The 71,390-nt window shown below is 48.8% G+C and overlaps 1 protein-coding gene across 9 annotated transcripts; it reads right to left on the reverse strand.

The window, feature by feature from the left end:
* Positions 1 to 21,001: 21,001 nt before the first annotated feature.
* VEGFA (vascular endothelial growth factor A) lies at positions 21,002 to 44,648 on the reverse strand. 9 transcript variants are annotated; one of them, XR_012622453.1, is made up of 9 exons: positions 43,612 to 44,648; positions 37,540 to 37,591; positions 32,241 to 32,437; positions 30,414 to 30,490; positions 29,967 to 29,999; positions 29,657 to 29,803; positions 27,159 to 28,646; positions 25,909 to 26,040; positions 21,002 to 23,634 (listed from the first exon to the last, which is right to left on the reverse strand). XR_012622453.1 is itself a non-coding variant. In XM_074818183.1 (9 exons), exons 1-9 carry the CDS (start codon positions 43,675 to 43,677, stop codon positions 23,613 to 23,615), a joined length of 798 nt encoding a protein of 265 aa, XP_074674284.1. In that variant the 5' UTR covers positions 43,678 to 44,648; the 3' UTR covers positions 21,002 to 23,612. The 9 variants fall into 9 exon arrangements, 6 of the variants coding, with proteins under 6 accessions (XP_074674284.1, XP_074674286.1, XP_074674285.1 ...); XM_074818183.1 differs by having other exon boundaries at positions 27,159 to 27,230; XR_012622454.1 differs by lacking the exon at positions 29,657 to 29,803.
* Positions 44,649 to 71,390: the final 26,742 nt, after the last annotated feature.

Consider the following 71,390-nt stretch of genomic DNA (forward strand, 5'->3'; position numbering starts at 1 on the left):
GCCGGGTTTCTGGTGATGATGCTTCAACTCAACTCCTTATCTAAAAACAGTGATTCTCATTCCAGGTGACTTCTTTGCCTGTTGCCCACTCTCCTATTCTCTACATCACATAGATTTTTTTGCTGGTTTTCTACTATCCATCGCATATATCCCCCACATCTTTTACCAGGTCTTATCTACCCTTATCATACCTTTTTCTGTTTTCTTTCTAATTCTTTCTTTAAGATCAGTCTGAATTCAGTGTAAACTTTCTTGCCTGACTTCAGAGTATCTGGATGTTTGTCTTTTGTTTCCCCTGATGCTGTTTACTGCATCTTTCCTTTCCTCACCACTCCTGTGCAAGGCTCCAGATGGCATTAGCTGTGTCTGTTTTCTGAGGTGTAGGAGTATTTCCCACTTTACCTGTCTAAGTCCATATCCTGGCCACATTCTTATTTCCTGGTGGGACAAAACCTGGATATACTTGATTCTCAGTCTCTCTCCACTCTACCCCATGCCTTAATGTCCACAGGAATAATACCAAGTTGCCTGGGCAGGAAGACATAGTCACATCTCTGCTCTGGACACTCATAGGGCATAGGATCAGCCTATACCATAGCATACCTTTATCCATAGTGTATAACAGGTTGTCCTGACTGTACCTGAACAATGCCGCAAAAACTTCACATGGTCAAATATCTATACCATATCTTCCTACAATAACTTCAACCAGACATTGCGTGTGAGAAGTGCTCAGCACCTCTAAACTTAAGATCAGATAGTTGCTGAGCCAAGCAATCAGATAAGAGAAGGCCTCCACAACCAAAAATAGGTACAAAGATGAAGCCTATAATCACACGGCAGGTCGGCATTAGATCAGGTACAGCACCAGGTCTCCTGATTGTCCCCACTAGTGCCCTCACCACAGACTATATGACATTTTTCTCTCCTTGCTCCCTTCTCATCCCTCTCTCCACCCCCCACCCCCCAAACCACTCCTCTCCTTTTATTTTAAGAGCTGACTCTGCCATTTCCCATCTATAAGGTGACATATGAAAACTTTCTTAGAAAACAGTCATAAAAAGAAGAAGAAAATGAAAAAGAAAGACCCAATGGAAGGCAGAAAATTACAGTGTCTGGGCCGTATTTACAATAATTATAATTATTATAAAGCACAATAGGGTGTAGAAACCCGTAATTCTCCTGGTGCTTTCTGATTTTTAGATCTATGTTTAGAAAGCACATGCCAGAGAAACAGTCAGAAAAGGAATGCTATGAAGTCACTTTCCTCTCTGTGTTGTAAAAGCATTGGGGGGAATATTTGTGTCTGCAGGAACATGGGGATGAGCAGCTTCAAAAATGAGTCCATCATTGCCTGTCCCAGGGTGACGTACCACCTACTAAAGTGAAAAACGAAGCCCTCTCCTGACACCACCTCACAAGAAGCGACCGTCCTTTCTCTACTCCTGACCATATGTAATTTTTATAGGACCAGACATTTCTCCCACTTCTGATGCTTTGATGACTATTACCCAAATGTCAGAGTCCATGCCAGCAGCCGTAGCCCCCCAACCCACACAGCAACGCAAACTTGGAGTTGCTCCCTTCCTTACACAAGCATAATGAGGTGGTATCTGAAGACCTCCTAGTAACACCTGAGGCAGTCTGACTAACATCTTCCCTGTGGCACTCCTTTCCTCATTCCTCTCCCATGGACAGAAGTACATAGGTAATGCAAGTGGTTTGTTTTGCTCACCAGGTATCATAGCCAGAGAAAGCAGTTTTGAAGAAGTGCCCTCACGTGTAAGGCAGAAGGTGGGAAGGCTTGTGGTAATCCTTTGTTTCTGCAGACTAGCGCACCAGAAAACTCTTCTTCCTGGCCAGAGGAGCTTTCCCCGTTTGGCAGCAAATTCTATTGCTCATTTCTGCATCTTCACTCTTAAATCCCATGCAATCTCTTCAAGGAAAGGGGCTGAGATCTTCAGTTCTAATCAGAGATCTTTCATAAGGATAAAAGCTCATATTCCTACCTAATCCTGAATGGCTGCTTAACTTGGACCCAAACCAGTTTATTCTGATCTTCTCCCAGTCAGGGTGACAGTATAAGACTTGCATCCCCTAAAAGAAAGAGAAAGGTATCTCCACACAGTTCAATTATGTTGACAATATTCTGTGTTGTTGGAGGTTATGTGCTTCAGCATCCAGTACAAGCTGGATTACTTTACCTCCACAGATCTCCCTACTCTTTCCCACCTGGTTTCAGACTCTGCCCTCCTTGCTTTGACTCTTGTGCTCTGCTGTCCTATCCTCCTAAGCAGCACATGTTTCAGCTGCTATGATATTCACCAACATCTCCTGCAGGGCCACTTCACAGCCAGTAGCAAAAGTAGTGTTTGAAGTGCTGTGGAAGTGCCCACATCCCTTCCAGAGCTACCCAGAGAGCTTGGGACACCTTTTCAGGCTATTTGACTGAAAGCAACCACTGGACTGTAACATGGCTATTGTTGTGCCAACAGATACTGAGGGCTTTCTAACCAGCAAGATGGACTAGAGGCATCCTCACTGGAAAGAGGTTCCTTTCTAAAAACAGACCTTAAATTGTCTTTATTAATACACATGAATGGGTGATAATAGCACCTGAATGTGAAAACTCACAATGAGATATGACCAGGAAACATGTCTGAGTAACAGAGCAATGCTTAGTGACATCCAGGTAAATAGGTCGGAAATCAGCAGGGACCAGCTGTGAAGGAAGAGGCGGTCTGTGGTTTTGGACATGAGTGAATACACCCTGCCCTCAAGCAACAGTTGTGTTTGGGGCTAGGTATAGGGATCGGTTTTGTGCATTGCACGTGTATGTATGTATGTATGTATGTACATGTACGTTTGTGCATGCGCATGTTTTTCTTTGAACGTTACACATTTTTGCCCACATAAGGGGGTGCAGGACTGCAGCATGAATGTTCGTAACCAGAAGAAACTACTCCTTGCAGTATTTATGCCTATCTGCAAAACCCGTCCCAGCCCTGCAGTACATGTCAAGATCAGGCTCAGGTAAAAAGTCATGGGATTACCCCAAAAGTGGGGTGTTTTACATGCCTTCCCCAGGCATCACCTCTCCTCTGGTGCAGGTCCAGTGCAGGTACAATGGAGAATAAGGATGGAGCTGCACAGAGACACTCAGAGGAGGGCTTCTTCTCAACCCTTGCTGTTTCCTAAGGGGCAGGTGGAGAGTTTTGCATGGTGCCTTCAGCAGCCAAGATGAGCTCTCTCCCTGAGAGGTAGGAAGGTTGCCAAACCAAAGAGTTTTTCCCCAAGGAGCGCTAAGAGTCACACCTGGCCAGGTGTTCTTGCTCTCTCATGAGACCAACTCCCACCCCACCTCAAATGAGACAGCCTGAAGTGGGGAGAGAGGGTGATCAGATAGATGCACATAGAGGTATCTCAGATATGCACCTGCCACTCAGCCAGCGCCAGGGAGACGCCAGGGAGAGAAGGAAATGTTTTCTTTCTCTGACATTTTTAGCGTGGATAACAGAGTTCAAGCAGAGCAGAGGAGCCCAGCGATAATGGCTTCTGTTGCCTTGAGCTAAGCTGCTTAATTGCATGGGACTGGCTCATCTAATCAGGGAGAAAGGTGAAACACCTCGTTGCTTGCACCAGCTGACTTTCGTTAACAAATGAAGCCTGTGAGCAAAATGCCAGGTGATCCCCAATATCGGAAATAGCTGAATGGGGCAAAAAGAGTCCCACTAATGCAATCCTGTGGGCAATAATGTGTGAGCATGCATGCACTGAAATGGCTTGCAGACCAGGATGAACCTGAAGCCCTGTAGTCATGGCCCTCCCAGCTCACTGGAATCACATCGTTCCTAACTTACCTCCTCTCCTACTCATGCTTTAGGGTTCTGGGGAGCAGAAAGCACCTCCCAAGTGGTTGTTGGTATCTAGAGGAAACTCTGCTGAAACAGCTGAAATAAGGAGCTTCCTTCCACTTAGTGTCTCACAGTTCAGGACCATTTTCTTTCACCCCTGCCCTTCCCCTCCTTTGCAAGACCTTGGCTTGCTGTTTAAAGAACTTGCAATCATCATAAGATATAAAATGTTCTGCCAGGATGTAAAGATCTTGATGTACCCCAAATAATTGTGGGTAGCAAAATAAAACAGCTCTGCAAGAAGGGCCCTAGCCTGGACTGGTCTCTGCATGTCCTGTCACTCAAATCCCTCAACTCTGCAGCAAAAGTGGACAATACAGGGTAGAGCCTTGGTCAGTGTGAGATCAGGGCAGGGCTGAGGGGTCTTGCTGACCTACGAGAATGTGTCCCGGAGCATACAGAGAAGTGTAGGTAGGCTGGTTTAATTTTACTTTACAGCCACATTCAAGGCAAAGCATGTATCAGAGGGGTGATTTTGGTGCCAGTCCAGCCCCTTTGCCCCATGGCCAATTCCACATTAGTCAGGGACAGAGTGCGATGGGACCGGTGCCCTGTGTGGAGCCTGACCCATGGTCTTCTGTCTCCAGTGACCGATGCAACATCAGACACCACAGCCTCAGAGAGCTGTCCTGAGTCTTAGTGATCGATGCTGCAGTCTCTCTGGGCAAGGGGAACCCATCCACAGGTACATGGGAATGGCTCACCACATCACTCCCATGGCTGCGCGTTTATCACCAGCATCAGCCACAACACCTGCATGCCCCTGGCTCCAGGCCCCTCATTTGCCCAGGTGCACCACCCACTGCAGACAGCACCCCAAACCCTCCATCTGCTCTCAAGGGCTGCCAGCCAGCCAGTGCTTGCCTCCCTGTCCTCCTACCCATGCCCCCAGTCAGGTCAGGCTTTCCCTGCTGAGCTGTTGTCTGTGCCAGGAGAGGAAAGTGCCTTCCTGCAACCCATAGGCAAAGGGGAAGGGTGGGCTGGGGGGTGCCTGGCCCTAGGATGGGTCCAGTACAACGCTGTGCCAGAGCCCTGCCATGGAGGCAACGTGTACCCATAGTGCAAGCACCACAAGACCTGGCTTCATGTCCTGCTGCTACGACTCACCCAACATGTGGCCCTGGGCAAGCCACTTTGCCACTTCCTTCTTTCTGTCTCGGTCCCTATCTGTCTTGTCTAATTAGGTAAAAGCTTTCCAGGGTAGAGATTGTCTCTCCCTGGGCAGTGACATGGGGAAGCTGGGAGTGCTGCTAGACACAATTAACACCCGAGCAGATCAGGGCTGCTGGATATGACAGTGTCAGCAGGAGCAGGCGTCCCTGAAGCAAACTTTTATCTTGTCTCAATTAGCGGGCAGCAAAATCTCAGACCTTCTGTGGTTTGGTTGGAAAACCAAGGCTCTCCCCTCAAGAATCAGTCCCCAGCTGGGAAGTAGATTCCCGGCCTCAACACACCAAGCAAAGCATGGCTTTCGCAGGAACTGCGAGATGCGTCTCCCCTCCAAAATGCCTTGCGGGCTCTCCTCAAACACAGAACAGAGAGGCTTTCTCAAGCTTTGGTATTGCTAAAGGAAAAGCTTTGCCCATTGGCTAAAGACAGCTGGAAGAGTCCTGGAGCTCAGCCTGTCTCACAGGTAGAGGCACACAGGCAGCGGGGAGAGAGTGACCCTGGCATGGTTATTACAAGGGCTTAGGGCTGCTCGTCTGCATCGTGGTAGAGATAACATCAGCCTACAGAAGACAGCCTTGGAGCAGCCTAATTGCTCCTGCAGGAGAAGGAAAATGTGGGCCCCAGGAACCACTCTGGCTCTCGGCTAATTGCCAGGCAGTTGCACTGCAGGGATCGTGTACCCTGGAGGAAAGGTTGCTGAGGAGGGATGCTGTGGGCAGCCAGCACAGAGATGAGCTCCATTTAAACGCCATGAAGGATGGGTAGATGGAGCAACACTCAGAGCAGGAGGCTCAATTCTCTGTCTCCTGCTCCTCCCTGGGAAGGTGGTTGCAGGTTGGGGTGCAATACCAAGGATGGCAGTCACCATCTCAGAAGAAAAGGTCAAGAACTATGTTGGGGGCCAAAGAGAGTAGAGAGGAGGGGTGCTGCAAGGGATCCAAAAGCACACAAGGTCTCCCTCAGTCCTGAGCTACCGGCTTTATTATTTCATTTGTGTTTACCAGTAGATTTGAAGACATTAAGATGAGAATGTCATGAAACTAGTGCAGCTACAGACATTGCTAACCTCAAATGCAATCACCAGAGACAACGTTGCAGAATGGCAAACCCGAGGTGTGTGGACATACCAAACCCAGACTCTCCTCACTAAAAATCCACATGCTCAGGATGTTTCCGACATGGCTTATAAATAACACATTGGCCTTAAATATTCGGAAACCCACAGTTATGTCCTCTAGGATTCAGGCCAAACAAAATAAGCGAACATTTTGAGATGATATAGGTCTATGCATTTGAGAGCTGCATACTAAAAGTAGTTGTGGCAACAAATGTAGTGTTCTTTGTCTGCCCAGTGGACATACAAGGAGTAAAGCGTGTGTCAGGTAGCATCCCTGCTACAATTGAAACTGGAGCTGGCTTGAGCATATGAGTTCTGGGCATATTCCCTTCCTCTCCTCCTGCCTACAGTCTTCTCCCCACTCTGAACAGCCTAACAGCTTGGCTTGTGGCCCTGGCAAGAAGCACAACAGGACCCATCTACACTGACCAGGACGTACACAGTCCTGCTGATTGCAGGACAGGGAGTCAGGCTGTGTGGAGCTTGAGAGGCAGCAAGAGCTCAAGCAGTCTTCCCAGCAAGCTCTTGAGCTCATTCACAAAACAGGAGCTCAGATCCCTGCGAACCCACACGCTCACAAAAAGGAGCCTGGAAATGATCCGAGGGGGAGCACAGATGGAAATCATTGTCATCAGGGAGGCCAAGAGCTTTGCAGGAAGCACGAAAGGATCAGATGTTTCAATGGATAAAAAAGAACATCCAGAGCTACATGAGATAGAATAAAAACATAAGAGATCTAAGCCCTCTTGCTCCAGGATACAAGCCAGCCCTGATTGACGGGGATTAAGACAAAATGACACATCTGAGCAGGTTGTTTCATAATTACCTGAAGTTGCATTTCCTACCCCTCTTCCTTGCAGTGTCTGGCACTGTCCCCGTCCCAGATGTAGCTCTGAATTAGACCACTGGGAAACTGGCAGGAGTGGAAGGAGGCTCTGAGGAGGGGAGTCGGGGAGAAAAACTGAGAAACCTCAACTGTGGTAGAGCACACTCGTTCCCCTCTTGCTCTCCCCCCTATACCCACCTTCTCCCCCACCACTTCTGCTGAGGAAAGATCTTGCCTAAGCAAAGCTCTGATGACAGAACAGCTGCTTTGGATATTTAGGTAGGCAAGGGAAAAAATTAATTTTCAGACCATCTGTCCTGTCCAAAGAAGAGCAGTCTTTCCCAAACTGAGCTAACTCCATGCAATGGCAACAGTAAGCAACATGATATTAAACAATAATAAATCAAAGCTGACATCATTTTGAGCACATCCGGACCCTCCCCTGTGGGGGTATCACTCTTCTGTGTGTCAACGGAGGGAAAAGAAAAACAGAAAGAAACCTAATGCAAATCAGATAAGACAGTGGGCCTAGGATGGTGTTTCCTAGATGAAGAGAGAAGACACCTCCTAAATACTTGCTGTGGGCACTGTGAGGGCAGGAGAGTGGGGCACAAGGAGGAAGGATGAGACAGGATGATTTGTCTCCTTTGTGGTAGATAATGGTCTAGAACAGCAAAGCTACCCTCAGCACAGAGGGCTGGGACCATCCGTCCTCACTGCAGCATGCAGCACAACTTCCAGAGTCCCTGCCTTTGCAGTGAGATGAACCCTTCTTCCACATTGCAAGAGGGCTGTGCACCTTGGTCCAAACCAGCAAACCTAAGAGCTCAGAGATGTATTGGGAGCAGCAGGGCAGAAGGGGAGCACTTGCAGTGGCTCTGGACTGGAGGATGTGGTAGTAGTTTGACAGTGACGTAAAGTGCCAAAACAGCAGTCCAAATTCATGAGGATGGCTTGAGGAGAGATCCTTGAGCCAGCTTAAGCTAGCTGGGGACTAATGGGAGATTATGAGCAGCAGCAGACAACCAAGCTTGGCCCAGGAAGGGTCTGCAATCCAGACATCTCAGTGACACACCACTACTGGTACCCACACTAACAGGCAGAAAACTAGGTTAAAACTTCAGATTAAAACCCAAGCTCATTAGGGTGTGTTTACCAAGCTGCGATCCCACCTCTGGAATGCAATGCAGACATACCCAAGGGATGACTGGATTTAGCTATCTCCTCGTAAAATACTAATGGAGAAGTGACTTAAGGGAGTTTTACTCCAAGGCCAGTCCTAGAACTGTATACTAAGCACTTCAGGGTAAACCTATGTTTTGGTGTCTTTAATGGGAGCAGAAAAATGAAGCCATTTTCCCAGTGATCTACTAGCAAGGGACACCAGTGTCAGGGGGGTGTGCTACAGACATGCTATCTGCTGGTGTCTCCACTCTACACACCCCAGGTCAGGGTATTTATACCTAGACAGATAGAAGTCTCTTTTCTCTCTCTAGTTTGATGCTTTCTTCAAGGGCCTGTCCAAGAAACCAGACAGCAGGCAAGGGAAAGTAGGCAGGTGGCTCTAGACAGAGAGCACAACTTCACCCTAAAAGCTGAGGGCATATCCCAGGTGCAGATCTACAACTGTGCTACAGACACTGCCAGACCAGTGCAGGCCTGTACACAGTGCACAAGGGCAATGCTGTCCTTTAGCTACTCCAGCCTTTACAGAGGTTGCAGACACCAGGCAGATGGCTCTGAAGAAACCAGAGTCCAAGGCAGTGGTTGAAAAATGAGCTTTGGATCACATCACTGATGAGTCCATCAGGCTGGAAGGAGCTACTGGGGGCCTGGGCCTGAGCTAGCGGGGGCCATGGGGCAGAAGAGAGGGGCAGAGGCAGAGACAGGGGGCTTGGGATGGTGCTTTCGGGGAATTTAAAGGAGGTTAAAGTGAACAGGTAAGGAATTATCTCTGTTCTCCCACCTCCCTTTCCCCTGGCCATGTGCACTCCATTATAATGACTTGCTTCCAGTGATGCTGGAAGCTCTTCAGGCCAAGGACTAGTTCTCCAGAAATGCTGTGTAGCTCCAAGAACCAGGGATTATGATACACAGTGCTTCTCTCTGCTGCCATCACTGCAGACACTGAGATGTGCACATGGCAAAAGAGATGGTTTACAGCAAAGAGAAGAAATAAGGTGCCTGAGCTTCTTCCTTTCAGTTTTAATGGGCTTCTCATAGGTGTGCCACTGCTAATGAGTGTTGAGTCATTCTGGCCAGGGCTTTCTCTTGCACAACCTCTCCCTTCCTCCCTAGGTTGCTCTGTATCTGCCCTCTGATAGTGCTAGACCTGATGACTAGGGCAAGCACCACTGCCAGCAGCAGGTTTTACACAGTATTTGCTGAGCTTTACCAGAATGGGACCCGATTGTTTCACTGTGGCGGCTGTTTGCTCGGCCAGCTCACTGTTTGCTCGGCCATTCCTCCCCCCTGCCTCTCCAAAACCCTCTGCAAGCCTCCCTTGCCACACTCCCAGCTGCGAAAGGCAAAGCACCCCAAGGGTGCAGCCCCAGTCAGCCCGGCAGCCCAGCATGCACTCCAGCAGCAGCCAGCGCCGGGGCCATGCTGCTCCCCTCTGACATCACCTGCACCTCACCCCAGCTCGCCAGCACCCACAGCCCCACTCCCTGCCCCTGAGCACAGAAGGAGCCACCCACCCGCCACCAGAGATGCACTTCCAGGGCCAAACGCTGAGGCTGCAGGTGAAACTGGCTCTTTCCCACTGCCTTGGACCCTCTCCCACGCAGACCCCTTCATGGCATCACACCAGCCCCCTTCAACCCCGCCCGGACATAGACTAACCCCAGCAGAGAACACACCAGCTCGATGCAGGGATGGCCCTCACCCCAGCCAGGTGGAAGCAGCTGGGAGCTTCAGTACAACATGACTGGCCCCCAAACATGCTTCATTTTCGTTTTCTTTCCTATTTTTCCTCCAGGCTGCCAGCAGAGGAGTCGCACATGGCAGGCAGGATCCAGGCACCCCATTCAGAGTCATCGATCCCATTAGGACTTTCTTCACAACCTCTGTGCACAGGGGAGAACATCTCAAACTGGTGCTTGAAACCTCCTATACCAGGACTGTGAATCCAAAGACACTGTGTAAGTAGGCAGCATTCCCTTGCTGATTCAGCTAAACGTACTGGCACATCACAGGGAAAAAGCTGAAGTATTTTCACTGACTCACACGGGTCCAGAGATCCTGTTAGATCTATCCCAGGCTATGAGAGCGGGTAGAGCCTGTCTCTGAGTCTCAGTGCCTTGGGATTGCAATGGGTGGGAGAGGAAATCCCTTATGGAGAGGAACTTGGATCCTAATACACCAAGGAGAGCAGAGACCTTCCACCTTGCAACAGGCACAGGCTGCAGGGCTGCACGATGCAGCACCTTGCACCAGTTTAGACTCATCTCTGAATCCGGCCTTCAGTCTCTGAGTGGCTCCACATGCCAGGGCACAGTGTCCCGGCATTAAAAATACCAAGGCTGACAGATAGTGTTTATTAATAGCACGAGTGGTGTTTATTGCTGAGCAACAGTCAGCAGCTCGGAGGTTACTGCTGTTACAAGCCAAGGTCTGAGACCGTTGCCACATTGCTTCATTCTCAGGGGAGAGAGGCTCTATCTTTAGAGGCAGAAGCCACAGGGATGGGGGGTGAGGTGGGTGCCTAGCTGCCTTGGGGACCTGCTGTGTACAGAGGAGGGGGTTACAAGCAGAGTATCCTGACCTGAGGCACAGGGCAGCCCCCATGGAGTGGGGGAGCCCAGCCCCCAGGGTGACCTGCATGACACACAGGGCAGCTTGTGCAAACGGGTGCAGAGCAGACGTGCCAGCGCTGAGCATCCACTTTCTTCTCATTGTCTGCACTCGGCTGTGCTGGAGGCACCATCCCCTGTCCACGAAGAGTCCTGGTTTTCTCAGGTCTCACTCAGACCTACATGTGGCTCCCCAGCTCTGCCCCAGCCCCTTTCTCCTGGCCCATGGCCCCTGCCAGCCTCTGGGCACCAAGCTGCTGTTTAGGAGGATGTTGGTTTTAACATCCTTGTTTCACAGAGAAGGAAATGGAGGTGCAGAGAAGTGAAATGATCCACCTAGGGTGATCTTCTGCCTGTGTTCCAGAGATTTCCACAGGTCTGGTGACTACGTCTTAGTGATCCAGAAGTGATGAAGTAGGGCACTTTGCTTGGTGTTCTGCAGAGATCTACACATCTGACTTCTCTGAAGAGCTCTGAAACAGCGCTGGAAGAGGGGCAGGGGTTTGGGGACTGAAAAAACTTGAAAACTAAGAAGCAGTTGTCATACCCCAGACTCACAGTCCATACTATAGAGGTGGAGGCCAAATCCAGCTCTCAACAGACATTTCTTTCCAGTCCTTGATCTTACTCTCCCAGCAGACTTTGTGTGATGCTTTGCACTCTCCAGGTTTCTCTCCTCCAGGGCCATCTTTCCTAGCTTTTACCAGTTTATGGTTAAAACAGTTCAGCACTAGTATGCTACAAGCAACATCCCACTTTGCTCTGTTTCTCCTAGTTTTTTCCCTTTTCTCTGTCATCACATGCCCCATGTGGGGGTCTCCTAGAGAAAGTTACCCCTGGATTATCTATTTACATATTGCTTCAAGGGAAAACAGTTGCAGCTGGGAAGCTACTCCATCCTGCCCACACAGTCTGCTGCACACCTGGAAATAACATGACGTGGCTGATGAGAGCTTGTCTTAATCAAGGTGTAACTTTGGAGCCACACAAAGAGGAGCAAAGACTCAGAGACAGGCTGCAATGTAAGCAAAAGCCATGCTTTGCACAGCACGTAAAACTTTGGCTCATCACTCGCTACCTGCTATCATGGAATCTCTGAGCACTCAACAGAGGCTACCAATTAATTCTTCTTTAATTCCTCACTATTAATGCACTTATAGATCATCCCCCAGGGTAGCTCAGTACTGTTATCACCACTGTACTGTTATCACCACTAACAGATGAGGAAACTGAGGCACAGACTAGAGCAGTGATTGACACTGCTCTAATTAGCAAGCAAGGCACAGGGCTGGGAAGAAGACCCAGGACTCACAGCTCTGGTGCAGCACCAAGGGACAGGATCACCTGTACTGCACAACCCTGTAACTTTTAGCCATTTTCTTTTACACCAAACCAAAACACAGGGTTTGGCAAAAAATCTTCACAGAGGCCACAGCTTTGGTTTGTCTTGGCTAGAATATCCTATACAAAACTCCCTTCGTTCTCCGTAGTACCCTCCAAGCAGGTTTCCCACCATTACTCTGCCTTCCATCTTTACCCACATCCCCTCACTCTCAGCGAGTTAGAGACCAGTCATTCAGTGCTAGCTAGCACCCCAGACTCAAAGGATCCACTGTTTTCCGCTGCAGGGCTCGGTCTACCTGGCCACCTGGGCTGGGAGAGCCAAGGAGCTGGTTCAGAGGTACCCACAGACCAATTTTTGACACTAACACATTCCACACGCTTATTGTCTGAACAAGAAAAGGAGCCTCTGGATGCATACAGGCAGGTCTGTGTGAAGATGCCATAAAAGCACATGGACCTCCTGTGCTCCCAGCATAGCAAAAGTGAGGTACCTCCTCTCCTCCTTCAAGGACCCCACTCCGGGTCAGGGAGCTGGGCTGTGGATGTTTAGTCTGGAACGGTCTGCAGGACACGATTTGGTGGTGTTCCCGTGATATTTCGCACAATAAGCTTAGAGAGGACAATGCAGTTGCTTTGTGAGACATGGTGATGCTGTGTCTTGTGACACAGCCTATTAGCAGATTGGCTAATGCTGGGTGTGCAGCTGCTTTCTGTCACGGGAAAGGCTGAAAGCAGCCAGAATATACCTGTGAATTCTGCCTCTAATTACTTAGAGTAAAACACACTGTGATCCCAGTTTTCCCATATCTAAGTACCTTGTACACACATGAAAAATAACAGTCAATAACAGGAACAAAAAGCCCCTTTTATGCTTTACTAAAATCCTGCTCAGTAAACAGGATTATGCTTGAAATAGGCTGTGATAGAGATACAAGGAAAGACAGACAGATGCCCACTTTTCTTTTCATGAAGACAACTTGCTAAACAGCTGAGTGGATTTTGCTACTGCTGCTTAGCCCCAGCTGCCCCCTATTTAAAATATTTTGCCTCTTTACAGGGTCTGTCTGGCAGCCCTCCCTCACTGCCTAATTTTGCCAGGGTGGGATGTGAAATAGCCCAATGAGGGAACATAACATTTTTCCCTTAATTTCACCAAGGCCAAGATTTCCCTTTCTTGCTGAGGGTGGCTGGGTTGTAACAAGGATCCTGGCAGTGAATTTCCTGTGAACTGATGGGAACGGCCCTTCTCCTGGAGCAAGGAGACAATATCTGAGGGTTGTGGACGGAAAAAACGAGGTAGTCAGCTAATAAAGAAAATTAACCCGGTGGACACGATTTGCCCACATTCTCCAAAGCTGGAGTTCTTTTATAAGGCTTGCCACAGAAAGCTCTTAAGGATAACAACTAATCCCTGGATAAGGGTCAAAGTTCTTGCTGGGCATTGAAACTTGGTGATGTGATTAAAGAAAAAGTGAAAACTCGCTGCTCAGAGCAGAGCCTCCAATGAGGAAGCTGCAGGGTGCCAGTGCTCTGGTTGCTGCTGAATGGTCCCAAGACACGGAGGATGAGGAGCTAATGGGTTTGGCTCATGGTCCTCAGATGGCTGAGGAGCCTGAAAGGGATGTAAAGATACTTTGGAGTGAAGCAGCACAACGGCCCTCTGAAACAGCCCCTGGATAGGTGCAAGGTGACGTAGCCTGGCACAGAACAGCCAAAACTTCACCTTTTCACCAACAGGCCTTGAAGATCCCCTCTGGAAAAAAATATTTAGCAGTTGCTGTGGATACCTCTGATTGGATGCCTGGGTTTTGTGCATATCTACAACCCAAAAGGCAAACAGGGCTCAAGTGACTTAAAACCAGGAGAGAAATGGTAAAAATATTCACAGTGAGACACAGACTTATATACAATCCTCCTCCAGGCTTAGGAAAGGTCTGAGATTGACAACACCAGAAGATGGGGAGTAGATTAAAATAGGGTGGAACCTGAATGTAAAAGGATATGGCGAGAGCCTGGAGAGCAGAATCTGAAGCGTGCCTAAAGGGACTCACTGGCAAGATTTAAGGCTAGGAAGAAAAGTCACTGATGGCAAATCACCCACTCAGCTGAACCCCACAGTGGTTTGAAACTAACACAATCTGGGGACGTTTGCCTTCCAAGCTTTTGGAGTATACTTGGGTTGTGTTGGATTTTAATCTTTCACAAGTATGAAGGATTGAAAGCTTTTTGGTTTGACTAAAAGCAGGTAGTGTTGCACACCATACAGCTCTTGTGCTGATGTAAGTAGCACAAGATTCTCAGCGTTGGCCACCTTGGGCTCTAGCAGCTGCGTCTACACCTGCATGGTCATCCCACAGAAAGGGGACACTCCAGGGAGTCACTAGCCATGGAGGCAGCCGTACAGCATCTCATGACAGCCCTTTCTGCAGCAGGGCTCTCCGTGGCATAGGGAGGCCAAGGGGCTGCCCAGGGAAGGCTCCCCAGGTGCTGATGGAGCTGGCAGCTCAGGCACTCCTGCAATTTCCAGCACTCAAAGTAATTCACACCAGCCAGAGATGTGTCCATGGGAGTACAGGTTTCGTAACTGGGAGGGTTCCCTGTGCCCCAGGCTGCCAGATAATCTCAGGCCTGCCCAACCCCACCCCACTCCTGAGACACAGTCAGCCTATTCCTCCTCATCCTCCCACCTCACAGGGCATCCCTTACCTTCTGCCCTCATCTTGCACTGTCCCCTACCTCTCCCAGCCAGCAAAGCCCCTCCTGAGCTGTCCCCTGCTGTTTCTCCTCCCCTCCACCCCCCATATGCTCCTGTCCCCTTCTCAAAGAGCAGATGGAAGGAGGTGCTATCGGTACCAAAATACCTGTTGAGTTTCTCTCTCAAATGATGGAGAGGAGAAGGAGACGTGAGTGCAGCTGGGACTGGGTGGTGAGGGGACAATGACTTACCTGCTTTAGGAGAAAGTACACAGAGATCACTAACAGTTTCAGCAAGATGGGAAGCCTTCTACTAACTGGCAATAATACGCAGCGAATAGCACTTAATTGTCTGTCAAGAGTCCCAAAAGAGCAGGATGGGATTTGTCTTATGCATGGAGAAATCAAGGCAGGGAGGGAAAGCAGAGCATTGGTGGGCCGGCTGGGAACTGAATCCAGCTCCCTCCCTTCCCACACTTCTGCCCTTCTCTACAGACTAGGACCCGCTGACTCCCACAGTTCCTCCAGCTGCGCTAGGCAATTCCTATCTGATGGTGAGGGAGAAATACAGCTCACCAGATGATTGAACACAGGTATGTGCAGGGCCGCACCTGCACCCACACTGTGGGGCACCACCACCACCCCGGCACTGGGAGCCACAGCACCCTCCTGACTCAGCAGCACCAAGAAGAAGGTTCCCTCATGAACTCCCTGAGCTGGCACCTCCAGCAGAAGTGATTGTGAATTCCAGTGCAAACTGAGAAATCCTCCAAAAGGATTTAGAGAGATTAGAAATGAGCAGGAAACAAAATGAGATTTAACTTGGGAAAAGATAAGCTAATGTATCTGGGGCAAAGCTCCTTTGCAGTGGGAGGGGACACCCTGGAAAGCAGAACTGCCAGAAGATCTTGAGAAAGAGGCAACCATGGAGAGATGCATCCAGAGAGAGACACAAGGGGATATGTTCAGACCCAGCTGCACATTTCCTCTTCTACGGTTCTGGAGTGTGTTCGGCAGTAGACACCTTCTGAGGGAAAAGGCGCATTATTGTTATATGTGAGAGGTGTCAGGAGACGAGAAACAGGAATGATCAAGGGCAGAGCTCGATGAGATGATGCCAGGGGCTTTGAAGAATCATTTTACATCACTGGCCAAGAAACATCCACAGGGGAGACATGATGAGACTCCAGAAGCATCTGAGGGGTCTACGTCAGAGGGGAAGGGAACCCATCTACTGACACATATGCAAACTTAGAGCTACAGTGTGAAATTAAGGCAGAGAAAACAGACTAAAGAGCAGGACAGAATCCAGGCAGTGCAACAGGTTAGGCTGTGGCATACGACCTGCACAAAGTTAGACATGTTCAGAACAGCAGCACATTTGCAACTGGTTGACAGGACAACTTAAACCCAGAAATTGTTCCTCTTGGGATGTCCCTGAGTCCGTGACTGGTCCCAACAATTCAGCAGGGGTGTGGATCACACTCAGTCCCACAAAATGACTCACAAATGTCACAGCCTCTTGCACTGTACATCCAGCCACCCCAGTGGAGTACTGGTACAGAGGGCAGTGACACTCCCTGACTCATCAACATCTCCTCTGGCAGCTCAGCCAGTTCTCCTAGGTGCTGTGAATTGAGTAGGTCTACACTGCACATTCACAACACAGAGCTCTGGCAAGCCAGCACTGCAAGCAAGAAATTGGCCCTAAGCCTCAGATTAGTCACCGAGTAACTCAGGATGATCCTATGACTCATAATTTATGGTGCCTATGGAGACTGGAAACAATCAGATCCAGTGCTGTTGACCCCCCATTTGCCACACTTCCAGTGGTGAGATAAATCAAAATAAGTAGGAGTTGGGTCCTTATTCCCCAGGAGCAACAACACCTCAGAAGAAACATGATCTGCTCAGGAGTCTCCAGGCTGCTTCTCCCAGATGTGAGGTCCTTGCAATGCAAAAAAAGAAGGGTTGAACATTCCAGCAAGCTGCCCAAGATAAGGAAGGGGCTTGGAAGAGGCAATTCAAGCTGGGAAATAAAAAGTGGAGATGATTGACAGCAAGTTGCATTTCCAAAAGTTAGTAGCTGCACTGGCATCTGAGCAGCCAGGTGAGGGGTTTCTTTGAAAGTCCATCATAAAGCTCTGTTGAGGCTTTTGCTTCTGTACTTGTACAGTCAGAGCACAGGCAGGAAGGGTGGGGAGGGGCACTGGTGGGAGCACAGCTTCTGGAGAAGGGGCCAATGACACAAACACATACTCCCCGGGTATCAACATGCTCGTGGCAGAGGATGCCTCCCGTGCCAGCAGGTTCTCTGTAGGTGAGAAGGACAGGAAGGACAGGCAGTGAGACAGCAGCTTGGATGCCTTTCCAAAGTGTACACCATGGCTCAGATAGGAGTTATGGGCAAGACAAAGGTGAAGGGCTCTGGTCAGCTCAGGCAGGTCATGCTTTTGGCCTTAAAATCTCCGAAGAAGTGATGGAACCGAGTTATTTGCTTAAGCTGTTCATTGTACTCATCTTGTGCCACCGCTCCCAAGCTGTCCATAGGGGTTGCAGCTAAGGGGTTGGGTCTCTCCCCTTTTTGCTTAGATAATGCTCCCATTGAACAGGATTGCAGATGAAAGGCCCAAGGGTTTGTGTAAGGCATGCCCTTCCTTTGCCACAGACCCATTCAACCAAGATTCAGAGGTATTGTCATCCAGAGACAAAGTTTCTCACCTCCAAGGTACCACACAGGTTGGGAGCAAGACATCCCAGATTATTTCAGCATTACACAGGCCTCCCTGGGGAGTGCTCAGCAGGAATTGTCACTCATCGGTGGTCCTGGCAGGGCACTCAGCAGAGCCAAACACCTTTCCCAGCCCGGGTCTCATCACACAACATGCTCCAAGTACGGAGCACACCAACAGCTCCCAGAATAGCTGGCAAAGGAGGTGTCAAAGTAACCCCCTAGCTAAACCCCTGCTGTGCTGGCATCAGGCTTGCAGCATGCCTTCCCCCTCCTGTGTGCACCAAGCTTGGCCAGGAAATGGGCAGTGCAGGCTGGGCAGCAGAGAGAGGCACCTGGGTGCTAAAGGCACGTAGAAGCATACAGCTGCAGGTTGCAGTGGGCAGACCCAATGCCTAAGGAGATGCTTGGGCACTCTGAGGTTAGGGAGGAATTGGCCTTTTTTTTCACCCCCAAAGAAGTGTCTGGGGCATCTGAAAGAGCGAGGTAAAAATAAAGAGCGCGAACCAGCAAGATTAGCCCCGTATCACAACATACAGATATAGCCCAGAAGTGCAGATATTTCCTAACATGTCCCTCAGCTGTGAACGTGCAGCATCGCCCGCCTGATGTATGGAGATGGCTCATGCAGCACGTTGAAAGAAGTCCTTATAGGAAGGCTTTTTTGGCCTCAGGATGCCAGCCTTGGGCAGGTAAACGCGTGGCACGTGCCCAACAAGCCCATTTGCCTATATAAGTCTGTAACTTCCTCACACAGACAGTGAGCTGAACCTCTGGGAGACACTTTGGGAACCCTCCCTGATGTGGGCAGCCAGCAAACCACTGACATTTGAGGGGGGACCTGACTCTTGACCCCTCCATTGGTGCAAAGCCCCCAAGGTCCTCCCAGCTCCCCAGATGGAAGGGAAAGCCTTCCGCAAAGCTACGGACAGACACTCTTTGCATTCCTTTCACACCCTCCTGTGCTGTTGGTGCAGGAGATATCACCTGCCCGCTCTTATCGACAACTCGCCACCTCCTATGAAATACTAGGTACTTGGCCGGAGGTCCAGGCACAAGCACCTGGTCCCTCTGGGGCGGGACACTGAAGGGCACAGGGGGGGCCAGCAGCTGCCTGTGGGGTGGCACAGTGCTGCTGGGGCCACGCTGGCCCAGCTCCAAACCAGGCACTGGGAGCAAGCATGGTGCTTGCACGGACCACGACTGCAGACCTCATGCTGGGTGATTCGGATTAGCCTTAAATTTCAGGCACCCCAAGCACAGAGAGGCTGCCCACATGGTCTGGGATAAAAATACCCATTTCTCACTGTCGAAGTTCCCATGGGTGGACAGTGGGGGATGTGGCCTGTGGAACAGATTTCCTTTGGGCTTCCAAGGTCCTTTGTGGGATCATACCGAAGGACAGAAGCTTTACAGGCATTTCTAACACAGGCACTGCAGGTGGTGGTGGAGCCCAAGCAGAGGCTGGCTGAGTTATAGACCCGATCAGCAGCATAAAACATCAGCTACAAGGGGTCAAACCAGCTAGCAGGTGCCAAATGGGAAAGATGGAAGGGGTTTCCAACCAAATACACCCTTTTTTCCATTGCCAGTGAGGTTTTCTGTCATGTCTGCCCATGGCACATGCCCCTCCCTCCTGGAGGGGCAGCCACACTCCTGCATCCCGGCCCCTCCAGGAGCAGGTTCCTCACTTGTGCGTAGCTTCTCCAGCCCAGCTGAGCTCCCCTCCAACATCAAGCTGCGATCATTCTCCTCACAGGAGGTGACAGCCCAGCTATATCCACCCTGGAGGATAAAGGAGAAGAGCTGGACTGCTTCCAGGCCCCTGGGTATCTCGCTCAGAGCTGGCTTGGGCAGGTTCTTGCTGCAGTGGTTTGAGGCATCTGCCTCAGCTCTGCTGCAGCCACACAAAAGTGAATTGTTTGAGCAGGTAGTCATCCCAGCTGAAATGCACCATCCAGCCAGGCACAGCCACTGCCTCATGGAGTAGGTGGCTACCAGGTCACCTGGCTCTGCAGATGTCCCACTTCTCCTGAGCCCTCAGAGGTAGGAAAAGAGAGGTGCAACATGCTCTTCCCCTCCAGGGGCTGGGAGCAGCCAGCCCAGTTCACCATCAGCAGGCAGGGTTTGACGTGTTGCAACTGACAGTAGGGACCCGCTGCCTGATCCATCCGGGAGATCTGGGTTCCCTCGTGCTGAGATTTCACATCCAGCTCAGCCCAGGAGAGCAACACTGACCTGCCAGTTTCGATCTTCTCAATCTGATGACTAGTAAACATCTCCCAGGTCACATAGAGACAATGCAGGTCTACGGAGGACAGGCTTGCTGTCTTCGTCACCTTCCATAGCCATCTGCAAAACAGCCCATAGATCTCCCCGAATTAAAAGCCGGTGGTGAACATGCAAGGAAGGCAACTCCTTGGGTTCCTTGCACAGCAGCATCCACAGATGGCCCCCACTCACCTTCTCACCTCACTGCTACACTCCACAAGATGATACTGAACAAGACAAATCAGGCCCTCCTCAAGTACTCATCTTCTTTCCTCCACTCTGCTCTCAGCAGAGGCTGTGGCTGCAGATCCACCTGTTGAGCTACCCAAGTCCATGCTAAATAAAAGCCAGATCCTTTACCTTCACAAGAGCAGGACGGAGGCAGCCATGAACTCAGTGGTCTGTATTAACGTGGATGAGTCACCTCCCAGGCATCCAGGAACATCCTGTATGCTCCTTTCCAGCGTGGCCAGACTGACATGTGATACACTCACCTCCACGGCTGATGAGGAAACGACACCACTTCCAAAGAGTTTTTCTTCCCAAAGACCCCAAAGTGCATCACAAAAGATGCAACGGTATCAAGATCCCTCACAGTTCTTCGTTCAGCGTTGTCCAGGTGAGGTCTTGTTGAGCCATCACTGGCAGTGGGTTATATACACGCTGCTCCAGTTGCAAACACCAAGTCCATTACCAGTGAAGGGCAGGCTCAGACCACTACTTTCGTCTTGGATTTTAAGCTCCACCAGGACCGCATCTACTCATGCCTGTATGGTGCCTAGCACGTGGGGCTTGGCTCCTGATAAGACAGAGGCAGGGTTGGGACCATCACTGTGCTCCTTGGCATCAGAGGCTGGAAAGGAACCCAGGAGTCCTGGCCCCCCGCTTCCTGCCCATCAGACCACCCTCTTCTCACTGAGTGAGGAACTCAGGCTGAGCTCCATGCAAGTATTTTGGTGCCTACCTCCCATTCGTTTCAACGGGCTTTAGGTACCTAGATGCTTTTGGAGGCTCTGGGCCCAAATCCGAGTCTGACTGGCAGGTTGCTGGTGCCCTGTAGCCTCCAGAGGCAATGCTGGAGGGTCTATAACACAATGGAAGAAAACCAGGATGCAAGGCAGAAGGAGAAGGCAAAGGAAATCAAGGTCAGAATTAAATTCTTTAATACAAAAAAAAGTTTGTTTGTCGTCGTCGTCGTCGTTTTTTTAAGATATATCTGTAATTTCTTTGTTTAAAAATAAATATGTACTAAGGAATATCTTGAAAAAATTCACTAGACACAATATGTAGTGTTAATATCTTTTTTCCCCGCAATTATTACAGATAAACAGTAGCACCAATAAATAAAATGATAACAAATATTAAAATTAAAAAGGAGAGAGATTCAAGATGTAGAATTTTCTATTTTTCCTGTTTCTTCTTTTTACATATATAAAAAAATCGTAGTGTCTATTTAATCCAAATCACACATATACATAAACATATATATATATATACAAACACATAGCCAAATATATATATAGTATGTAGATGTATATCTAACCCTTGTCTCAATAGGAATGTGTAGGGGTAGGTGTTAGAGAAATTAATTAAATAACTGCCCATAACATGCTACTGACTCTGCCAACAATTGGGGAGAGATGGGACGGGACAACAGGAAGGTTAAATTTATACACAACCAGTACAAATAAAAAAAAAAAAAAAAGGAGGTACGGCTTATAAATAGTTGAAATTAAATATTAACAAAGAATACTGAAAAATCCCTACTCTTTAATTAAATTATCTGTTTAATTTCTAATTTAAAAAGGGATATTAAATAAGTATATAAAACACTTTCTCTTCCCTCCCCCCCATCGGAAGCCTCTGTCTTGCGCACGATGCAGCATGAGTATTACACATTGCAGATGCAAGCTCCCACCCTTGTGTTTTTTCTCCTTCTGAAAGCCATCAGTCGGATGGGGAGTTCCTAGTGGTTAGTAGTCACTTGTTGTGAGTCTGTTTTTAGACTGTCTTGTCTTTTTGGAAGCTTTCCGTGTTGTACATTATCAGGCGTTGAAAATTCAATTGCAGATGATGTTTGGCAGCATTCTGACACAGACCGAGTACCTTTTTGATTATTATTATTATTATTAATAATTTTAATCACAGAACTAGATTATATATATCCACATAGATGTACAAACACGCTTTCAGGGGGGTGTGTGTGTGCGCGCATGTGTAAGGTGGGTTTCACATACACCACAGCGTATATTGCAGATACACACATAGCCAAGATTCTCAGACATGGCTTAGGGATTCCAGCTGCCTTCACGTTTGATTCCCCAGCCCAAGACATGGAAAAGGGGCCTGATATTTACAGTACGTCATAAAAAAAAAAAATCTTGACGTTCTTAAGGGTCATTCACACTGGGCACGCAAACTGAAGGCAGCAAAAGTTGCTTTCTTTTTCCCCCCTTCAATCTTGGCATACATATATATTATTTTTTTATATATATATATGTATAAAAATAAATATATATATATAAAAAAGAGAAAAACACAAACACACAGACACACAGACACAAATGCACACATTCACATACACACACACACCCCCCTACTGTGTATATACTTTTGATTAATATCCCTTTCCAGAAATGTTCCATAAGCATCTTGGATGCTCTTGAGTGGCAGCTCTGTGCATGAAGAAAGCAGACAGTGCTGAACAACTGTGTGGCTATGCACCGGTCCCCATTCTTGCTTCAGCACACTGAAGGCCTTGTGTCCTTTTGCAGCCACCAAGGGCGGGAAATCTAGACTCCTGTGATACTTCCTTGAATGGAAAGTTAGCGTGCATCAGCTGCCCACCATCCTTAAGAGAAGCCAGCATGTCTCTCTGGCAAAGTTTCTATAGTGAATAAAGTCAACGCAAAATGTACACTGACATCCCATGTCCCAGCAAGGCAGGCAGGTTATGAGACGAGTAAGGGCGAAGGTTGGGGGAAGAGAGGGGAGGAGGAATCCTTGATCACGCAGACGGCCATTTCCTTGGCCTTTGACCCATCGCACCCTAGGATGCCGCTCTTTGGAACTCCCTGCCCATCCTCTCCAACACCTCTCCTCCCTGTCCCAGGCAAGGAGAAGGTGGTTTGTGGTACAGCACACTCTACAGAGAAACAGCGGAGGCCGCACAAGTCAGTTAGAGTTAAGAAGTTTACACCCAGCGCTTCTACTCAAGTCCAGTCTTAGCTTGTTTCTTATGCCCCAAGTAGCCCGCTTGTGTCCACAGCAGTCGAGTATTATCCAGTGAAGACACCAATAACATTAGCAATGTTAAAAAAAATAATCAGTATATATATATATTATATATATATATGTGTGTGTGTGTGTGGTTAAGATATACATATATGTATATATAGATGTGGTTAAAATATATATACATATATATATATGTATATGCATGTATACACACATATATATGTATGCACGGGAAAACCCATCAAATACACCCCTATAGTCTTCCTGGCTCTGTTATTTAGCAGCATGAAAAGAAAAATAAAATAAAACAGTTCAAAACCCAAAGGTGAATTCTGTGCGGCGGGTGCCTTGGGGAATGTTCCTTCCGGAGTCCATCGTCCGTACTGAAAGTGCTGTGCTCTACCGATCCTTCATTTTTAGGGTTCATTTGGATTAGTGTTTTGTTTTGTTTTTTTCTGTCCAGGCGAGAAATCAGGCTCCAGAAACAGGGCTGTTCCCCCTTCTTTTCCGCTGCTCACCGTCTCGGTTTTTCACATCTGTCAGAGAGGAGAGGGAAGGAAAAAAGAGGAGGGGTTAATGTTTGTGATGGGGGTGCAGTCGGGACATGGAAGGGAAGGAAGGGAGGTGGCTAATGCGTTTAAGAGCACATGGTGTTAAGACATGGCATGACGTCACTGGTGGGGTGAAGTGCTGTGCAGATGGGGCAAAACAGCTGAGAATCTCGACCCAGGAATGGGTCGATGAATTCTATTCCCCAGGCTCACCTAGACGGGGTGGGGGATACTGGTACAGGGGTAAATTTAGAAGCAGAATCAGAGGCTTCCTCACAGATGAGCCGAGTGTCTCGTTTGCACCCTCTCACACCATGCGCACATAGATACACACAAACACACAGAAGAACAAGGCTAAGCAACGCATGCAGAAAAACACACTCTCTCAGCTCTCCACCTAGCCTGTTGTTTGGGTTGGAAGCAGTGCAGACAAGGCCTCATGCAGGCAAGAAGGTGAAAAGTGCCTCTCATTCCACTAGCTGCCATGAGCAGAGGTTAGCACTAGAAAACAGCAGCAGCAGCCCAAAGAAGCAGCAGGAAAAATGAGGATTTACCCTCCCCTGTAGGGCCCAATTCTAATTCTACAAGACAGAGCGTGAGGAACTTCAGCTTAACCAGCTTTTTATCTGGAAGCAGATAAACTACCCACTTCCTGTGACTGCTTCCTATCATTCTGGCCAACACACCAACTCTGGAAACCTCCCTTAGTGCCAATTATCCCACCACAGAGAGGAACTAGTAAGAGAAACTAGTAAACCCCTTCTCCCATCATGACTTCTTTGGGGTATTGTTCGTTTTTAATTTGTATTTGTTACTATTTCTCACCCTTCAAACTCTGTAGGGTAATTTCCAGTTATTCTCCGGTTTGGAACAGGAGCAGAGGTAAAAGGCCAAAGTTAGGTCTGGTCTCACACTTCAGGGGTTATGCTCACTGGGAGAAGTTTAACTCCAGAAGCTGCTCTACTCTGGCCCCTCCATCAATTACTTTTCCACAGAAATTACAGCACCCCAGAAAATTCCTCTGCATCCAGAGCAGTTTCCACCACGCTGGCAGTGTCAACACCTCTCTGGTTTGGGCACAAAGCATTTTCGTACCTAAAGGAAGCACTTGCAATACTTGTAGCAATCTTAGTCACCTAGCCAGTTCCAGGCAGGCAAATGGAGGCAAATGGATGTCTCCTCTTTCAGGATGTAGCCACAGAGGACCCTGGATCTCTCTCCCTTACTCTCTCCCATCCAGTCACTGCCACTGCAATACTCTCAACAGGAGGAATCTCCTAGATCTCTGTGAAAGGGACCTGAGTTCAGTCACAGCCAAGGGTTCATTAGCAACCCCATTTCTATGTCTCTCTCTGGATAGGTAGGATGACCCCACACTAGAGATGCACACACAGCTGGTGCTAGTTAAGAGACCCCACTGCGCTCACCAAAGCACTCAGGTGAGAACCAGGAATCAGTTTCTGTGCATGTCTATGCCACAGATGGTGTGTGACAGGTAGCACTCCGATGACACATGCACAGCATGGATCTCTGAACAAACACTAACACACAGTGTCTTTGCATCTCCCATCTCGCACCTGAAATACAGACCTCTGCCTGCCTTCACCCAGAGACAGACTTAATCCTGTCATATCCCACATCACAGCCCTGAGTGCAGCCCCTCAAACCACAGCTCCAGCCGAGACATGGGGGAACTGTGAACACAGTGGAAGAGGACACGGTGCTGTTCCCGGCTTTTAGAAGAAGAGACAAAGGAGAATGTGGGGACAGCCTCGAGGGAGGCTCCTGGCCTAGCTTTCCTCACTCTGCCCACAGCAGAGTGTCTACAAGCCACATAAAAAGGGCTTGGAAGACAGGGGTAGTCAAATCCCAGTCAAATAAGGATTCTTCTTTGTCAGTTGCATACAGATAACGTACAGAGGGCTACAGACCCCCCCCCCCCCGCCTTGCTACCTCAGCAACATGAACTCCGTTATCTTGTTCTATGGGAAAGGATACCTCAGATACAAACACTCTGTCTCTGGGAGCCGCCCCCGTCCAAGTCCTGACAGCACATCTGAAACGCACAGCTGCCCTTTGACACAGGGAAACTCTGTCCTCATCTCAGTTAGCCCCTCTGGCCCACATAGGACAGAGAAAAGAAGTAATCATATAGCACTGGTGCCAGAAGTCAGCAGGAAGCAAGCTCCCCCCTCTTTCTCTTTCTCTTTCTCTCTCTTTCTCTTTGTGTGTTTCTCTTTCATCCTTCAGGACACAAACCTGCAAGTGCGCTCGTTTAACTCAAGCTGCCTCGACTTGCAACGTGAGTCTGTGAATTTGCAGGAACATTTACAGGTCTGGGGATCTTGTACAAACAAGTGCTTTCTCCTCTCTGAGCAAGGCTCACAGTGACTGCAAAAAGGCAAAAGGAAAGATGTCTAAGCTACAGAGCTTCAGCAGAAAGAAAATACACATGCAACACCCTAAACATCAAAGCAATCCCCTTGCCCCCTCCCACAGCCCCCATGCTGCCCACTGGAGCGTCGCGGGCTGATGGATTTTCCAGCAGCACCCCGGCAGCCCCAGGACAGCACCCCCTTGCATTAGCGTAAAGAAAAAGAAAACGGCTCTCTGCACAGTATTCACAAATGCTGCATTGGATCCATCGGCACAGGCCAGAGGGAGGAAGAAGGGGAAAGCAAGGATGGGAAGGTGAGAGGTCCCAACCAGCTATTGACATATCAATGAAAGGCGTTCTCTGAAGTGGGCTATTCGAGTAGAAAGAGGCCAGCAGCTAAACGAGTTAAATATACAGGGTCTCTCCTCCCCTGGAAAGCAGCTGGGCTCCAGCATCACATGCTTACCCTGCAGCCAGCACTGCCCTGTTTTCTGTAAACCCCACCCCAACCTTGCCACCTAGATGTCTCCTACAGAGGGGCCACGAATTTACAATGCAGAATTCTGTGAACCACCGTGAGAGAGGCAGAGCAAAAGAGACAAAGACAGGGAGAGAGAAGCCACCAAATCCAGCAGAAAGAGATTAAAAAAAAGAGAGAGAGCCCCCCCTCAAGTTCCCCAGCACCCCCTCTCCGACCTCCCACCATCCCACCTCTCCTCTCCGCCTATGACTCCACCAGACACGCACGCACACACGCACACACGGCAGATGCCAGCCTGCCTGTCACCAGTCATTGTAGCAGTGAGGGCACAAGAGGAGTGGGGGAAAGCGGATGACAGAGTGGCAACCGTAAGGCGTGGAAAAGAGGTGCAGGGCGCTCGCCCACCCACCTGCACTCTCACACCTTGGGAAAATGGTCACCACTGATGATTAGAGAGCCAAGCAAGCTAAAGCCACCTTCCCTGAGATACCCTTAGTGCCAGAGCAGTGCCACCACCAGTGCTGCCCCTGCAGGATCTGCAGCCCACCAGTGACTGGGAGGGGAGGGTGAGATTTGAGTGAGCAGCAAGCAGGCGGATTGGTTTGGGGAGCAGGAGGGAAGAGAGTCTACAAGCAGAGGACACAAACGTACAAGCTGGGTGGTTTGTACCGGCCTTTCTTGCGCTTTCTCTTTTGACCCTTCCCCTTTCCTCGCTTTGATTTTCTGGAAGAAAAACAAAAAAACAGAGAAAGAGAGAGAGAGAGAAGGAAAGAAAGGGGGAGAGAGAGAGAAAACGGAAGAAAACGCAAGGAAGAAGAGGAAAAAAAATACAGCCATGTGCCTTGCTGGGAGGGGGGAAGCACATGAGGCAGGACTGGAGGGCAAGTCCCAGGGCCGAAGCACAGATCTCCACCTCGCACACACGTTCACCGGCCCTCCTGCGCTCCTGTCAGCACCACAACCAGCCTGCCCACAGCCAAGCCAACGCCAGGAGACTCAGCAGAGACCACCTCCAGCAGGGTTGCTGCCAGCAGAGGCAGATCTGCAGGAGCCTCAGAGGGTACCTGCCCCCTCCAGAGAGGGGCAGCAGGAAAGGGACAGAGGGTGAGGGGGAAGGAACAGAAAGCTTCGTGAAAGCGTCACGCGACCGCAGTGAGTGCAGACAACCGTTCCAGGCGACAAGCGCAGGCGCACACTGACTGACAAGAGGTAACCTGAGCGGAGGGGCTCTCCCTGGGGAAAAGGAAACGGCTCTGACCTGACACGCTGCCCGGCACCGGGCCTAGGAGGGGGCAGCTGAGCTCCAGCAGCTCTCCTGCAGGGCTGGTGGTAATCCTGCCTTGGGATGGGAGCAAAGGGGGCCTGGCCTCACCACCCCGCAGACAAAGGGAGAGACCTGGTCTACAAGCAGTGCTTTGTGGGAGAGGGCTATCTAGCCCAAAGGCTCTGGTCACCCACCCCAGCTCCTGCCTGTGGTTTGGAGGACTCCAGGAGACCTCCCTGGATGTCTGCTAACATCCCCTCTGGCAGTCTCCATCCTGAGTAGGGAAAGGGAAAGAGGGAGGCCTGACCTAGTTATGACACCCAGGAGATAACCAGCAAGCAGCTTTCAGATCTTCCCTCCTCTCCCTCCCTCCTCTCACCTTCCACATGGATCTGCTAGACAGACAAGCAGACAGAGCCAAGGTACTGACTCCATTCTGAAAAATTCACCAGTTGCTCACGACTCTTGGGCAGGAGCTGAGACAGGCACACTAACCTGGACACTAACCATGGATCCCTACAGGCCGGTGAGAGCACAGGGAGGGAGGGAGGCTGGAGCCTGCACTGCTCCTTGAGCCACGTTAGCACAGGACCAAGGGAGAGGCATGCAAGGAGAAGGCCCTAGGCAAAGCACCAGGGCTTGTCAGGCAAGTGAGCCCCAGCACTGTGGCAGTTCAGCAAAGGCTCCCTTGTTCCCTGGCCTTGGGAGGAAGCTGTCAAGGGGACATGGTGGGACAGAAGGGACAGCACCATAGCTGTTTCTTAGGCCCTGTTCAAGTCGTCTCACTGGAATGAGTGTCAGAGCATCAGCTTGCTCCCAGCCTCTGCCCTACATGTCTGGAGTCACAGGGAGGCGGTGAGGGAAGGAAAATCGACCTGAAGGGAGGAGAGGGGCACCAATATAAACAGACTTTCAATCCAGCACAAATCAAAGCACACCAATCTCTCCCAACCCTTCCCTTCCTTCCCCAGGGAGTGCAGAACCAGCAAAGAGCAGGCAAGGTGCTGTTAGAAGAGGAAAGGGAATGCAACACAGTCCGGGCTAGCTGCTTCACCCACACCCCATCCTCACCAGAGTTCACACAGACCCAACTCTCGCACACCTTCAAACCACAGAGCCACGCAGACCGACCGTCCCCGACATGGCCCCGCACAGAGAGGACTGTTGGCTGCACACAGCCCGATGCAGCCAGGAGCAGATTTCCAGGGGAAGGAGGAGAGGCTGGAAGGCAGCTAGAAATATACAACCACCAGGAGAGGGGTGAAAGAAGTTCTCTCACTCTCCCACTTGCTCTCTCTGTTTCTGTTTCAGCCTCATCTCCCAATATTCACCCCCTTCCGCTTCAACTCCACACCTCTAAACGGCAGAGTCACTACCCCAGCCATCCGCAGACCAGCTGACCCTCTCACCCAGAGAGGTCACTTTCTTTTCGATGCTGTTCCACATTTTGTGATCGGCCCTGCAACTACTGCAGGACAAGAACTTATTTCTCTACTTTCCACAACCTTTTAACTTTGGGGAGGAAGGAAGGGAAGGTTGTCCCTTAACCTCCTTCAGGTCACCAGAGCAAATCCATTAGACTGAAAAAACCTCTCATGAAAGCCTCCACCGAGACCCAATTAGGTTATCCACCTCCCTTTACACCCTCCTGGGCCCCCACCCAACCAAAACCAGCGTCACATCCCGCATGGCATCAGTCCTGCCTCCACCAGGCCTCTATTGCCACCTCTCCCTGTAGCCAGCAGAGTTCCTACCCAAGCTGCTGTGAAAGAAGCCAGCAAGTACTCACTCAAGCAGCAAGAAAAAAATTAATAATAAAGAAAGGCAGCGATTTGCAGTAACCAGAAACACCCCAGGAAGAGGGAAGGGAGAATGGGGGATGCACCTTGAATCCATTCTGGTAGGACACACACGATGGGACTTCCCTGACTCGGGATAAAGCGTTAGGAATGACTGCCATGGCTGTGGGTCATGCAAGCTCCAGGTCTGGGGTATGAAGGAAGGACCGTCAGATCTGGGTTTCTGTGCCCACCTGGAACGGATTCAGAGTGTCGCCCCATGCACTACCATATGCCATTTCCAAAAACACCTTCTCAAAGTGAGTATCTCCAACCAAAGAAAAGGGCAAGGGGCAGTGGGGAGAGGAAATGCCAACCAACCACCAAAAGAGAAAGGAGGAAAGGCTTGTCACTTACTTTTCTTGTTTGTTTTTGACATCTTTCTTTGGTCTGTGGGGGAAGAGAGAACAAAGGCTTCATTAGAAGGGAGCTTACCAGATATGCTTCCAGTACTATCCCCAGTTCCCACCAAGTCCAGGGAAGGACATGTACAGCTGGCATTGTGGAATACCCATGGCACAGGTTAACTGGTCCTTCTCAAAGTGTTTGCTCTCCTGGTGCACCTCGCTGGCAGCCAGTGCCAAAAGACCCCAGGTTGCAGGCTAGCATTGTCCACCTGTGATATCTAGAGATGGAGGAGCCTCGCCAGCAAAGGACTTCTTTTCCCAGGCTCAGCCATCCCACTGCAAACCAACTGAGGAGACTGCAGAAGCCTCTGGACAACAGTCCCAACCCAATGGCAGAAAAAAGGAAAGGCTCAGAATAAGTTTATTGCAAGAGGAACCAGTGCTGCTCCATTCTCACCTGCAGTCACATTTACTGTGCTGTAAGAAGCTCATGTGCGCTATGTGCTGACTCTGATGGGGTTTAATTCTCATGATCTGGAATGAAAGAAACAGAGAGGGTCACCGCCCATTCACTATTTATATTCACAGCTCCAAATCAGCCTGCTGCGCAGCAAAGCATTTGCACCCCAGGTGCTCCTGGGAAGAGCACGACAGAGTCTGAGCTGGCTTTGAGGCCCCATTCTCCCAGGCAGCAAAGGCCTTTGATCACAAGCAAGCGGCAACACCAGACTCGTGCCAAAGCTCTGTTTGCTCATGCATGCAAGGTGCCAGCACTGGTGGACTGCCTTGGAGACAGGCATGGGAGAGGGCATAACACCACAGCAAGGTTCTCACTGAGCCGTCCCTGGTCGATGCTAGAGACAGTAACAGAGTATCCAGCCTGCTTTCACATAGAAGCATGCTTCAGTCTAACACAAAGGGCCAAAGCAAAAATTCCATATCTGACTCCTTTTCCCTAAGCCACCGTTCCTTCCCAGCTGACATCTCACTTTCTCAGTGACTTGACACACAAAGTAAATCTGGTGATCTGTTCTTAAAACAGTCCTGCAGAGCCAGACATTGCCTGTTCCCCCAGCCCCAGGTGCCTCCAGGGAAATTGTACTAGAAGCTAAGCATGTATTGTCACAGTCTCTCAACCCAGAACCTGGCTGGACCACTAGCTCTAGCGTTTGCACCAGAGATCTGCTCAAGCACCTCTGATCCTTTACAGGAATGTGGGCATACCGGCCAAAATCTGTAATTCAGCAAGGAATGGTAGGAAGAAAACCATCCCCAGCTACAGCGTGTTAGTATGCTCTGGCCCAGGCTGGAGCCTGCTAGTGGAAAAGCAGTATGGGGAACCGTGGAAGGGCACAGACAGGTTCTCCACCAGAGTTCAAACACAGCTCAAATGACAAGTAAAAAGAGCTTGCTGGTTAATCACTTAGTCCTGCATGTCTCTCATCCATATCAAAAAGTGATGGCAATATTTACAGTGGCCATTCAAGAGGCTAGGGGGCAAAAGTAGGTGAGGGAGCTATGGGTTAAGGGTAATGGGCACCAACATCATTGTGGTCCCAAGCTGGCATCCAGGCTGGCAGACAAAGCTCTCTAAAGCAGAGTTTGCCGTCTTCCCCATGTGTCCAGCCTTTGCTATCTCCACCATCTCTGTTGTCTTCCAAGGAATGAATTCAGCAGCCTCCAAACAAAGGAGGACGCCCAGAGGCAGAAAGGCTTTTCCACTTGACACTGAAGCAGTGTGTTTCTTAGAGCCCCTTTCCACCCCTGCTGTGCCAATGTAGCTAATGACCCAAATCCCCTGCTCTGTTGGTAAAGGCTGACCTCACATGCCCTCCAGGAGAGTACTGACAGGCTTTCCCCTTTTGCGCTACTCAGCTGCCTTCAGAGCCACAGCTGTGTGGACCAAACGCAGAGCAAGGGCCCAAGAGATAACAGCATCAGAAATGCTGCTTTGCATTCTCTAAGCACGAAGTGCTCCTTTACAGGAATGCTCCTCTGCGTGCTCCTAGCTACTGGATTTGGGCACTAGCAAGGTCAGAGCCAAAAAAGAGGTTCTCCTCTTAGCCTTGAACAGACATGGGCAACTCATCTTTTAACCCTGCATGGTGTAATGCTGGGCACAAGGGTCAGGAGAGAGGTGAGCCCTCCTGATCCAATAATCTCCAGTGCCCTGGGGTAGGCTGCCCTTGCTCTGAATTAGCTGGGAGCTGGGACTTGGGGTGGCTGTGATGGCTGACTTGCTTCCTTCCACCCAAGCATGCCAGCTTGCAAGCTGGGCCCTCACCTCCATCGTGACGTTGTACACATCCACAGGGACACATTCTAGGCCCTCATCGCCGCAGCAACCTGCACATCTCATCAGAGGTACACAGGATGGCTTGAATATGTACTCCACCTCATCAGGGTACTCCTGGAAAATGTCCACCAGGGTCTCAATTGTCCTGCAGAAGCTGCGCTCGTAGACTTCCAGGAATTTGATAACTAAAAGGAGGAATGGAGGGAATAAGTTAATGCAAACTTAGCTCAAGAACACCTAGCACTTCGCCCCTTAAAACGAGCCAGACAGTTGCAACACATCTACCCTATACTCTCCGCTTACAGTCTTGCAGGCCTAAGTCCTTTGTCTCTGAGAGAAAGACAATCTCTTCCTACCGCTGCTTCAGGCCAGAGGCAAGATAGACAAGAAAGCATCACTATTTGCCTCCCTGGCACCATGACGCATCCCACAGGTGCCTCCTCCCCAAACCCCATCCTCACTTATCCCCCATACTCTCGGATATGCTGCCACTAAGCATATTAGCTCAGCCAAAAAGCACCTGAGGCTGCTGCAGATGATCTGTGCTCTGGATTAAGGTCCTTCACTAGTCTGCCTTTTACCCCCTTTCAAAACAGCCAGTGGCTGCCCCAGTGGGTTTTAGAAAACAAGGTGATAAGCCAGAAGCATCCCTTCTACAGACCTCGATGCAGAGACACTTTGGAGAACAAGCGGAGGGTTCTGAACAATACACATATCTTCACTCTTCCTGTCCGCTACCTCTTTTTCCCACGCAGAACATCCACCTCAACAGGCCACCTCTGAACTACGACAGCACCTGCTACAAGTCACAGCCTCCGTGTCTCCACACTGACCACTTTCCCAGACCAAGGAATCAAGCCACCCACTGAAAGACTCAAAGCAAGCCCACAGCACCCCCAGGATTAACTAGACCATATACTTGGCTACAGAACCACAACGAGGCAGTGTGGGAGGGGGAACAGGGCGGATCTGTCATTATCCCCTGCCTTTCCTACAAATGGAGCAAACACTAACTGCTTGCGATCTGCACTGATTTCACAAGCGTTTCTCAATGTTTCCCAGTCTCTTGCCAAAGCTTCATTTTGCTGCTTGGTCAAGGGTTAGAGAGGTTTAAAGAGATGAGAGATAGGATAGATAAGTACACACGCACAAAATCCAGCTGCTAGTACAGTTCTGCAAACAGTGAGTACCTGGAGCCCTCCAGGCCTCCTAGCTCTACCAGCACACAGGCAAAGGAGGATGTCTCAAATGGAGCAGAGGATAAGAGTATGCACGAAAAGATAGTACCTGCCCCATGCTGTTATGCACTATAATGATCCACCTGCACAGTATGCAGAGTCCTACAGCACCAAGGTTGATAACTCTGAGTGATAAGAGCAAACTGCTTGCATCATGGAAAAAAATGGTCTCCAGTAAGCGTTTCTGAAGTGCCCTGAACTTGTGACAAACTGGCATAAAGGTTACTTTGCCACAAAAATGCAAAAGCTGCAGGGCTTGGAGCTCACAGCCCGCAGTTAATTGTTGAAAGTTAATTCTAGGTCATGCAGAGCTGACAGTGCCATAGTGCTGAGAGCGGGTACAAGAGGAGAGGAGTTTCCATCCAGGGAGTTTGAAGTGTCAGAGAGCGTGAGCAGCTATTAAAAGAGAAAGTGGCTCGTGAAAGGGAAATGTAGCCTGGCAGGCATGGACTGCTTGCTGGTATTCCTTGTCTAGAAGACAGCATGTTTCTGTTCCTTGTCCCTTTCCTTCCTCTTCTCTCCTCTCTTAACTGCAGTATGCCTCCTGTCTGTTCTCCTATCTTGTCTGCAGCTACCTCCTCCTTCCCGTTCCCCTTCGGAGTGACCTTAGTCACTGCCTATGTTCCAACAAGTTGAACAATTTAATATGTGGGAAATTCTGCAGACACAATGACAGTCACTGAACTGCACTGTTGATTATTCACGCTGTGCCAGCAAAAAAGATCCGGGAACTCTGGCAGTAAAGGCACAGTTCTGGATAAAAATGCTTACAAACCTACGTCAAGGGGAGGGAGGGAAAAAAAGAGGTAGGGAAAATGGCAGTTACCTTTGCAGATCAAATGCTGCTGACCACAGTAGTCTGGGGCACAAAGGAGGCAGAAACCGAAACAAAGCAGAAAACTGAAGTGAAACTGATTCATGTCTGCCAGGCTTTCTAAATGTTTGCACTGCACAAGCAACTGGATTACACCAGAGAATCCAGACTACAGATTGGCCACAGAACAGCACATTCAACTTCTTTTGCAGAGCCTTTACTTTCACGGCTGCACCCCAATGACTATACATGGGATCTGGGAGATTTGACAGGACCAAATCCTTCCCATAAAGAATCTGGGAGGTTTTGCCTTTACTTTAACATATAATGATTTTCCAAAGTCTGAATCAGCCTCTGAAGAGGAAACTGGGAATCCTTCTCCAGCTGCCAGTCAGAAAATCCTGCCATGAAAGGCGCATTGCCTTGATTCTGCTGGATACAGAGCATTCACACGGAGACTGTGCAATGCTCCATAGTTCATCTGCACAGTTAGCACCCAAACTGGAGTGCATGACTGAGGTACAGTCACCCTCACAGCAAAGCCCTGCCCCTGCTACCATACCTACACTCACTCCTATGTACCAGGAGTCATATTCCACACTTTGCCTGGCTGATTCAGTCTGTGCTTCCTTTCCATTGGTTGGGTCAGGGTCAGAAGAAGGTCTGTCTTTCATGGGGAAACATAGGAAGGTCACCGAAGGACTAACACCACTTGGCTTGCTCCCTTCCTGCAATCTGGGCTTCAGCCCACGTCAAAACCTAATCCCGCATTTAACCCACAACCCTACCCTGCAAAACACCTCCAGATTTGAGTCAGAGATTCTTCTTTGTGAATGGAGGGGGAAGTAAGGTTAAAACTCAGTCAGGGCCCACATTAACTCTTCAGGGCAGGCATAGCCACAGCAGGCAGGATTAAGTCCAAATTTGGAGCAGCTGAGTGGAAACATGCTAAACTAGAAAAGGAGCAAGTCTATGATCATTCTGCCTCCCTCCCCGTCAATGGCTTAGCAGCAATACAGACACACTGTTCTTTTAAAAATAAAAGTGCAGCCACAAATGCTGGTGGTTTCCTTTATTTATACCAGAAAATCTTTTCTCGTGGAACAAACAAAGAGTGTTTGTCTGACTCCTCTACAACTTCCCGTGCCACAAAACATGTGGAAGGCTCTCTTGAGCACAAAAGGGTAGGGGCTGAAGCTAAAATTACAGTCTCCAACCGAAGTAAGTCCACCCCAAATAAAAACCTGTCACAGCTTGACATCTCAGAGCAAGCACAGAATGGCCAAAGACACAAAATCACCTTCCACCCCAACCCCAAAGCCCCCAAGAGCTTCAGTGGAAGGAACTACAGGACTGTCCTTGTGGAACACAGGCACATCATCTCCTCTTCAGAGGAGAAACTGAGGTACAGAGAGAGTACCTCCAAGGTCACACAGCAGGGCAGAAGTAGAGCCAGGAAGGTAATGCCAAGAGTCCTGATTTCTAGCTCACAGATATATCTGCATCGCAGAACCAGAAATAGCACCAAGGCAATAGCACCAAAGTCTCACTGCTCACGCTGCCAGATCAACTTCTCCAGCAATCCCATCAGCCCTCTTGTGACAGGGAATTAAATTCTGTTTGATTCTTCCCCTCTCCAGGAAGGCAGTCGGACACAACAAATGGCACAGATGAGGACACTAGCTCTTTTCTACCAACAGCAGAGGACTGGTTACCAAAATAAGCCTCACAGCAGGCTCCATCTTGATCCCTCTGGAGTCACTGAACCTTCTTCTGTTGACTTCTGTTGACAGGAGCAAGGGTCAAGCACAACAGGCGGCAGCCCACCAGCAAATCAGAAATTTTGGCCATGCAAAATGGACACCTATCCCAAACACAGCCTGCCACAAACCTCTGGCAACGCACATGCAGTCTGTCACACCAACAGAGCTACCGAAATTGAAATGGAGTGCGACAAAAAAAAAAGCCAATCTGGGCCCACACTGCTAGAGCCCTCTGCTGACCTCCAGCTGGAATAACGCTGGAGGTCACAACCCGCGGGGACCCTGCAAGACCTTCGCCAGACCCTGCCACGCAGCAAGTGGTCTGTTCTGCTATGAAGGTATGGGGAAAACAGAGTCAGGATGGTCTTAAAGCAGCTGATGATCATCTCGGCCTGAAGGCTTCAAAGTCCACAGCCCTTTTACCCCACTTCTGAACTGAGAACTGCAGAAAGAAAGCCAACTTCCCGCAACACAAAGGGCTCCACTGGACAGGCCACTTGCAGGAGGCGTCTCCAACTAGTCTGGGGGCTGACTGCTCTTCTGGTCTACATTTACTCACACAAACCAAGGAGGCAGAGGACACTGCCACAGCCTGGCCTTTGGGCAGCCGCAGAGAGACAAAATCACAACAGCTGCAGAGTCACCACCTCGTTCCCTCACCAGGCAATGGTCCTGTCCGCACTGGACCACCAGTAATGAATTAAGTAGAACCTATCAAATCACACCACTGTCCCCCCAATCTGTTAAACCTGCTAGCTGAAACTGGAGTAAAAGGGTGTATTTTTTGAGCCTGGCTCTGTACAGCGCTTAGCAATTCCCTGACTAGGAGGACACCTGGGACTGTCAGGAGGCACGACTCCGGAAAATCATCCTGGGCTGCCCTCTTCTCCTTCTCTCCCCCCGGAGACCTGCTGCCTGGCTGTCTGGGAAGAGTTGGGGTGCTGCTTCTGCCTTTGTTTGGGGATCAGCCCTGGTCACCCAGCCGGGCACGGCCAGCACTGCTGGGGAAGAGGAGTGCGGCGAAGATGACAAATCCCTTCCTACGGCACTGTAGCGAATCCCTAGCAAACTGTTTGCCGCTACTGAGCTCTTTGTGTACGCGTGTGCATGTGTGTATATATATATATATATATAAACGAGCGTGTGTATGTGCACGAGTGCACGCACGCAGTTTCCCTCAGCCTTGTGGGAAGCCAGCGGCGCGCTGGGCTGGCCCTGCTGCACGCCCCGGCCCCGCGGCTGCCCCGGGGCCCGGCCCCACGGTCCGGCCCCACGGCGGGGGGCGTGGGGGGCGGCGCAGCCGCCGCCAAGGGGTTAATGGCGGCGGCGCCTGCCGCCGGCAGCCCCCCGCTCCCGTCGCCACCGCTCCCCGGGAGGTGGCGGTGTTGGCCGCCAGCGGCTCCCGGGGCTCTGGCCTCCTTCCCCTGAACCCCCGGCCGCCCCCGCCCGCCGGGAAGCCGCCCAGCGCTTACCTTCATTGGGTTTCCGCTCCCCATCCCCCAGGGCAGGGGCTGCCTTCGACAACTGCGAAGATAACAGAAAAATCAGTCACAACACGGAGCCGTTACGCGGTCCCGGGGCGCGGGAGGGCTCCCGGGCCCGCCGCCCGGCGGAGGGAGGCCCCGGCGGGAGGGGGCGCCCGCCGGGGCGGAGTCGCTCCCCTCCGGCCGCCCCGGCAGGCACAGAGGGACCTTTTGTTCCCCCCCGTCCCCCGGGGAGCCGAGTGGGGCTCGGGCAGCGCGGGCGGGACGGCCCCGGGCCGAGGGAAGGGGCAGGCGGGAGGGATGCGGCCGGGCCTCCGGCGCGGCGGGCCCCAGAGAGGCCCCAGAGGGAGAAACGCGTCCCTCGGGAGGAGCTTTCGGGGATCAGAAACCAAGAAACCAGAGAGCAAATCTGGGCCCGGGGGAGAAAAATAACAGGGGTGACCTTCTACCACTGATGTGACCGGTGGGCCCTGGCACCGTGCTCCTCCCCCAAGCCTCGGTTTCTCCCTGTAAAGGTGAATCCGGCCCGTGAGGGCAGAGGGGAGAGAAGAGCGGCCAGGCGCGAAAGGGCATCGCTCCCCTCTCGATGTCACAGATGTCTGTCCCTGAGCAGTGGTGGCCACCGAGGTGCTGGTATCCGGCCGGGTCTCAAGGTGATTAACTGTGACGGCACTGCTTTGCCGACCAACACCGCCAAAACACCCAGGTTTCCCCCCTCTCCTCTGGAAGGGAGGGCAACCCGCGCCATCATCTAACAGTCGCGGTCCCCAGCCCTGGCGTGGCCCGGTGGCAGCGCAGCTCCCGTCCCTGCACTCCCCATGGCTTCCTCCAGACAAAACCCACGAAGGCCCCAAGCTCTGTATTCGCTCCTGCTGCCTTTTGGGTCAAGGGACATTTCCAAATCGCTGACGCATGCAGGAGTGGTGACAGGTAACCCACCCCCAGACCAGGATGGAAAAGCGTTACACTACTTTAGGTGGAAGTCTTTTTAATTCCAGGTGAAACAAAAACTCCACTCTTCCTGCGCCGCATGAGGGTTTTAGCTCTGACGTAACTTTCCAGCCAAGGCAGGTTTCCCCCTGCTGTTCTGTTCTGAACCAAAACCGAAAAAATGCCCAGCTTTCTTCACTTCTCCAAGGTATGTTGCCACCTGTGTGACGCCATCTGCCCCAGAACCTGCTGCCTTTCAGCAGAGGCCTGAAGAGAGCATGGTGATATTCACAAAATACTGCTTCATCAGTGCTGTGCTGCATTTAGGCTTAGAAAAAGGCCCTCTGATCTCGTAGCCAGAGACAGAACTGAATTGAGCAGGCAAAGTCCACCCCAAGTTCCCAACAGGAATCTGCCACCTATGGTCTTCTAGGCAGCCCAGTGCACAAGGCAGCACCACCATCCGAGCAGCCCAAAGGGTCAGCTTTTAAAAGGAGAGGGCAAGAGAGCCGGTGAAGCCCTAGAAGCCCCTCTCCCAGCCATTTCTTTGTGTCTGTGCACAGTTCCCTTTGTCTCAGGTCCCCCGGACCGAACTCCTTGCTTCTCATTTCAACCAAAGTCTTTCTGTACCTGGGCATAACTCACCAACCCAGACCTGAGCCACCCCATGTGTGGATCTGTTTCTTCTCTGGGAAGGAGAGGGCTGTGTGCCCAACCTCCGTGCTGTGACAACAGTTTAAAAAGCAGGTTCCTAGGAACAGTTTCATTCCTAAAGTGTGAAGGTCACTGCAACAGCACAAACAAAATGGAGGCAGCAGAGGTTGCAGCGGCCTTCCAAAGCCACTCAGCGCCTGACAGTCTATGGGTCAAAAGAAAACCGCATCAAGGGCAAAAAATCCTCAATCTGTGTCGTAGCACAGGAAGAGGATCACGAGCCAAGTCAGTTTATCCAAGTCACAATGCCCCCAAGACCTTTCGCAGAGGCATTTTTGTTTCACACACAGAATGACCGTGATGGACTGAGCAAAAGCAGCTCAGAGACACCTTGAGGGTCATTCTACCTGTTCTCTATGCAAGGCCGCCCAGCCGGCTGCCAAGCCCACCACCTCCTCACATGCAAGCACACAGGGTGCACAGGTGATGGGAAGCAGAAGCAAGCCACACACTTTCACTGCTCACCTGTGCCTGGCCAGCACCTCGCCCCGCCCCTGATGTACTGGAGCAGGAGCCAGAACAGTCTCCCAGCACTCACCTAGACCTGGGCTGCAATCCCACCCTGAGGACGCAAAACGATACCGGTTCGAAGTCTGCAGAGAGCTTCTGAGCGCTCCCAAGGGAGCTATCAGCAGAAACCCAAAAGGTTTTCTAGAAGTATCAGTAACACACTCTCTGCTCACTATACCAAGAAACTTTTCTGCCCTATCGGCAGCACCTTTCACCTGTGGCTAGTGCCTCAAAGCCTGTCCATTAGAACAGCAGGCAGGGCAGGGGCTTGTGCCTCACTTTAAACCAATCTGTTAGAGATCAGACAGGGCAATGGGGAACGAAAAGCGTTCCAACGGACAAGCAGGCCGAGCGTGCCCTTCGGTGGGAGCCTGAAGGTCACGCTCTCCTCCGCTGGCTTTTGGCATTACCCAACAGCTCTGTAACACAATTTCCTTCCAATAGATTTTCAACATTTCAGCAAGGTGTGGAAGCAACCCCTGGGCTCGAGAGTGGGATAAATGTCCCCAGGAATGGGGCTGACCAAGGGGAAGCTCCTTTCTGTGCCCTTTGCAGGTCACAGTAAATGCACGTCCCACAGTGGAGTAAAACTCTCCCTAACAAATAAACCCACTTCACACCATTCATGTGTCTGCACCTTCCCCGTCCCCCTTCTCCCCCAGTCCCTGTCCAAAGCAAGTTATTCTCTGTAGGGAGAGAAAAGGTTAATCAAGTCATTCCTCTCTAACCATCACCCCCCTCACCACCACCACCAGCACTCTTTCTCTCCCTTCCCCTCCCCCTAATCTGTGCAGCCTCATTAAAAGAGCTTTGTAACTGTTTAGGACTGGAACAAACAATCCATCCACTTTGAGAGGGACTCTGGGACAGGAGTTAAGGCACTTTTCGTCTTAGGCGCTAGAAATTCTTCTCAGCGGTTTCTACTTAAGGTGGGGGGAGAACAGGACTCGCTGCGCTCCTGCATTGTACATGCAGACGGAGGTCAGTAATTCCACGAGCTGCCAGCACTCAAGTGTCAAGTCACCTCGGACACGGAGCAGTATGGACAGGAGAACGGCTTTGGGGTTGCTCAGGAATCAGCGAGCGCCTCTGAGATGTCAGCATGGGCTTCCCTCTCCCCTGCTCCCAAAGGAGCGCTCCTCCTCCCGGCCTGTCCTCGGAGCACAGGCCCGAAGCTGCTCTGGGGAAGGTGACCCGCTGTGTCCTGGCTGCCTACGGGCTGGGGAAGCAGGTTCTGGTGGCTCCCCATCGTGGCCTGGTGCAGAGGCACACCAAAGGCGGGGAGGGAGCCTGGTGGGTGTGCGATCATTAGCAGTCTAGTCACAGGCTTGCTCTCCCTCCCTCAGTGTCTGATCACTGCCTGTTCCCTATGGCAGTACAGCTGCTATACCGAGGTCCCTCTGCAGTTCAGGGCAGGAAGGGAAGAGTTCCCAGACCCTCGTCAGGGGTGACCTGCCACCAGGCTGCTGCCACGACCAGCAGACAAAGAAAGATGGGGAACAACCCACCGTCCCCCATTCTTTCGGAAAGTGGGGACTGGAAGGGGACAACAATGCAACCTCTCCGACCCCATGGGGCATGAAGACTATGCACCCCAGCTCAGCACAGGTGAACAGCTGGAAGGGTGGCACTGCAAAACCACCTCTTCCTCCCTCTGCTGCACAGGAAGGCTATCGCCACCAGCGGAGGCAGACACCTGTGGCACCAGCGCCTCCCAGCCCCGACCGTGACATGATTTCCCACCGTCCCAGCCTTGCTGCAGTAGCAACCGTAACAACTCCCTCAGTAAGAAGTCATCCCCCTGGCACCTTCACCAGAGGAGCACCGTGACTCCTGCCTCCCTCCTCCTTCGCCTTCAGGAAAGCTGCCTGACACGTGTTGGACCCCACTTTACCAACTCAGCCTTTGCCAGGGCTTTTATTTAATGCTCTCCAACGCGCCTGGCTAGCTAGATAGGTTTCATTCAGCACAACAGCCAGATTAACAGTACAGACAAATATTATCATCCAAGCACAAAGCCCTAGTCCCGGTGTGAAGAGTCATGCCTTCTGCCATGCCCAGAGTCATCGTCAAGCTGCCTACGTGAGATCTGCTGGTATTTCTAACGTTCCCATCACTGTGGTGCCCGGGTGATCAACGGACAAATAAGGACAGAACCGAAGGGCAGACCTCACCGTCGATCTGCCTGAGCACTTATATGGCCCGCATCACCCAGCTATCTGAACACCGCGCAATCTCTCACGGATCTATCCCCGCAACGTTTCTCCCCAACCTCACTGACACCCTGTAATTCTTCCCTACTTTTTTTCCCCTTTCTTTTCTCATCGTTATCCTCTTTCTTTTCTCATCGGCACCATCCTCCTGCCTAGGAGAAAAGGCAGCAAGAGGCTTTTACGCGACTCCTGAGGACGGACAGACCTGAACTGTACCTGATCCGCCGTTTCCTCCTCTGGGGAAGAGGAAGGGGAGGGGAGTAGGAGCAAGGGGAGGGTTAAAGGGTATTATCACTAGACACCGACACAGAGTTGTCTAACCTACAGCCGGAGAACAGACGCTACCGTACAAGTTTACTGAGGAGCTGGGAGGCGAAGAAACCCCCGTTTTCGGTGACGGTGAAAGAAGTCTTGGAGAGCGGAAAGAATTGTCCCACGAGCCAAACCTGGCAGGCAGGCAGGCAGCACGGAGCTGCCACACTCGAGCGAGAGCTGCGCCTCGGTTCCCATCGAGCACAGCCTAACGTGCGGCTGTCACTGGAGAAAGTAGAGATATAACAGGCTAGAAACAAAGCGTGCAGTGCCTGCATGACTTCAGTTACAGCCGAAATGGCTCCTAATTGGGGAGTTACCTTCCAGCATCGGTGCTGAACAAACAATGCGAGTAACTGATTAGTTTGCAAGCGACGTTTATTTTCACGATTGTGGGAGACGATCTGGCCCGCGTTCTCTCCAGGGCCGAGGAGAAACGGCAGGAGAGAAGTAACCTGTTATAGCCTTTAACACGTAACCCATGCCTGCCTAGCCAACAGCCACTTTCACGTGGGCACTCTGTCTAAACCCCTTAATATCTCTTGGCAACACAGCCCTCTTGACTCTTCAGAAACAGACAGATTTATAGGACAGGTTTGCACAGAAAACTGCCTTTCTTTTTTCTTAAAAAAAAAAAAAAGGAAAAAGAAAAGGAGGAAGAGTTGGTTTCTAATCCCTCAGGAATGACAATGAGGCAAAAGTAAAAGTGACTGAGGAGGAAGAGAAGAGAAAAATGCGCGATTTTGTAATCTCGGTGCACGAGATATGCATTTGGATTTTTTGTTTTCGATCCTGGAAGAAATTCAGGATCCATTTTGTCCTCTTTGATCTCTATTTGTTTTTCCAGCTAGGCATTCTGAACTCCAGTCGGCGGCACGAACCCGAGCCGGGACCCAAGGCAAATACCGACCCTTTTGCAATGTCAGGAGACCCGAGGACGGGAGGCGAGGCTGATGCAAGAAGCCAGCGCGCTGCCTCGCTGCCCCGCCGCGTCGCGCAGCGCCCCGGGCCCGGCCCCGGCCCCGCCGGGACCCCACGGCCCCGGGAGCCCCACGCCGCGGGCGGGCGCGCAAGGCGCGCACACGGGCGCGGGCACTCCGCACGGCGCTGCCGGTTGCTCCGGGGGCCTGCGAAGCGTCGGGCACCGCTCCCCAAGCCCCCCACCCCCCCCGCTGCAGCACTGCACACACACACAGACACGTGTGTGCGCTGCAGGCACCCACCCGGACCCGGTGCCAGCAGCACGGCGGCACCGCACCGAGCAGGTGTGAGGCAACGGGGGGGGGGGGGGGGGGGTTGAGGAAAAAAAAAAGGGGGTGAAAAGTATTTTCCGCCGCCCTCCCCGTTACGCGGGGCACAAAGCCCCCGTCCCGCCGCTTACCTCCGCGCTCTGCAGATAGAGCAGCGCCGCCAGCCCCCAGTGGATCCAAGTGAGCAGAAAGTTCATGGTTGCCTGCGCTCGCCGCGGAGCGGGGCCCGCCGCGCTCCGCCTCGCCGCCGCCGCCGCCCCGCCGCCGCCCCGCCGCGCTCTCGCCCGCGCCGCCTCCGTGCCCGCCGCCGCCGCTCCCTGGGGTGCCGCCGGCCGGGCGCTGCGAGGGGCTCCGGGGGAAGGGGGGTTCCTCTTCGGGGTCTCCGGTTTCACCCCTCCATAAGCCCGGCTCTCCGCCGGCCCCCGGTGCTGCTTTCGGTGGGCGCTCCGCCGGGCCGAGCGCAGGCTCCGCGGCCGCCCCGCCGCCGCCGCCCGGCCCCCGCCGCCGGGCAGTCCGAGCTCCACAGCGGCGCCCGGCCGCGGCCGCTCTCCCCGCGCCGGGGCAGGCAGGCACCCGCGCCGAGCTCGCTCGGTTTCGCGCACTCACGCCAAAGTTTGCGCGGAAAGTTTCAATGCATCTCTTTTCCTGCGCCCCCTCTTCGCGGCGGCTGCCTCCCCTCCGGCGGCTCCCCGAGGGAGAAGGGGCTGATCCGCCGCCGCTCGGCCCGACCCCTCTCCGCAAGTCGGGGTGGTGGTGGTGGCGGAGGGGACGAACAGAGCGTTTTCCTCCTGCCTTCTCTCTCTCTGCCTCTCTCTCCCTCTCTCTGTCCACCGCTTAAAAAAAAAAAAAAAAAAGCAGAATAATAAGATAAAAAAATCCAAACTGGCTAGAGAGGGAGGGAACTGGGGCGGGGGGAGGCTCTGCAGGAAAAAAAAAAAAAATCCCAGCGGATCAAAGTATAGGTGGGAAAAAATAAATTAAACGAGAGGATAAAGCAAGGCGGCAAGCCAACAGCAGGTCCCGGTGCCCGGGGAGGGCTGCTCCCGCGGCGCGCTGTCCCCCGCCGGCGCGGCGTGCGCTCCTGGCCCCCGGCGCGGCGGCGGCCGCGCTCCGCGCACTCCAGCGGCGGCTCCGCGCAGCGCCCGCTCCCCGCCCAGCGCCCGCCCCACCGCCCGCTCGCCGGCGCTCTGCAACGGCTCGGCGCGGCCGCGGGGAGAGACGCTCCGGCGAAGTCCCACCCTCCCCGGCGATCCCTCCTCCTCCTCCCCCACCCCCCCACCCCCCCCCCCCAAAGGCGTGCGCGCCTCTCCGCCGACCTCCCCGCCCGCCCCACGCGGGACTGCAGCCCCCCGCGGCTCGCACGTTTCGCCCCAAGCTGCCTGCCCTGCCTTCCCCCGGCTGCCCCAGCGGCCGCGCTTCCTCCACCCTTTCTGCCCCGCTGGTGGATGTACGTTCGGGTCAAAATTCACCTTGCCCTTAGGAATCGCTCCAAAGTCCGGCAGAGCCATCCGGGGGGAGCGGGCAGCAGGGGACAAACGGTGACCACAGCCATCCTCCGTTCCCCCAAAGGCCTTCGCCTTTCAGATACAGCGATTTCTTAGCACCCACGGGCTAAGGGGTGGAGAGCCGGGGGGGGTTCATCCTCAATTGGGTTTTATTTCTCTTCATCCAGCGCCAACACCCCTTGGCTCAGGGGGCTTGCCCACGCTGGCTGAGCTGTGCCCCAGTGTGCAGAAGGGGGTCGTACTGAAGGGGTGAAGGTTTTGCCAGGCAAACCCCACCCTGCATTCTAGGAAGGTATTTGAAGGGTAAAAAAGGCAGCTTTGTCTCACCAGGGTGACCGCAGGCATTCCCCAAACGAGCTCCTTCACTCCTGTCACACACAAAATTTCCTCATATGGGATATATAGTGACAATACATGTGTGTCAACATATATAAATCCCTCTCCTGCCACCATCCTCTAAGGACCTTGGGTGAAGGATGGAGTGGAAGTCCAGACTGGCAGATTCCTGGGGCTCACCATGGGCTAGAGTAAGGGGAATGGGAAAGACACGGAAGAAAGAAAAGGCCATATTATCATTGGAGAGCAGGTATTCTAGTGCTGTGCCACAGGCTCCTACTGATACAGGCAAAGCGTTGGCTCTATAGAGGCACCTGCTGGCTGAGGGAAACACACGAAACAAAAAAAAAAAAAAAAAGCAATCTTTGCTTTCGGTAGATCTTAGACCCGTTCTTCCCTTTGTTTATTTTTTAAAGATTTTGTGTCACCCCTTGGTGCACTATGTGGGGATGTCGCCCGGGTCACACAGATCCCGCAGAAGGCTGGGAGATGAGTGACAGGTCTGACTGAGCAAGGAGTGACTTGAGTTCCCATCTGGCCGCTCCGCTGCCCCGGCTGCGGGGTCGTGCCCTGCACCCCTGGTGCCCACGGCCTTCCTTCTGGGCGAGGGGAGAAATACAGCTTAGTCGAAAACCTGGAGGAGAATATAATCCCTTTCCCCTCAGGGATCACGTTTCTACAGAGGAGTGGTGGGTGTTGTCAAACATTGCAAAAGAATCCCTTTTTCTTTGCTCTCTCCATTTTTTTTTTTAACTAATTGTTGCAAAGGGTTTCTGAAGAAACAAATACCCATCCAAAGTAACTGGAGTTTCCCATATTCAGAATGCAACTGCCAAAAATGTCCTCCAAGAGACAGGGAGACTTCAAGCCCCACCTGGGAAAAAGAGGGATATTTCACTAACTGAAGGTAAAGCCAATTTAAAGTTCCCAAAGGCAGGAACCACTTCCGGCTCTGTCACAGTTTACTGTGAGCAGCTCCCTCCTTATGCCAGGCCTCTGCACTTCAGATGACCAGCCACTGGATAACACACTTGGTGCTTTTTTGTCTTTATTTGGTAGAAGGTCCTAGGTGTCTTCCCCCCACCCCCAGTGAGCGTTTTATGAATGAAGGTAGCCCTGCTGCAAATAACTTGCAATTTTAACACTCCTCTGGATGGGTGAAATCCCTCTGGCTGCTGCACTGCTGGAAGTCCCACAAGAAATCTCACAAAAAATATTAAATCCACTAAGTGGCAAGGGGTAGCCTTATCCCCTTAAACCTACAATGTACTGTAAATAATGTACAGAACCCAGCTTCTAAAATTACTACTACAGGATTGCTCATCTCGTCTTACATTTCATCTGGATCCTGTGATCTTCCCACCTGCCAACATCCTGTTACCAGGAGAGCGGTGTATGTGAAGTTTGTGCAAATGGTCATGTACTTGCCTGAATTCTGGCGCCAGCAAGGACATTCATGTGCCTTCCATGTTAATGTTACACCGTAATAAATACTGACATCGCTATAGAATCCACAGTGTTTGTGCTGAGCACCGCTCACCAAAAAAGCAAATCAATGCGTGTCCCGGCTGCACTTCATTAGCCTTGTTATCTTTCCCATGTCAATGGCTCCTGAGACAGAAAGAAAGACAGCATCAACAGGCAGGATTTTAAATATGGAATACCTAAAAGCACGAGCTCCATGTTTAGACACTCAAGGGAAGACGCGTGATTTGCAAACAGGCTGGGTGATGACTTATTTGGAGCTGTGAGACGCTGAGAACTTTTAAGAACCTGACCATAATTTAGGACTTCATCTTGCAGATTGAATTCAGTGGAAGCTTTGGCAATGACTTCAAAGAGCATAAGATCAAGTCCTTATTTCGGGGCTCAAAATACAAAACTAGGAGCCTAAATTTAGGCATCCATTTTTTAATACCTTGACCCATGTTAGTAATACCCTTTGTCTAATCCCTCTATTTGACCTGAAAAGAGGGGAATGTCAGTAACTCTTTACCAACTTGCGTAAAATAACCTGTGGCTGACAAGGGGGAAATGCAAGAAACGCATTTCCCGCACTTCGTTTATTTTTTCTCCCCTCTCTCAGATCCCCAAAATAACAGCCGGAGCAATGTTAGTGGAGGAGCTCAGGCCCACTTTGAAATTGGAACAGGAAATGTGAGAAATGTGGACGTTAAAAAACAAATGAAACAAAACAATATTTTCTTAGAATTCCATCTTGTGGGCAAGTCTAGGGGGAATCTGGATTTGGATAATCTAAATTAGGAGAGAAGTCAGGGAAACAAAGAGTAATTTTAAACATTTTAGTGCCAAATCTATTTCTTAACACACAGCTCACTCTCTGATTTCAAATATAGTCCCTCGGCGCTGAGCCTGGAGAACAGCACGAGGAAAATCAACGTCTTGATCCGGCCTTCCAGCAGACATGGAAAAAAGGCCAGAATGGAGTGAGCTGTTGAGAGAAGGAGCCAGGTGAACAGATCCTAAACGTCCTGAGGTATTTCAGGTGCTTCCTTCCCTGTAAGAAATCACAGGGACACAAGATGCAGTAACCAGGCTATGGCCGAGTCAGCTGCAGCATGGTCACAAGACAGTGAATCAATTAACCCCACGATCCTTTTTATTGTGATTATTTTTGTGTCAGTTGCAGTAACAGGGAAGGGAGCAGCTGTAGGTATAACAAAAGGTTGCTCCTCTGAGATGCTTTGCCAACGCTCCCTCTGCTGTGGTATAAATAGAATACATGCAGCGGGCAAGGGCAGCTCTAGGCTTGTATTTGCAAGCATTAGAGATGCCCATGCACCACCCACTGGTAGTTTCACTTGCCTCTGTCACTCAGGAGTTTGTCCAAAGATCTTCAGCTCATGGAAGGAGAGAAAGATGCTCACGAACACGCAGCATCATCAATCACTCTGTCCTTCTGGGTTGATTTTGTACCCTGGGTGCTTCTCCCTTAGTCAATTACAGCAGGTTATGAGGAGTTGCTCCCCTTTCCTTACTCTCCATCTCTATTTTCCTGTCTCTCACGGGGTCTTGGTATGATCCTTTTGCAGCCAGCAGTAGAGGCAGTGATGAGTGGAGGTAACAGGACAGGTCCTCAGCCATCAGCAGGATTGTTTTAATATCTACAGAGAGATCAAGAGACTCAATCAGCTTTTTTTCCTGCTGAAACTACATGTAATGTCAGCCTAAGGGTACAAGCATCTTGACCCTGACTTATATGTCCCCTGCTAATATAGCTGGTAGGAATATACACACATGGTTATTGCGATAGTGCTTCACCTTACACTTACATCACAGTCCCCAGAGAAGCGTCTGATGGGGCAGCCTTATGTATTAAATCATTTCCTGGAGGGGAGAATTCACTTGGGCTCATTTATTATCATTTTGTCCTGGAGCTCATATTTTACACTCTGAGCACAGGGAGCGGGTGTTATTCATGGCTGTGGGTCTAAGAACCAAAGGCTAATTTCAGAAAGGCTGTTCTGTTTGAGGTTGATCACTCGATGTTTGTCCCAGGTGCTGGACACATGTTGCTTGCTGAAGGAGGTATGACTTGGTCTCAGATTTCAACATTTTGGTAACTACCAAACAAAAACAAAACTAAACACAAGCATGCCTATCCCTCTTCTGCAAATCAAGTGGCCGATAGCAATATCGACTTGAACAATAAATAAACCTATATAACAATCAAATCAGGATCATATCGATGACACATCAAATGAGTACGGTATTAGAGGTACACAGAAGTTGGACAGTCAGCATGTGCAGTCCTCTGCAAAGACAAGCTAATGGGACTTCAGTCCAGAGGAACCCACAAAGCATCATTATTCTGTGTGCCATGGGCCACAGAGTCCCTCCCAGCACCTCACACCACACCTCAGAGTTGTAGCAAAGGCCAAATACCACAAATGTAACGTGCCACAGAAAGAGAGAAGAGTGCAAAGCTCTCTCCAAGTACTGGCAGTGGCAGGCTGTGGTTTGCATCAGTGCCCCACACGACTATCAGAAGCTGTCAGCGCCAAAGAGGAAGGTAGCAAACCACAACCAGCAGTGTCTATCTGATCAAGGAAAAACTCCCTCCTGCCCACAGATCTGACAGTTGGATTAAATGCTGGGGACAGGGTCACAGATACACCTTGTCACAAATCACGTCTTTTCTCTAGCCACTCACTCACCAGTGCTCCCCTAGAGGGAAGAAGCTGCAGCAGAAATCCAGAAGCCTCCTTCTTCTCCAAAGGCAGGATAAACCTTTCCTGCCTCCCTTCAGGAAGCATGGGATTATTGCCACACAGGCACAACGCCAACTAGCACTGACCCAACCTCCTCTCAGATCTGCTTGGTGAGACTCAAAAGCCCCTCTGCAATGAAGGGGGGAGATCTGGGAGTTATAACTTCCTTAGGGTGAAAAGCTGGGGAGCAGCTACCAGCCAGCCATTTGCAGTTCCCCATCCCAGGGTACCAGAGAGGTGTGAAATGTATATGCACCAAAGCAACGCCTGTGCCTTTTCCCCAGCAATTAGGGTCTGAGGTAGGGAACCTCCCCATCCCCACACACCACTTCCCCACAGGTGACTCTAGACCTCCTTGCAAGGTGACTCTAGACCTCCTTGCACCATTTCCTCCTCCCACCCCCTTTCTCGCAAGTAACTTGTGATCATCCCAGTCTCACCTCCACTAATGACCTGGGGCCCAATCCCTTCAGGAAATCCTGCCCACTCAACTGTGCAGGCTATAAAAGCCAACCAAAGGATGCTCCAATCAAATCTACAACTGGATGTCAGTTAAATATTTTCATACTTATGCTAGATTATTATCTGATGTGTAAACCACAAACCATACATACAATTGTAAAGCTTCCATCTCAGAGGTATATTAATGTCTCGCTCTACACTCCAAAAACATGCAATTTTTAAAAAATAACAGACTTCAAATTTTTTTGGATAAACGGAAATTTGATAACTCTTTTGAATCACAGTTTACACAAGATAGTATTTCAGTTTCATCAGGACCTTAACTAGACCATATTGAATAAAGTTCAGTGAGCAATTTCATGAGAACACATTGGGTTGCTCAAAGAAGGGGAGTTTTCTTAAATTCCTTCTGTCTCTGGACTCTACAGATGCCCACACACCTTGGTGGCTGTCTGCCCAGAGCCGCACCTTCACACCCCAAAAAAGGCTGGGCAATACTCCAACTAATAAAAGATCAAAACAAGGGCAAATAGGCTGTTAGGAGGTTCCTAAATTCTCCAGATCTCAGTCTCCTGGGGGAGTACTTCTCAGCTCTGTAACTGAAATGCAGCCCGTACAGCGTTTCTCGAGAACAGAATTTGAGAGTGAGCCTTCCTCATCCTTGGCCAAGCTCATCAACCTCCTCCTTGCTAATTATAATTTCCCAAATTCCTTTTTCCTCTCAGCATTTCGAAACCAAGTTCTTAGGGCAAATCTTGGAGGAAGGAACTTTGGTCCAAACAGCTTCAGCTTGAGACAACACTTCACTAGTGTCAGTTCTGGGAAAACTTCATTTACACCAGTAGGACAAAACACAGCCAAGGCTTAAGATGCCTGAGATGCCAGAAATGCCCCTATCTTATGATATTCATAAATAAAACTTCTTTTGAAGAAGAATTGGCAAAATCTGAATTGGGTAATAGGTTTTCTGACATCACCAATTCACAGAAAAGTCAATAGTAAAAGCCCAGATGATTTAAAACAAAAACCGTAGGGGCAGCTACTCATAGAATTGCCATCCATCAACAAAATTAAAGTTCAAACATATGATCAGTTTCATCATTTCCAGCTTATTTTCTGCTCATCCAAAAAGAAGTGTTTTTTCTGGAACTAAGCTATAGGTCAAAGATCTTAGCTTCTGACATCTATAGTTTAATAGAGAGGTTGCTTTTCAATTTTGTCTGTATTCCCATATATGTTTTTTTCCTCCCCAAGAGGCGATATTAACTCTTCCAAAGGATGATGGACAGAGGAAGGTATGTAAGTTTGCAAATCATCAGTGAATCTAACATATTATCTCTACCCTGGTAGCAAAAAATATAGTGCAGGTTTACCCCACCCCCTTCCAAGGCATTTCACAAGAGTTACATTGTGAGTGGACTAGCATCTTACCCACTCATACCTTATCCATCTGTATTACGTTGCAGGGCAGCACAGGGCCATCAGGGCAGTGCTCCACACCTGCACAGGGCAGTGCTCTCTTACCATTACAATGTGAGGCTGCAGCACTCAAAAAGAGCAAGCTGCTTTCCTAGCAATGGAAAATACACAGTTCTTGCTCCAAAAAAACTTGCTGTGAAGTTCCTAGCAGTTTGTTTTCCCTGAAAGTGAGCCATAAAACAACTCTTACAGCAATGCATTTATATCTGGATAGCCCATGTCCAGAGCCAACCAGTTTGCAAATACAAGAGAAGCAGGCTGAGTTGGAATAAAGCTTCCCTCACCCTTTAGAAATAACAGCATGCCATTTCTTTCCACCTTCCTTTCTCATTTACCCCCCAAAAGTTTCAAAAGCCCCCAAACACCCTCTCTACCCAGGACTAAATGCTTAAGCCACTTTACATTTTAATGCTAGTAACCCTGAAGCTTGGATAGCAAAAAGCCCCTCCTGCCCATTCAAAATATATTTATGTCACAGCTGGAGTTGCATGCCATTAGTTTTGGGGAGGCTGGCTTATATGTCTCCCAGTTGCTGTATGCAGTGCTGTGCTGGGGCCCCAGGACACACCTGACATCGGGACAACTGAACTGTTCTCTGAGGCAACATCCCGAGTACATGTCACTGGCTGGGGACCAGGGCTGTCAGCAAAATAACTTCACTCAACATCAGCCCAGTTAGGTGAAATAACGTGAGCTGAGTCCCATTTTCAAAGAAAATGATTGCACAACCCAATGCTATCTGTGAAAACAAGCAATTAAGCAAACGAAAGCCAGGCAGCAAACTCAATGCAATAAGTGTGTTTGCCATATCTGGCTAGCTAGCCCTGCTCTGGAGCCCAGCAGTCCCGTCTCTGACACTTCTGCTCACTCTCCCCCTTGCACACTGACACATTTCACTGCATTTCACTTGGGGAGTTTGCTTTGATCCTCTGCAGTACTCAGCGGCAGGAGCCTGCAGTAGCAAAGGGCTCCAGCTGCAAAGCTCTGCTGAAGCAGCATTTGTGCCTGTGATTTAGCTGGCCTTTTCTGTTTGAAAGGAAGGTGGCTTTGCAGTCTTTGAAGGGAAGAGGTGACTTCCAGAACAGATGTACCTTATTCGTTCTGTACTTCAGTTCTTCCACTGATGAGCACATCTGCTGTGCATGTACCCATGTTTCTGTCCTGCCCGGAACTGAGGTGAGGTCTGGGCACACAAGACTGGGCTGGGCAGAGGGTGCCTGGTGAGGACATAATGAAGAGGCTGCTAGAGGAGGTGCTGGTGGAAGGTCTGTAGCTCTTCACCCAAGGGATCATGCCTGGAGGATTCCATGGGAAGAGGCCAACCCATCAGATCATGATGTAACAGAGCACCTCTGGCACAGTAGAGATACTGAGAAGCTCAAGGGCTACCACCTCAGAGAACAAAGTGGTTGCCAAGGGAGTTGTCTTCTTTAATAACATACATCCTTGACCCAGGTGCAGACCATGTGCAGACTGGCCTTGCTGCGGGACAGCATCCTATGGTGCAGAAAGCAGAGGCTGGTGGCTGGGGGCTTGTGCCAGGTTTCGGTCAAAAGCGCTTGCCTTTCATTTTGCTCTGGACTGAGCAGTGGGAATGGAGGAACTGCCGATTTCATCTGGTCAAATGTTTGGCGTACTAGGATGAGTCAAGACTTATTAAGCAGCTGCTGAGGTTGCCTGAGTTGGCTGCGTTTTTCTCTGACAATGTGCACACGTGCTTCAGAGAGCAGCTATCGGGTTGGCTACCTGCTCTTTCAGGTCTGTAGCTCATCCTGGCAGGGGAAGGACTGGGAGGATCATGTTGGCACTTCTCTTCTGGCATCCCACCTGTATGTATCTGGCTGCGTGGGAGAATGAAGGTCTCTGATGGGGTCACCAATGAGGCAGGCCCCCAATGCAGGAGCAATCTCACCAGACATGGCCAGGTAGCAGAAACCAGACAAAATTCAGGACATGGTCCACGTGGAGGTCCCTGCGTGCTGATGGACAACAGTTAGGTGGAGGCACCCAAGCACACAGCTGGAGCCAGCCAGCACAGCAACTCTGTGCCATCTTACAGCAGATGGCCTGTGCTCTGTCATTGCAGACACCTTGGGGACAGTCACCTGCTGGCAAACAGGAAAAAATTATCCAGCTGTTTTATTGCTGGCTGCTCCTGTCCTGAAGGCACCAAAGCATGTCCGACTCCAAAGCACTGCAGGATTAAAAGCAAAGCAGACAGTTGCATCCCAGAAGACGTATGACTAGTGCGTATTTTACTGTGACCAGCACTAGTAGCACAGTTAGCACACATCTGCAGGCAGAACAGAGGCAGAGAGGGGTAGGAGGGATCAGGGTGCACCTTCCAAAACACTTTACTTTGGTGAAAACTCATTCCCTATTGGTATTCTGTGCTAGATTAAGACTACTAACTACAGAACTAAAGATGAATTATTGATTAGTTAAGAGTCAAATGAGTGTGACTCAATGTGATTTGTTACAGGCAAACAGAATAAAGTCCAAACTGCTAATGTACAAACCTGAAGTTTTAAAAGGGCTGGTTTCCAAAGCTGAAAGCAATTCAGCTTTGAGCTAAATGAGATGGGAGACACACACAAACAGAAGAAATGGAATAGTTGGGAAACTGAATATTTTTATTGGTGCTGAAATATCACAATTGAGAAAGAAGGCTGGTTTGGAGGGAAAATAAAGCAGTTGCAATGTAGATGTTAGTCCCTGTATGGATTTGCGTGTATGTAGATACGAGGGAGGAAGAGAGAAGCTGGTAACAATAATTAATGTGACTGATAATTTAATTGATTGCAACTGTAGAAAATTGATAGGGGGAGCAAAAGGGCAGGAACATATTTGTGGACAGGAGATTTAAGGGCAGTAAGGCAGCTTTTTTAAGCAGAGTAAAAACAAAGGATATCATAAACCAATACTAGTCCATTTCTGCATTGAAATAGTGGTGAAATAATTATCCAATAAGGATACAGAGAACAGCTGTAGCCAACAAATATGACTGTTGTAGACTTTGGTCAGTGATGACATATTTCAATAGGGGCTATGGAGTTTTTAAAAAATTTAACAGAAGTGTAAGAAGCCTGAAGGTAGCGATCTAGATTGAACACACAACACACACACACCCCCCCCCAAAGCATTAAAAAGAGCTGGCAGAAGAAGATGGTGAGGGCCTTTGATAAGTTTTGGAAAACATGTTTCATAGGCCTAGAAACAAGGTGGCATTGAACCAGTATTACAATGAGTAAATAAAGAAGGTTGTGCAGCACTGCATCAAGATACCCAGAGAGCTGGTGGAGCCTCTATCCCTGAGCTTTTCAATTAAGAACAAATTAAAGACGATAGCATAATTTGTATCAGTGAGCCTAGGTATGTAGGAAATGGATCTAGTTAGAATAACAACAGCTTTTATCAGTGAGATTGAGTTTGTTTGACAGAAGTAACAGGGCTGATGTAGTTTACTTGGGCTTCTTCAGGCCATTTTGGTTCATGCCATAGGATGATGCAAAATAAGCATGGATCTTACTAAATGGATTAAAAACTGGCTAACTAGTAGGTCTTGGGAAACAATACTGTAAGTGAAGAGTCACCATTTGACAGGTGGTGCTTTTGGCCCAGCTCCTTCAAATCCAACTCAGAAAGATATACGAAATTATTCCTACTGAAGTCTGAAGATGGCACAAAGATGGAACTATTAAGTAATGAAGAGGATATGTCTTTGGTGCAGAACAGTACAGATTGACTGGGCTCATGCAAACACGATGCATTTTAATGCAGAACTGTATGACACAGCTGTGGAAAAAAAGCAGACCTCCTACCAATAGGGGATTGCAAGACAGCCACCCAAGCAAGCCAGAAATCTGGAGAGGACTTGGAGGTCATGTAAGTATCTGCCAGAGTGAAATACGGTGTCAAGGGTAACAAGATTCTGGGCTGCTAAACAGGAAATATTAAACAGGAAAAGGGAGGTTGCATTATCCCAGACTTCAGCACCAAGACAACGGCTGCTGGGATCACTGGATGGGCAGAGAGGAGTCGTGAGGGTGATGAGAAAAGCCAGAGGATGACTGCAGCACTGGAAAAGATGCCATGGAGTACAACTGCCAGGAGGCAGCCTCTTCATTGGATGAAAGAGAAGGTCATGGGTGATTTTGTCATGGCGTATGAGTCTTACACTGGAGATAGCAATGCAATAACAAATGGTTCTCTTTGATTTACCAGTTACAAAAGAGCCAATGGGGGGAAATGATGCAAGGCAGTCTTGGAGATTAGAAACAAGGCAAAAATACAACTGAGGAAAATTACAAGAAACTCTGGTGGATTTTTTGAAAATTGGAAATCTTCCAGTCATTCCTTTTCTAGAAAAGAGCTTTAATATTTCTCCTTAGTTCAAAAAGGGATGAATTCAGGAAGGTTCTTTGGCAGGTGTCATACAGATCAGATGAGATGGCCACCACAGTTCCTTCCACCCTGTGTTTCTGAATCTGTTATAAAAGTTGATGGATTCTGTGGGTGTATTTGTTGCTTGCTCTCATTGCAATAGGGATTCACATCTTCCTGCTGGTCAGTCAGTGCTGTTTCTCCACATCCAGTAGCAACTCCCTTTCTGATGGCCTCTTTTCCTTCATCATGTCTGTAGCCAGAAGTACAGTCTGCTTCATTACCTTCCCTCAGACTTTCCACAAGGTTCAAATTCTCACAGGCCACTCCTGGCTCCCCACAGCTTCATTCCTGTCCCAGTGTGCCCAAGCCTCCATGCTCCTCCAGCCCTGCTCCTACTGATAAATCCCAAGAGATGTCTCTGCAGAAAGACCCTACAGATGTCCATGTCTCTCTCTTCAGCTACAGAGAGCAGATTTGCAATTGCCTCAGACTTGAGTCAGAAGCAAATTTTTGGGCAGCTAAAGGCAACTTTTGAGCAGGTAAGGCAACTCCCATGACAAACTTGCCCGTGTCATGCTCCAGGTTTGTGGCAAAGTGGGGAAGGGACCCAGAGCAGACTCCCATCTCCTGCACCAGCATTCAAACCCTTTCCTGCACCAGCATTCAAACCCTTTGGTCCGTTGGTTGGTTTTTCCCCTAAGAGCGAAGCAACTAAATTTTCGTGCTGCCCACACTCCCCCCTGCTGGTCACACTGGCGCTCGGCCCTCACTGCAGGCTGGCCCATTTCTGACTACTTCAAATTCTGGAGCTGAAATATCGAAAAAGATCACGATGGCACCTGGTCCCATGCCTGGAGGTACGCGGTATTAAATATCCCTCACCCATGTGTTCCGACAGGGCATGAATTTCAGCCTGGATGAGGGGAGCAATGAGGAATGCCTCTTTTTTCGGCTGATGCTAGCAAGAAAACAAAGCCTATGTAAACACAGTCATCCAAGCCAAGGAAGCCAAGGAAGCCTCTGCCTGCAAACGCCACTGTAAGAAAGACTCAACAGCATCAAAGAGCTACAGAGGGCCATTGGGCAGGCGTGCGAACAGGAATGTCATTAACTTGAATGTTACCTCACGCTTTGCATGACTCATAGCTGGAAGTGGAAGCACAATCCCATTACCTGCACCCTCTGACAGTACGGTCATAACCCCAGCAGAAATAGATTGCTAAAAATTAACTTATTAGTATTATTGTTGTTGTTATTACTAAGAAGCCAGATACGGGAGTACTAACTCAAATGAATGGCCTGTCCCCTCCTGCCAGCCACCCTCTGAAGACAGGACTTTTCTGCTGAAGATAGGGATGAAGGAGAAAAATGAGTGAAGATTTCCGTTTCTGAGATAGCTGGTAATAATTAACAGGCAGCTAATGGAGGGGCATGTTAGTTGGGCTTTCCAGGGAATGTGTTCTAGCTGCGAGAAGATGGAAAAATTCCAGAGTGAAATGCAACTGGCCTTGCACCTCATATTTCTTGTGCTCCCCAGATCCCATCAGGCCATTAGAAGGCCTGACCCTGAGCACGCTGAAGCTACTCTGAGCATTTTCTTTGTGTGTAGAGGACTTTGGGGCAAGGCTGCTAAACCCCGAAGAAGAAAACTGGGATTATACTCCTGTTGGAGAGAGCTGAGGATCAGGAAGCCACTGGGATACCTCCATCTCTCTGACAATATCTTTCTGCCAAAATAACCCTGTCCTTTCTTGCTGAAGCTCCCCATCCACCCCAACCCACTCTCTCTTTCAGAAGTTGGTTCATCTGGGAAAATACAGCCCAGACTTTTGTACAAAAGGACTCCGATATGCCTACCAACACGACAGGCCAGCATGTAGTCTGGTCTGTGGGCTGCACACCATCACAAACCGCTCTGAATAAAGCAATAAGGGAGCACAGACCTTGCTGTAACAGGGACAGCCCAGTCCCACTAGTGATAAGTTAAATTTTTAGTACCTCTCTGGCCTATCTCGTAAGGAATCCAGCACTGATTTCTTCTGTGGTAGGACACTTCTCACACTGTTAGCCCATACAACATGACCAGTTTTCAAGCAGGGAAGCGAAAAGCAACTTCTCCCAACAACTGGGATTAGACACATTTATATACAAAGAGTAAAAAACGCCATCAGTTTGTGCTATCATTGTTTACTATTGCATATGCAGCAGGAATAGTTCAAGATAGTGTAAGAAAAATAGTTGAAGTCATACAAACATATAGATTCTGGGGTATTTATGGGACAAGATAGCACAGTGAGGAAGGACAGATAAGGTGGTGTAGGAAGAAAAGAAAATGAGAAATTTTGCCCAGGGCAATTGAGAGATTGAGGAAGACATGAATTTGAATGAGAAAGTTTTAAACGTCAGATGATCTCCAAAGAACATTTGTGTTTTTCCTCTCCTTCATAACACAGAAGCAGCATCAACAGGGGGAGGCAAAAAACACACTGAAATCTTAACTCATATTAATAGCATACAAAAAAGAAAGTCTCACTCCATACAATTTATTGCAGCTCTGTACAGGCAAAGACTCACATGGGAAAGGGGAGTGAAAGACCATTAGTAATCACAAAACCCAATCTCCTGTGATTACCATCCAACCTTTAAACAAAAAGTCTTCACAATTTGCCAACCGTAACCGTAATTCTATTGTCTTTGCTCCCAGGTCCCTCGGCTCACAGTTACAAGACCACTCATGCAGAACGCCAGGTTATAATTCTGATAGCTGGTGGAGACAAAGAGAAAGTCCAACAGGGAAAGATAAATATTGTTCTATAAAGATCACCAACCAAATCTACTCAAATTCCAGAAGATAAGAATCGTTAATAATTTCCTGCTTGAAGTGGTCAGCCCTGGCCTCTCCTGCAACCTCTTGTTCCCATGAAGATAACATTTTTGAATAATAATTTTTTTAAAAAATTACCCAAAACTAAAGCAGTTTTCCCCTGAGTAAAACTTCTGTCCCTAATTTAGTCAATGTTGGCTTTAGGCCATCACACTTCTTTCTTCTCTAGTGGGTTGTATGGTGCATTTGTAGAAATGCAGCTATATCTAAAATGCTCAAGTACTTTATTTTAAGCAAAACACAGCTTCCATCCACCTCCAAAAGACGTAAGTATTCCAGTAAGTAAAAGCTACCCCTTCATCTTACCAGATCGCAGACTCTTTCAGCTGTCCCCAGAGAACAAAATAGCAATAAGTAAATTTTGAAGTAAATTCTGTCTTTTTAAGGGCTGATGAAACACTTTGACTGCAACTATGCAGAATCACTCTCTGGAATTGTTATCTACCAGGGGACTCCAGCGCATTCAGACTCTCTCACACACTCCAATAGCTGAAAGTTTATAACCCTGGTGTTATTTTCAAGCATTTCTAAGACCATTTTGGTTTGGTGATACATTCTCTTCAGTTAGAGAAAACATTTTGCAGGAGCTGCTCCCTGGCTCTTCTGGCTCTGAAAGATCCCCACAGTGGAGCATCTGCAGAAGTGATTTGCCTCGTAAGAAGAACTGTAAACTCTCTGCATCCCAGGACAGGGAAAACAGGATCAGTCATTACTAGAACAGCATCATATCATGATCTGAAAAATATCTGTAGCCGTGGCCACTCCTTACAGCGGAGCTGAGCTCCCTGTGCCTGCCTTGTGCTGCTTGCTCCCAAAACTCCCACCCAGGGCATTTCCCTCTGTATTAGCCCCACAGGAGCCGTCCAGCTATGAGAGAGAAAACTGGTTCTGCTCACCAGAAATGAGGCATTTTGCATATTGCCATGCACCAGAGGGAACCACTTTTGGGAGCCCGATCCAAGGGCAGGCTTGCGCGGTGGGCATTGGAGGTCAGTAAGTTATCGCTTTATTTGTAAACATGAGAAAACTTCATCTGGAGTCAATAAAAACACAGAGTCCCATGGGGCCATTTTCCTGAGTGAAATGTAATAAATTCAAAGAGCTCATCCTTACAGAGAAGGGAAATTGGCAAAGAACAAGCAGCATAATAATATGTTACATTGTATATCTACAGGCCCTTTGATCCCTGGATATTTACAAATATTAATGAGTCATGCTTCTCAAGCACCTTTTTGGAAGGTATCATTAGACCATTTTCCAGATGGGGAAACCCACAGGAGAGAGAAATGATCCTTCCATAGCCACACAGAGCGTCTGTGACACAGCCGAAAGCAGAAACCAGATATTCTTGCTTCCAGTCCTTTGTTTTTAATTATAGCAACATTCTTCCTCTCATATTTTATGTTGTATTTTATAACAAGTCATATATGAATACACCTATGTAGGACATTTCTTGTTGGTTTACTTTCCACCAGTCACACTGACATTTTACTCCTTACACTAAATTAATTTTAACTGACTCCATTACAGAAACTCAGTAATAAATATACACTGCAGTCACACAAAGAGTGTTCCTCACACAAAATAGTAATTGCCTTTACAAGCAGCGACAGGACACTGAAAATTTAAGAACAGATGCATCTTTAATGTCTGAGAGGGAAATTTTAGCAGAAGAAGAATGCATCTATACATATGAGTGAATGCCAGATAATGTTGTGTTGTGCTGTCTTGGTGAAGTTCAGCAACTCTGAAGCTACAACATCATAAGGGATCAAATTTAAAGAGACAGAATTCAGTGTCTGTTGGTTTGATGGAAGATCAGAGGTCGAAAAGAAAGAAATTAAAAAATCGTCAAGTATTCTCAAGTATGTGAGAAATCAGCTATCTATAGGCTCCTTTGTTCTGGAGGAACTGATAAAAGAAGCAGTCGTCTTTGGTGACACACCACCTAGCACAGCTTTTTTGCTCCTTTTGTGGATAAGCAGGACAGTTGTCAGTGGATGACCTAACCCATAGTGGCTCAGCTTTCCTCTGGAACACCATAGCATTTTCTTTTTTTCTTTTTTTTTCTTTTTGTCTTCTTTTTTCTCTTTTTTTTTTTTTTTTTTTTTTTAATGTACAGATCCTTTGTATATAACAGCTCATTCTTTAAAGCCATAATACTATCACAGAGTTTAGGCTAATGGGATGACTTCATTTACATACAGGGCCAGTACTTACTAGCTTATTTCTACAGACCATATCAAAACATTCAGATCCTCCTGTCTCCTACCTCTGAAATCTATAAATTCTTCCCACCAAATCCATAGATAAGGGGATGACCTGGGCCTCTGCACCAATTCTGTTCCTTACAGGCCCTGAAGTGGTGTGGGAATTTGATCACTTCATCATTTTCTCCCTGGATTTCTCTTCAGCCCCACTCTTCTCTGCTCTCACCCTTGATTTAGCTGTTTGTCCTTTCAAGAGAACAAAGTAATTGCTCTGGATTTTACCAGGGGACGTTTTGCTGGTGGGATAAACCTGTCCAGATGTTGGAATTTACATCAGAGCTAGACGTCTAGACTTACTTTAACAGTCAGCAGAGAAAAACAGGCATTCTGAGGCATGGGTAATCTCATTTTAAGGTAGATGTTGAAAAGCGCTAGGATGAACCAAGTCTTGGAAGTACCTATCTCTCTCCATTGGCTATAAAGATTGCCTGGAGCAGCAGCTCAAACATAAACATCAAAAGTTAAGAGAGATGAAAGTGTATGGTCCTCAAAGTGCCTAATACAAAGGCACTTCAACAGTCACCAGGCTTTGGGTCTTTTGTAGTGCATGAAGTAATATCTATGTGTTTTTTGTGACGTGATCAAATAGTAATAGAAAATAAGGAAGAGGATTTTCTATGAAGGAATCACAACCCTATGCTCTTTGTCCACTTACATGCCTGAAGACAGCTAGGCTTAAGCCTCAGCCTCAAATCCAACAACTTTGGTTCAAGTATTTCTGCTGCCATCAGTGGAGTGAGATTGCCCCATCTCAACAAAAGGAAGAGTGACTGCACAGCAAACTCCATTCGATGGAAGAGCTGCTTGTCTGGTGTCACTGAGCAGATGCCAATAAGATGCAGTCTTCCATAATGCTAGCTCATGTTTCCCCAAAGTAATGTGAGGCAAAATACTTCATCGTTTCTAAATTTGTATCAAGAAGGTGTATCAACTAAGTTGCCTTCATTAGCACAGTTTCCAGCTTGTCACCAGGGAGACCTCATCTGGTCCACCTCATGACAGGCCATATTCAGACCCCCTCCAAATCACGTCAAGAGTAGACATTGCAATTACTACTCCCACTGATGATGCAGCCCAAGACAGTCCAGCAACCCTAGATAGCAAGCTTCTAATGAAGCTTTTAATCAGAAAATACTCTCATATTTGGACACCAGAGTAATTGTAATGCCAGTATTATGACAGGCAGTAGAATAAAACTTAAAAGCCTTGCCACCCCCCTCCCCAAACCAGTCATTTCTTCATGTTCTTCACACTAGAAGACAACACACAACAACTTGTGCAGATTCCTGGTTTTTTCCTTTCTTTAATAGCAGGGCTGACTGTCATTTTATCCATATTCCTTTTCAAATTTAGCTACATTGGCACAATGTCAGCATCTCAAGAAGATTATTAAAGACACCAGTATCACCCCATAACTGAAAAGCCTGGTTTGTTGTGAGGACTCTTGTTCCCCAAAAGCAAATTTTCCAAAGATGCCTGAGCAAAGGGGGAGAGTTTTTGTGAGCTTGCTCTAAACTACCTTCCGAATAACGTGGAAGTGTCTGGGAGATTTTGCACCCTGAACGATCTTCTACTCTCTGATCTTCCAGTATTCGACACAGCTTTAATTTAACTTGAGTCAAAGGCCTAGTGAAGTCCAAAAAGTTATCCACTATGCTAGTTGTTCTTCCTTTCAGTCTACTGGTAAGGAGCAATTTCCAAGCACTCCCTCTTCGCATTATGAACTAAGATTGTTTTTCTCAGTTTTCTTTTTCTTGTTCTCTAGGAACACTTATTGGCAGAAGTGTCTTTGTTTCTTAGAAGTTCATCGTCTCTCACCATCTGTTTCTCCCATGATGTCACCGCTCTCACTTTTGCCTCATCGCTATTTCCACAGCAATCAATCAGAATTGGATGCCTCAAATGTCTGACCTCCGCGAGGAATTAAAAACCAGAACACAAAGGATATGAAGGAAAAAAGGATAATGGGAATCAAAACCAGAGAAAAACAACTGCTCAAAGTCTCTGATTGCCTCTAAATGTGATTCTTCTTCTAAATTTCTGTATTATGTTATCATCTTTTAAGAATATTTTAAAATTGACCTCTAAAGAAAAGCTGTTTGAATTTATAGACTTTAAGAGGTAAATGTTTAATAATGTTTTCATAGCATTTTTAAAAGGAATGATTTCTCTTCATTCTCGTATTCAGACTCCTGTAACCTGAATTATCAAGAGAAGGTGTGAGAACTATTGACAGTTCTTACATCATAAGAGAATACCTTGTAGGCATTTAAAGTTGAAGGATTCATTTATTTTTCTTAATATTGGCACCTAATAAACATCAGAAAAGAATAATATCTTTCTTAACAATCACTCTGAAAATTTAGACATGAGACATCTGTTGGTTCTGAAACACATCAAAATCAAGTAAGACCCCAATGCAAAAACTTTGTTGTTTCTAGCTGAGAAACAAGCAAGCCGTTCCCTCTTCCCATTTTTCTTTCTTGTCCTAATCACACAATGTCAACAAACAAACAAGGCCATAAACCCAGTTGTATTTTGACTTGGCAGGGCACCTGTAGCATGTGCTTGCTCTTACATAAACCAGAGCTTTTTAGCTGGTTTTTATTGGTCTCTCTGGTATCAAGGTGCCCACAACATTCCATCCAGGAGCTCTCTGCTACTTCTGGGACTGTAACTATGCCAGAAATGCCACTGCAGAAAGGAAGGCTTCCTTTCCATGCACCAGAAATAATATTTTCCTCAGATCCCCAGCTTGCACAAGTTAGTGTGACCACAGGCTTCTTCCTCAGCCCCCTGTAGTGTCTATCATGATGAAAGCATTTGAAAACGCTTTGTACACTAAACTTCCTGGAACCAACGGGAGGGCTCAGTATGGCATTTTGCAATCTGAGCATCCATCTAAGCGTCCGTGTTCCTCATGAAGTCCCAGCGCTGCGTATGCTGCATATCTGCTCTAGCAATTACTGCAAAGGGGTGCAGCTGAGCCTGATCTCAACACAGCTGAAGCTCAAGCGCTGCCAAGAACAGAGTGTGTTCAGGGCTGTTTTAAGAAGTATGGTTTGTCTTCAAATGCAGGAACTCTCCTTGTTCTCATTACTTCTCTTGAGTGCCAGAGTCTTTGAGGTAAGCAAAAGAGTCCTTCCTTGCTCACAGTGAAAACTACTTGCTTCAGTTTGGAACCTCATTTAACTAGAAATTATCCCCTCTAGATGTTTGTCTGTCGTCACAGGAGGATCTGGTATATCGCAAAGCACATATCCATATGTGTCCATCCAATAATCTCCAGGAGAAACACTTCCTCTCTACTTGATAATAGAGACATCTCTCACTGTATCGCCAGTTTCATCTTCAGATTGTTTCATGGGTCTTTGATTTTATCCCTTCACCTCCCCAGGAGCTTCCTTACATCTCATACTTGGGAATGGAGAAGAATGAGTACAAAGTTTTTTACCTGGATTATGTGTCTGTCTCGTTAGTAGCATACCTATCTTGGTGCATCAAGATGAAGAGGTTGTTCTGAACAGATGATTTCTCTTTTTTTAGTGGGAAAAAGAGGCTGTGGCGGAACAATTTTTGTGCTTGGTGTTTGGCTAGTGCAAGCCAAGCAGAGGAAAAGGAGGACTTACGGTCCCCAGAAAATGGTATTTGGATTAATCCCAGAAAGTGGACGGATAAGATGATCACTGTAAACATATGAAGGGACAATAAGTGTGTTACTGCATAGTCATCATACCCCCTCCCGGTGGCCCTTCCCAGGAGTCCAGTGTTCCCCTTGTATGGTTCCAAGCAAGATGCCCATCAGTGCCACCCTCTTCTTCAAACATTACATGAGCGTAACTGATCTTTTTCAGTAGTTATGGATGAACACACCGCTTCTGAAGGCTGAATCAAAGAGGGCCTCAGTAATCTCCAGTTGCATCATCTGTTTCCACGTATGCATACTCAGCCTCACCTCCTCCACTTCCCTCTCCCTCATCCTTGGTTTCAGCTGCCCTTTCCCTCATCAGTTACTCTCCATATCTCACTTTAACCTGCAATACTCTCCATCCATCTCCCACCATCACCCTCACACTCCCCAGACCTACCAGACTTAAAAGGTTAGGGCACATATTTTTCCTCATCCATGTGAACAACAGTGGGTGGAGTGGCTGCTGAAATCTTACTGGATCTATGATATGGGCTGTGGGGTCTGTATGCACTTAAAAACAAAATCTTGAGGGAAATCCTGAAGCCAAGCTAAGACGTCAGGATTTTGCTCAAAAGGCCAATAGATCTGTAGTTGAGAAAATGAACCCCTGGCACCAAACAAGATAAGCAGGAGATGTTGAAAGTTAGGCTGTTTGCCTAGAAGTCCTTCATACTAATCCCTGACTCTGACTTTGAGGGTGACCTACAGCGAGACTGTTAATTTGCCTCTAGATGATGAGACAGCTTCAGGAGGAGGAGCAAGGAAGACCTGTAGCATCTCTTTTCTTTGCTTCACCTAGCCTGGCAATGACCACTTCACTCACAGCTGCACTGACCCAAGTGTCTGTCTCATCAAAGGAAACCAGAGTTCAGCGTCTATTCTGGGAAATACAGATGGGAGTGAAGGGAAGGAGGGGGGAGACCCGTTTCCATGGTTTCAGGCTCTTTCTTTCTCGATGTTGCTTCCCTCCTCTTCAGCAGCTAATTTCTCCAGTTTAGGGGCTCAGGCCCAGCTCTGTCTCCTGCAGCACTGCAGGGAAGTGAGTGGTCCACTCTTGCTCCTGTCAGGGCAGGCTCTGCCACGTGTTGCACCCCATCTTTTGTTGAGTTTTCAGGTTGCTGTGCTGCACTGCCGCTTTGTCCTTCTCTTCAAGCTACCCCTCACACAAATGAGACCCAGCTGCACGTCTGCCTCAGCCGCCCTGAACCATGGGGGATGTAATACCTCCAGGATAAGGAACAGCCCTCCTCTGTCCTTCTTTCCACAGGGCAGGAGGCTCTTTACAGCCCTGCTATTTCCCTTTCCTAGCCCCACTGAAAGGACACTGCAGCAACCCTATCTTTTCAAGGACAGCAGCCCATCAATCTAACTCCCTTAAAGGCTGCATCCAAATAGGTCCTGCTGGTGGCATGTGGGTTGTCCTCCTGGCAGGGGCTGAGCTCACCCTGCTGCAGTGCCCTCCATCCCTGCCACCCTGTGGCAAAACCTCTTGCCACTTTCCTCCCAGGCACTCCCTCACTTTCCCCCCGAAACCCTTTCCCAGCAGATCCTCTCCACAGACCAGAGGCAGAATTTCCCACTGGAGGCTCTGTAAAGGAAAAGAGCCAGCTCAGAGAGATCTTTTGTATCACCCTGTGCACAGGCTGAATTTTCCTGGGAACACCTCCCACCTGCTTTTTCTAGGAAGGAATGAATGTAGAGAAGCTTAGAGTTAGGCTCATGGCTACAAGTCCAAACACAAGAAAAGGGAAAGAGGGACTGAAAAGCTAGCTACCCTATCATTAAAATATGAAAAGGATTAAGTTTATCTTCTTTTTAGGAAATAGAGAAGTGGGAAGTGTAAGGGGCCTATAGTTGAACAAGCTTTGTTTGCAGGATAAGTGGCTTTTATTCCTGGTGAGGAGAACTAAGCCATGTTTACAAATAATGCTGACGGTCCAGCCCTGACTGTGCTCCAAAAATGCAGCATCCCTACTCCTGGATTGCCTCAGCACTGCATCCCCAGAGGCAGGGAGAAGCAATAAATCAGAGTAGCAATCCAAAACATGACACAACTTTTGAGCAATATTTTCTTGTGCCTTGTGGTACGTAGAGGGCTGCTGTCCCCACATCCCACTGGCAATTGCTCTGGTAACAAAAATATTATTGTCTGCACTGTAATGGACAATAAAGACCCCTCGGGCTCATTGTTTTAGAGTCGGGATTTAGCCCAAGTATCCTTACCACGCCTCTGCCTCTAAATGCTGTGATTCAGTGACTTGGCTGTGGGCTAGAGAGTCACTCCCTCCCATCTTCTGCATGGGTCAGCCTTGTAGGTGGGACAGAGGTGATGTGAGGGCCTCGGGCTGGCCTGCAAGACAAGAGCAAGTTACACCCCTGCGGAAGATAGTTCTTCAGAGACCTTTGGATGAGAGTAGTTGCAAGGTGACCAGTGTGTCTCCTTTGCCCTCTTGCCCAACCTGTGGCTCTGATCCTGTGGACTCCATCCCACATCCATGAGTTCCCAGGTCCTGTGTCTTCTGAACCCTAGAGGGTACTAGAGAGCAATATTCAGCCTCCTGAGAAGCAGGCTACTTGCCTGTGGTCCCAGAGGTGTCTTTTGTGAAACTAGGAAGCAGCCCTGTGTACCTTGGAGGAGCCTTGGAGCACCAGGGCCTATGCATCGCTCTCATTCACCATTGTTCTCTGAAGGAACCCAAGCAGGCACCGTTCAGTGTAGGGAACATGCAAAGCCTAGCAAAGGTTGAACTGCCCTCTGGAGTTTCAGGATAAGCATCTCTGGGCCCTAGGTGGTGTTAAAAGGATGCTAACACACGCACCTGTCAGCACCACCCTGACTCTAATAATGACGGATCCCTTCATTATCACCTCCTCTGCTTTACAAGATGTGTTGCTCAGATACTGTGATGATGGGGACCGTATAAGAACAAGACGCAAGTAGACTAGGCAACCTGTACTGCATTATTCCAGCCCTTCAAGCAGTGACTCTATGTATCCTGGCATGGAGGAGAGCACACAGTGTGAGCGCATACCCTGCCCTGCCTGGAATCGTAATGCAGAATGGGATCATCCCGAACCCATCCCATCTAGGCACTCATCCAAATTTTAAATGTTCTGCGAGTTCAGACACAAGAGAAACATTTCTGCCCTTTCTGCTTTGCCCTGTGATGAGAGCAGAAGAGCAGCAGAGACTGGGTGGGAAGTAAGTCAAGAGGACCCCACCAAATGATGTCCTTGAAAATAATGACCAGTCTTGGTGACTTGTTTCTCCCTCCTGGACCATGCAGAGTCCTGACGTCAGTAAAGCCCTTCTGCTTCCAGAGAAAGAAACATCTTTGATTCCTGACAAGCCAGGGTGACAGATGTTAGCAGTGCTGTGGAGCATGCTGGTCATTTGCCAGCTACTTGAGGTTGGCATGTTAATTACACCTGAACGTATAGAAGATTTGAATCAGATCTAACCACTCACAGTTACGACTTTCTATTTGGGCAGCAAAACCACTCAGAATTTCACAAAGCATGGGTTAAAACAAAAATATGCTTTCAGAGCAGCAGGAAAAAGAACCTAAAGAACATCCTAAAGAGCTAAAGAGTGAAAAAAATGTGCCCTACATAGCCTGTTTTAACTTGGTGGAACTGGCACACGTGCTGTATTGCACAGCTGAGCCTGTCCTGGAATCTCTTTTTGGAAATAATTTCTTAAAGGTAAGATTTTCTTGTTCACGACTTCCTTCCTGGCCTTGTGGAGCCATATTTCAGTGATCCCTGGTGTTGTTCCCAGGGCTCAGAGACAGACAAAAGTGCACTTTACTTTAGGAAGTAAAGAGGGGTCTCATCTGATAGCACTTTGTGCCATTGCTTCATCCCTTCTGGGTCTGAGCTTCTTTCCACCAGGTGCAGGTCTTAATCTCCTCTTCTTGTCCATGGACTTCACTGCTCAAACCTATCCTGGCTGTTCTCCATGCATAGCTATGGGCTCTTCCATATTTCATACTAACAGCAAATTTGATCCTGACATCACTTGCACCAAAAGCCTGTTTAAAAGAAAGAAATGAAGGAAAGTGCAGGTTGGGGTGAGATGATTGTTGTTTGTGGGGTAGGTGATTAAAAAGCTTTTAGAAAGAGCTTGGAACAACATTTTCACCAAGAGGAAGGATAGATGTGACCGAAACCAGGAGATGTCCCCTTTCTGTTACTTAAACTAATGATTCAGAAGTTCTAAGTGGTTTAATTTGTTACTGGTTTTGCTGTTCAGATGAATCAGAGTAGTTGGATGTCCCCAAATATGTTCACAAACCATTTCAAAGAATGCCAGACAAACCCAAGCCCTCCTACGGTCCTGCATGTCTATCAGTCAACAGGCATTGACAGCAATGCATGGTGGGGTCCTTTGCAAAACCTTATTCCCATCTTAGAAAACTAACAAAGAGTTCAGCTTCAAGGTGGAAATGGATCTGCAGATAAGGTGAACTTTTTGTGTCCCTGAACAGCTCTAAACAGTCCATCAAAGCAGTCTTGATGTTCCCTGTGCCTTTCAGCATAACTATTGGTGTCACATTGGTATTGCCTGAGAGTTTGAAAGAAAAATGAGAGACATTATTTTGCAGAAGTAATTTCTGAAAAAGCCACAATGGTTTTCTTGCCATCTTGCAAGCAAGAAAAGAAATAACTCATTCTTTGGTCTTGAAATTTGAAATTTTAATATAAAGGACAATTTAAGTGCGTGTAAAAAGCCAGATAGCAATGTGCCTTGCCATGTTCAGGTACTTCATTCTTTCATCATTATAAATGTATTTTTTAGTTTCAGAAGCACAACATATTCTACCAAAAAAATCTGGGAAGTTCCAGACAATCATTGACCATATTTACCTACAAGAACTATAAGACTGCCATGATCAGCTCTCTGTTATCTGACAGGCCTCATTGTATGAGCAACCATTGAGGATTTGCTGTTTCTCACATACATTCACCTAAAGCACCTGTTTGTGGTCACCTGGTTGAATTCTGTTTGTATCCATACAGCTCAAGGGAGGCCCTGCCAGGAAGTGGTCTAAACCCCAGCAAGCTCCCCGAGCCCTGCTCCATACAGCCACCCCCACCCATAGGTGCAGAACACCTGCAGGTCAGCACATGCATGGCCACACACAGAACACCCAGCAGTCACTGAAACCACACCACAGGTCATAAGTGCAGGTTCAGGCCCAGACACAAATTCAGGGACATGTCCCTTACGAAACCATGGAAAAGACAGCAGCTACCTTGACAGCAGCAACCAAAGCCCCAGTTTCCAGCAGGCTTTTAAAATCGTCAGACATCCTGCACTAGCCCAGAGATGAAGGGACATTCAGAAGCTATTTATTGAACTTCAGGTTCTGTTTTCACTCCATAAAGAAAATAAATGTTTTGGCCATGAACACAGTCAGTTGTTTGGCTTTTGCTATGCATACGCAGGGAAACTTCCTAGTAACATCTTGCACTGTCATCAAATACCATGAATTTGTTCCTTTCCACTGAGCTAGGCTCAGGCTTGAATTCTCAATTCATAGACTTTGAACTTGGCTCAGGGTAACATTGTTTTAGCTGAGGTTCACAGCCTCTTAAGGCCATAGAGGGCCATCCAGAACATCTCGTCTGACCTCCTGCTGCCTCTAGGCCACAGACTTCAGCAGTTCAAGAGCTATACTTGATTTCAGCAAACCTCTGCTAGCAGTACCAGGAAGATCCCCAAGATTCTTGGTTTTTTTGACATAGAGAATGAAATACATTTATTAGGTGTTTTTACTAATGCAGCTTTGATAGAAGGAGCCACACAAAGACAGAAGTATGGTAAAATCTCCATCACTCCAGTCCTTACAGCTCATCTGGGTGAAGACAGATCAGACTATTTCCAGTTGTTCTCCTGGGTCTCAATCAGGGCTCAGGACGAGGCCTCTCAAGCCAGCGATTCTTCCACTTCTGATGCACAGTCACTGGAGCACTTCTCTGCCTCTTTTCCCCACTCTCTCCACCCCATCCTTCCCCACTGGTGAACCCATGAGCAAAAATGACGCCTGAAAAGACATTATTTCTGAAGGATGGTTATCCATCCCTAATAAAAAAGGCTGAGATCTCTGTGTAATTGCAACCAAGAAGCTGTGTTGTAAAAACTGAGCTCATTCATAAAGAGAAACAAAGGGGGAAGCTGTATGCAAGGAACAATTAACAGAGCAGAAATCCGTCGGCTCTGGCCCTTCAAACCCTCCATGGACCTTTGCTTTGGTACCCGTTTACACAGGCTGTTCCCAGGAAACCTACATGGGGGAACAGAGAGAAAGGAGGGAAAATCTTCTCTGCTCACAGGCAAGAAACAGAAACTACATGAGGATTTATGAGATACTTTTCCTTGCTTTCACCATCTTCAGAGATTCATACAAACTGTCTAGCTATTATGAATGCTCATGGCCAAATTCCTGTGGGAAAAATTCTTGCTGAGTCAAGCTGGTGGAAAAACAGAAATTCTGCTTTGTGGGAAATTCCAGGACCTCTGTTTTCTCCCAAAATTAATCAGAAAAGTCAGAAATCAAAACTTTCTGCAGAATGACATTTCAAAGTATTTTTCTTGAATATTTGGAAGAAAAGACAGGCCAGTCTGAGTTTTACAAGCCAAGGCTCTGTGAGATACGCAC

The sequence above is a fragment of the Strix aluco genome, chromosome 3 (assembly GCF_031877795.1).
Source record: "Strix aluco isolate bStrAlu1 chromosome 3, bStrAlu1.hap1, whole genome shotgun sequence".
Lineage (NCBI taxonomy): Eukaryota > Metazoa > Chordata > Aves > Strigiformes > Strigidae > Strix > Strix aluco.

Excerpts from the sequence above, each read along its gene's own strand:
- VEGFA (XM_074818183.1), bottom strand. The coding sequence starts at position 43,677 with ATGAACTTTCTGCTCACTTGGATCCACTGGGGGCTGGCGGCGCTGCTC. Across the intron at positions 37,592-43,611 it reads TCTATCTGCAGAGCGCGGAG|TTGTCGAAGGCAGCCCCTGC; the intron begins GTAAGCGGCGGG and ends TTATCTTCGCAG. Across the intron at positions 32,438-37,539 it reads GGAGCGGAAACCCAATGAAG|TTATCAAATTCCTGGAAGTC; the intron begins GTAAGCGCTGGG and ends TCCTCCTTTTAG.